Here is a 72089-nt window from a genome sequence, read left to right on the forward strand (position 1 = left end):
TGCCGAGCTTACATTTCCTATCATGATTCCTTGATAGATATGCAGTTGCTGCTTTCAAGCTATTACACCATACGTCCGAAGTGTTGAGTTTTTCAATCAACATTTTGAAGAACAAAATTGAACGCCATCAAGAGAAGACTGATTTGTTACAAAATATCAAATTGATATACGATCTTTCCTTACAAAATTCACTGTTAAGAACGAATTAAAACGTCTCCTTAAAATGCTCGGTCGACAGTCTTGTAATGTGCATGTTATTCTAATTATTGGTGTACTTATTAATCAATTAGCTTAAACATATAGATATTTGTAGCACAATCTAATATAATAAATTATAAATGAGGATATTTTATTCAAAATCACTTGAATGCGTGGGGAAGAATTAATGCTTTTAGTCACGATTAAATCATTTCTGTTTTTATTTAGTTACTGCAATACTATATATAGAATTGAGTATGCACTAAAATTCTAATCCTTTTAGTAATATATATCCGTTGCTGTTAATTTAAGTTGTTTGTTATGAATATCAGTGTAAATAAAATTGAAATAGCTTGAGACAAACAGACAAGCAATGTCCATGAAAACTTAATAGCCCTCCTCTAGCCTGTGATCCTGGCTCACTGCTCGACAGTAGATTGTATAACGACTGGCCCTTTCGATTAAGTATTAGAATATATTGTAACGTTTGTGGGTCATCGTAAATTCCCCTTTTTCTATTTTTAGATACTATATATAACTATAGTTGTCCGGTCACTTTTTCGCGGGGATCGTTTATCTCGTGCTTGAACTCAAATGTCCAGACTTGGATATTTAAACCTCGTCAGGGCAGTATTTCTTTAGATTGGGGAAAACTTTCGTACTGGTAAGTTGTACTTTTACTTTTTTTTATAGTAAAACAAAATATATATCTTCCTCCTTTTCGGATCTAAATCACGGGTGTCATTCCGTTTAACGAGAGAAATGGTCGTGAAAGAATATCTAACGGTGGTCAAGTATTGAGAGACGATCGTGAAAGCTCTGGTAACGGATCATAAAAGACATTTAATGAAAATTCTAGGTCAGAATCTTTGAAAAAATCTCTTAATTATCAAAACGCGGAACAAATCCGAACAAAAAAATATGTCTGTCAAAATGATTTAACTTCCTCAACATAACTGTGAAATAAGATAGAGAAAATATGCAGTACTTTATGAAAAACACAAAAGGCGCAATGCATGTCTATGATATTGATTACAAATAACACGCTTTTTGTACCTATAATGGTCATATTTCAGTTTATCGTGATATATTTGAAATGTATTCTTTAGTGTATCTCACGGTGTAGTACGTTGACGGTTGCTATTCGGAAAAAAAACGCGTCCATGTATCTAAATCAAAAATACTAATATATAGATAAAGACTTACAAGGGCTTAAATCACTGAGCCACTGTAATTGTCATGATATTAAAAACTGACAAAAACTGTTTAAAGCATTCCATAGATGTCATATTTGTCTAAGTAAAACAGCAACTATTGGTTAAACAAGCATTGTTGAGGACCGTGAAACATATAATTTTTGTAAAGTTTCAAAAACATTCGCCTTTTGCATTACCAAGAATAAGTTTTCAGAAAATTTGACAAACCAGCTTGCATAAATGACTCTGTCTGCAATGTTTTCCATCCATTTTAAATAAAGATCGAAAATTAATCCTTCCAAATAAATAATCTGCAATGATTTGTAAAAAATCGTACAGGACTTTCATTGAAGAAAAAGACCCCAATAGCTCAAACTGATAAAAAAAACATCAAGGTGATCGTTTCGAAAAAAAAAACTCAAGCAAGTGTAAACTTAATTTAATAACATTTTACCTTATGGGCATGTCGTAGTGCACGGGTGTCCTAAAATCTGACGGTGATGGGCATTTGAATTCACATGCTACAACAGGTGTTGGAATATCTATTCCATCCATGTTCATTTTTCCCAAGCTCCCATCTGGTGAGACTAGAATGAGGGGAGTTCCATTAGAATTAATAACATGTGCACCTTCTTCAATGTATGCTAGATTTGGATAGTAGAGAGGCAATACTTTCGTAGTCAATGTTGCTATTGCATGTATTTCTGATACTGTGCCGTGTTCCATTCGTTTGGCAGTGTCTTCTGAAATTACTTCGGCTATTTCAATGTTTTTGACAACTTTATCAAAATGTCTTCGCTGTAGTTTTAATGAATCAAGACCTAAGCCTCCAAATATGGTACTTCCTGTTAGTTTAAGCTGTTTTCGAGCATCGAACCATTGTGGGGACCTTTGTTTTATGAATCTCAATTCATTCAGAAGACCTTCTGGTATATCTTCAACTTCCTTCAGTGAAAACATGTTTCGTTGTGAAAATATATCAATGGATTGATTCTCACTGAAAAGCTGCGATGTGCCATTTATCAATGATCCTAGGAGAAGGAGAGAACTATTGGAATCTAATAGTTTCTTTACAACGTTTCTTATTAGAAACATTTGGGCCTGTACACTGCTTATTGCATAAACATATTTAGATTTCTTCCAATCTTTTCCACCTTCTTTCATGAACTTATTTAACGCCATTTGCTGTTTCAAAAATAACATTCTCAAATCCTTTATTCGCACAGAAACAACCTTAACAGCTCTTTCTAACTGCTCTATCTTATCTTCTGTTTTGCCGGGAACACGCTGGCATTCTACTTTTGCTAGCTCTATAATATTTAGATCATTTTGAAGGCGCTCTCTTAGTTGGGATAGTGTTTCCTTCTCTTCATGACCAAACAGATCCTGATCCCCCCATTCATTAGTAAGTCCAGGAGCTAGTTTTTTGCCATCAAAGCTCAATACATACGATTTTGTTTCAGATTTTAACTCAAGAGCTTCATTTATAATACCCGGTTTCATTTCACTCGGTAAGCTGACTCCTACAGACTCGTAAGTAGCAACGCGCTTATGAGATGGAACAGCAAAGTTAATGGAACTGTTTTCTGGACTATATTCCCCTCGTCTATTATTGCCGCCATATTCAGACTTCATTCCTGTCATAAACCTCAGAGCCTTTCCATGGAAAAGTCTGTACATTACCTTCCAGAATTTTAAACAGTCTTCTGAATATTCCATACTGGATGTATTATCTAGAGAATACCATCTAACAACATCAAGAAAAAGGAGGAACGCTATATTTGTTAAAGGAAATTTACCATTGTGAATAACTTTTAAGAAGTTGCAGAAATCCCCTACAACATTTGCCGCTCTCAGCTTGCTTATGACTGTAGGTAATATTTCTGTAATTTCCTTATTTATTTTGTCGTCCGCGTGAGCATTATAGAGCTTCCTCCTAATTTTCCGCCTATTTCCTCTCGTTTTTAATGGGGCTTTTCTCAGTTCGATACTTTTAGGTCTTTCATTGGCATCTTTGCTTTGTAAAGGTGTAACAATAGCATTTTCAATTTTTGATTTCTTTTTTGGACGATTGAGCCACAGACATGCCTTTGACTTTCTCTTTTTTGCTGAAAATAACAATATAAAAACTACTAGTAACCGGTGCCTTTTTTTCAGTTTATAACCGGTGCCATATATAATGTGTTTGTATAGTAACCGTAACCCTAGCAAATCATGAAGAGTCCCGTATTATTGTCCCGTGACAAATAAAAAAACACTCTTTCGCTTAATACTTTTGAAAGCTCTTAGCAAACCAATAAATGCCCCTTTTGAAATCTTTATTTCATTCAAAACAATTAGTTTTTCGTTAAAAATGAATAAATCAGTGCAAACGATAACGGGTATTTGGCATGTGTGATCTAATTTATTCATCTCGCTTTCAAAGACGAGACCTATTTTCCTTGTTAGGGGTAGACAGTATTCGTTGATAATATCTATAGTATTCCGTAAGACCAGTTTTATTATATATATACACAAATTACCTGCGCCTGTTGACGTTTCTTTGGGCTGCTCCATCCTAAATTGCCATTTTATTTCGAATAGCAACCGTAAAAGTTTCGGATAGCAACAGCGGACGCGTTTTTTTTCGAATAGCAACCGTCAACGTACTACACCGTGTATCTGATAGTACAGTAAAATGAAGGTATGTTCTTCTCTTAAAAGCATTAATTTGTATATGAAAACCTTGAATTTGTTGAATATCCATCAAACTTGATCGTGAAAGATCAGGCAACGCATTATTTTGATCGTGAAAGATAATGCGTGACCAGACTTATTACTAGTAATCAGAAATCAGTATTTCTTTTACCATTTGATAAACATGCAACTGGTTGAAGCCTGTAACTATTTTGATAAGGATGATAATATAGATTAGACCGTTGGTTTTCCCGTTTGAATGGTTTTACACTAGTAATTTTGGGGCCCTTTATAGCTTGTTGTTCGGTGTGAGCCAAGGCTCCGTGTTGAAGGCCGTACATTGACCTATAATGGTTTACTTTTTTAAAATTGTTATTTGAATGGAGAGTTGTCTCATTGGCACTCACACCACATCTTCCTATATCTATGAACATTATAGCTAATTTTTTTATTCGACACTTTACCTCGAAAGTTAAAAAAAACAACAACTAAAAACATCTCGAAATAAGTTTGAAAGATTCAGCTCTGAGAATCGGTCAAGTGCAACTCAGGCAGACCGACACTATTTAGCCAATAATATGGATATGCAACGTTTAAACCAAAATGATATCCATCAAACAAAAAATTACAGCAAAACAGCATCTTTCATGAGTAATTTGAGATTGAACGAGAACCAACATTTTATGCAACAGTACTTTCTTAAGTTCTGTATATACAGAGCAGAAGTGGATTGATTTAACTATATACTACAGATTATAGAATACCAGAGCGCAAATTCTGTAATGTCTCGTCTGCTTTACTTATGATAGTTAATTTTTGGAACGTCTATAATATCAAGGGTTTTACTAGAAGTGTCAAATGCGCTTAATGTATTTTGTCCATCTGATGAGTTAAGCCTTTTCAATTGATTTTTATAGTTCGTTCTTATGTTGTGCTGTTATACCACTGTCACAGGTTAGGGGAGGGTTGGGATCCCGCTAACATGTCCAGCCCCGCCACATTATTTATGTATGTGCCTGTCCAAAGTCAGGAGCCTGTAATTCAGTGGTTGTCGTTTGTTTATGTGTTACATATTTGTTTTTCGTTCATTTTTTTTATACAAATAAGGCCGTTAGTTTCCTCGTTTTAATTGTTTAACATTGTCATATCGGGGCCTTTTATAGTTGGCTATGCGGTATATGGGCTTTGCTCATTGTTGAAGTACGTACGGTGACCTATAGTTGTTAATGTATGTGTCATTTTGGTCTCTTGTGGATAGTTGTCTCTTTGGCAATCATACTATATCTTCTTTTTTTTAAATTATGATTGTCTATGGTTCATAAAAAGAGTGCAAGGTCAGATGAACAATGACATACAGATCTCTACAAATATCCCGTAGACCAAATAAATGTGTTCCGACCCTTACAGTGCCTTAGAAACTGACAAATGTAAAAGTTATGCTTGGCCAATCAATTCGAAACATAAGACAATAGTATATGAACCCTGACCGACAGCCAGACATAGACATCTTACTATCATTCAATATATCAAATACAATTGACGTCATCATGGTCATATATGAAACATGCAGACAGACATACCATGGCGCTATAGCATACAGGTATATATCCAAAAGGCGGGACAACATAAAACGAGCATTGCCGAATGATGCATGATATTGAGTTTGATGTTATTTGAAACCTTGCAAAAGTCGAAAATATATACCTCACAATCATAACAACAGACAGTTATCCTAAAGCTTAACGAATCCGCGATACGGACTTGACCACAAAAATGAATCTTCATCCATGAAATAAGGCAATTTCGGGTCAGGTGAATCCTGTCTGACGGACATGTAGTTTATAGATTCAATATACAAAATGTTTGCATCCTATAACTCGTGATAAGTGAGTACTTCACATGACAATAAAAGCTTCATCCTACAATCATCCAACTATTTAAATTTCATTTTCTGAAAATATTAATACTTTGAAAAGCTTAAAGCTATTGAGGATGTTGACCTAAATAGCTTTTCTCAATACCAATAACAAATATTAATTATGATATAATTGAAGAATAATTTGGACGTCTTCGTAGCATCAGATCTTTCACGATCCTTTTCACGATCTTCAAAAATGCGGTACGTGATCTTTCGCGATCCGAAAAATCAATGTTTGTGTAAATAGTTCTTTATTTACCAAGTCTCAGATTATGTTTATACAAAATAACTATAAGATCCATTTGATTAATTCAAATAGAATGTCCTTATTCGTATTAAAGTAGTTTTTCTAGTCGAATTTGTGAAAAAATCATGCTTGTTTACATTTTTTATGTCATTGAAATGTCAAGAAGCAATCTGCCTTTTGTTGTTTTGTAATAACTATGTACTTTTAAAACTGGATATTCTCACATACTGATCATAATGTTGAACCATTTTGACAGACGGTTTTATTTTGTCGTAAATCTGTCTGTGTAATTAATTAAATTAGAATATGTATTGACCTTTCATATGTCTTCTCGATTAAAAATGTCTTTCACGATCGTCTCTCAATACTTGACCGCCGTTAGATATTCTTTCACGATCATTTCTCTCGTTAAACCCGGAATGACACCCGTGTAAATGGTGGGGGTGGGGGGAATGCATTTTATTACGTTTTATGTCAATTGGTCTCTGGTAGAGAGTTGTCTCATTGGAACTCATCATACCGTATATATCTTCTCATTTCATATAGATTTATGCATTACCCAAATACGATATATTTTGTTGTTTGTTGCTTACGTTACTTTCAGTGGAAAATATTTCATGCATATTCAGTACAACTAATCATTAAGAAGTATCCATATTGATATACAAAACGAAAAATACAAGCGAAATAAAAAATAACTTTTCCCAAATAATCGTTAATCGCCGTAAAACGTAAGAAACTGACGTTACCATTTGAGACGCAATATCGTGCTTAACGTCTAAAGTTGACTGCGTTTCAGTGTAAAAGGCTTCCGTAATACGACATCAAACGACAATCACTTTAAATAATTGGGTCATTCTCAAAAAATGTCGAATTTTGAAATTGAAAAAATTATTAAAAGTTACTTATTCAAACAACCCTCTACATAAGCAAATCAAATCAAACAGTACTTTACGAATAATATATTAAAAGATGCAATCTTAATGATGTCATACAAGAATACCTTGAAACATTTTTTGATCGGTGGTACAATATTTTGTCTATCCTGTTACCATTTTCAAAATAAATTTTTGGTATTAAGAAAAGGTTAAGATAAAATGTTAAGCTTGTTTTATGTTGCCAATTTGATGGTTTTCAAGTAATTCTGTAAAATAATAGATTGTTTTCCAATTTTCCAGGTTGTACTGAAAAATGCCTCTAAAAATTGGTTTTCAAAAGTTGTAAAATGACCACCAGTAATGCAAGTCTAAGATAGCAATTTATATTGTTTGGCATTTTTTGACCCTTTCAAATAAACCCAACATCAAGTAAATCCATCATAAGTTAGTTTTCTTTTCTCTTTATTTCATTGGTAACAGGAACGTACGTTTCTGATATATCACTATATAAAAGTCTATCATGTTACCTTTTTGTCTATCCTGTTACCGATATCAGTATGGCACCTGCAAATTCTTAATTGGGAAGATTAAGACGTTATAACCTTAAGATGAGTTCAAACAATGAAACATTTCATTCGTTTTGCACATATATGTTAAGATGAAAAATTTAACGACGTTTTTGTCTACAATTATCTATCCTGTTACTGTAACCATAGCAACCATAGTAACAGGATAGACAAATTTCTTCGTTTTTGATTGCTTTTGTAAAATAACTACTCCCTTTGGTAAAATTATTATGGTTTTCTATTATGAATTTGGTTTCCAACACAGCAGTTTTTACAAGCATACTGTTGATGTAATTAATCAAAATTGTTGGTAACAGCATGGACATGAAAAAAAGTACACTCTATTTTTTTCACTAAATGTCTTGAAATTTCTTTTCTCTACACTGTCGTTCAAGAAACGAGGCGTTTTAAATGTAAAGATTACTTTGTACTTTTGAAATCAACACTGACTGATTCAATATTCAAAGGGAGAAAAAATTAACGGCTGATTTAAGTAGCGGTATCAGGATGGACATGAACCTCCCGTACGCTGATTGAATTTAGTTTGTAGATAATATGTTACATGCAATGATAAAGAGGCTACGATTTTTCGTTAGAATAATAATAAACGTTCTTAAAAAGCATCTTTTGCAGATATCAAGGCGATCAGAAAATCGTAAAAAAATCATTTGAATTGTTTTTCTGACACTGTACGCACACAAATACCCTCAAAATCGGCCTAAAATGCAGTTTAATCTTATCAAAATAGATGTTAGGTGTGTTTATTATTAATGTTCTAAATCACAAATCCGACAAGCTTTCATTGAAACCATTACAACTGAAATTTTCATTAGAAATAATATTTTTAGCATGGATGTACTTAAAATTCGACATTGAAAATGACCCATTTACAGGCACATGCAAAAAATTAGCGGGGTTAAACATGTTTGATAACAAACCCTTCCCATAACCTGGGACAGTGGTGTAACAGTACAACATTGAAAAACAAGGTAAAAATTGGTTTAAAATGGCTTAAGTTATTTAACTCATCAGATCGATAAAAAGGACAAAAACCCTAACGAAAACATAAAAGACACAAAGTACTGGTCTGAGAGTACTCGAAGTCACTGAAAGCTATAGCTCAAAGTAAAAAACAACTAACTATTTACATTGAACTCTAACTGTTTTTCGGGTGTTTGGTTGTTGCATGTTCCTCTACGTTTACCCGGGGACTATTAGTCCCAGGTTTACCTCACATCTCTTGTAGCATATGTCCAGAGATTCACAATATCTCAAAATAATAATGTAAGTAGTAATTTAAATGAACGATTACAGTGACCCCTTTTAGATTTTCTATCAAATTTCAATAGCAGTATTTATGTCATACAACCCTTTGATTTAAACATCACCTTATGACCCAATATGTTTTATGAAAATGATTAACGATTAAAAGCGGAATATATATTACTTTTTTAGTCATTTACAGTTTGTTTAGTTTTGCGATACTCTAAAGAGCAATATGCATGCATTACAATTTATAAAATGTAATATTTTTATTTTTTAGTAGATCTATTCTAGTTAGGAGAATAAGCATTCAAGCACGAACAAAATACGATTAAAGATCTCAGGATGTTTAAAGATCGATTTCCAAATATCACAGTTACCTGAAAAGTTTCAAAGTTTCATCCATAGACAGAGCTCTAATATATATATACGGAACTTTAATAATACACAAACAAGAATTTGTTTATATATTAAACAAGTGTGGACACAGATGAGTGTGGATAGTATGTTTGGATGTTTGACAGTGTCTTATGACAAAAGGAGTTCTATGTTTTTCCTATATGGTGTTATTAACTGTGTTGCACGGTGACAACCGATCTGAGCATTAGGAGTGTTATTTATTTAATATTTTTTCAAGACAGGCAATAATGGAGGAGACAGTAATTACATTAGTTACCAAATGGTTATAATAGAATATGTTCTACATCTTTGACTTTGGTTACATTTTGTAGCTAGGAGAGCAACACATAAAAGGTTCATTTTTTCACGTATTTTTTTCTAAATGGGAGATGATATCTAGATTTGAGAACATGATATAAGGAGCCTGTAACTCAGTGGTTGTCGTTTATTTAAGTGTTACATATTAGTTTTCTGTTTATTTTTTTTTAACAAAAATAAGGCCATTAGTTTTCGCGTTTGAATTGTTTTATATTGTCATTTTGGGGCCTTTTATAGCTGATTACGCGGTATTGGCTTTGCTCATTGTTTATGGCTGTACAGTGACCTGTAGTTGTTAATTTCTGTGTCGATTTGGTCTCTTGTGGAGAATTGTCTCATTGGCAATCATACCACATCTTTTTTATATGTATTTGCTTACTATTGGTATGGTTCTATTTATATTACTTTGTGGTGGATGGTCAGTATCATTAGTAATTTTTTTTGTTAAAATGTCGAATTGTTCCTCAGATTAGAATACATTTATTGGTTTTTAGTAATGACAATGCCTGACATGATGCTTGGGACTAAATGAGCTAGGAAGTAAACCTCGGTGCTGATTTATATCAATTCTTTGATTATATCTCCTCCAAAGCTGGTCGAAGTAAAGAAAAAATTTGACCAATATGAAAATGATTTCACCAAAAGAACCTTTGTGAGCATGCTCCTAAGACTCATAACTGCTCCAAAAGTAATCTGATAGAATTTCAAGCATGTCAAGCAGATATTATCAACATCTACTTAATTAGTCTTAATATGTCTAATTATCTAAAAAGTTATAGTATTCAAAAGGTATTGCAAAATTATTCCTTTTCATTTTTTGTTTTGTTATATGGATACAAATATAAGTGATACATGTACCATTACAATATTTGTTGTGGTATGAAAGTGTAGTAATTAACATTTACTGTAACAATGTTAATTCACACAAATTAAGAAATAAACAAATGAATAGAACAGATGCTCCTTTTGAGCAATTCACCAAGCTGTTGAATATTAATCCTTTCAAAAAAAAAATATACTTGAAGTAATTTTCTTTATAATTTAAATCTGAAATGAGAAAAATCCCCCCCCCTCTCCCTCAATTTTTTTCACCTTCCCCTTTCCCTTATTCCAACCAGATGCTCCACAGGGCTCAGCTTTATACGACCACAGAGGTCCAACCCTGAAAAGTTGGGGCAAGTATGGACACAACATTTAAGCTTGATACAGCTCTGAATTTGGATTGTGATTAAATAGTTGACACAACATAGGTTTCTGACACGGAGTGAATGTGGTCTAAGAACTTCAACTTAAAAACTTAACATTTTTAAATTGTGCATTTACCTGTTAAAGTCCAATATCTAAAATCTAAATACATGGTTAGATTCAGCATATCATAGAACCCCAAGAATTCAATTTTTGATGAAATCAAATAATGTTCAATTTTAGACCCTTTAGACCTCAATGTCGATCAATTTGATAACCGGACCCAAATATTAAAAATCTAAATAGATGGTTAGATTCCGCATATTGAAGAACCCCATATATCCAATTTTTGTATATATTAAACTAACTAAAAAAAACAGTTGTACTCTGCATGGGCAAAGTTTAGCATGAAAATGTATGTTATTTCTATCTTGTTTTTACGACAGGTTTTCATTAATAGACGTATTTGACAATTTTTTCTTGCAGTATACGTGCAAATTAATTTTGTCCTTTGTTTATCGAAAAACAACCTAACAAATGCTTTTATTTTCTCACAAATATTTATGTAAAAGGATTTATTTACAAATATGTACACTAAGAAAATATATTTTTGTTTATGCTTTCACGGCTTGAAGCCACACTTCGTTATGTCTGTTAATAAAGGCAAACGGACTGTCATATCCAAGTGTGAAGAACTGAGAGGAATCATATAAATTGGTAGCACTAGTGTCTAAACTTGTTTTTAGTTCCTGTAATTTTGTGACGTAGGTATTGTCTCTGGCGAATCCACCAAATGATCTAAAATAAAATATCAGAAAACATATGTAAATGAATGATCACAATATTCAATTGTATTAGGCCTTACAATTGTTTTGGTATATATATATATAGAGAGAGAGAGAGAGAGAGAGAGAGAGAGAGAGAGAGAGAGAGAGAGCCCAGGTGGTCGTGTGGTCTAGCGGGACGGCTGCAGTGCAGGCGATTTGGTGTCTCGATATCACAGTAGCATGGGTTCGAATCCCGGCGAGGGAAGAACCAAAAATTTGCGAAAGCAAATTTACAGATCTAACATTGTTGGGTTGATGTTTAGACGAGTTGTATATATATATATTTGTATTTTGTTAAAAGGAAGTAGTTATGATTTCTCAATATGTATACTTTTCATATACAGATTAATGAATTTGTTTTGTTTGTACTTTTACAAACTATTACTATGATATAGATTAAGGTCTGCTTTTATTTATATAGCGTAATTAAGTTTGACAGACTATGCACTTCAGAGTCTTAATATGCAATACCATAAACATTACATAAATTTGCCATCACTGCATGATAGCTATATTAATGACAGGATTATATTCTTTTTTAAATGTATTTACTCTAACAATAGATTTTCATTTATTAGAGCTTGAATATTCAAAAAATCTTTCTGTATACGAATATTAGCAATTCAAGCGACTTCTTTTAGCATTTTAATCTGACATTGACAGTCTCGTTTTTCCATTATTTCTTACATCACTGTACCAATAACATGAATAATCTTCTCCTTGAACTAGAACTGTGGAATTTGACATTTCTTTCATTACATACTAACTGTACGAGAATCGTATTATACCAGGTTAAATAAAGCTTTATGGCTTTGTGAGAGTAACAAATATGTCAAGCTCAATATACCGAGCACCGCAAATACCGCAGACATATCATACTTTAGTTTCATACTTATTGGAAAAAGAATTAAAATGCCGGGGAAAAAAATACACATTTCAATTGTTACATGAAGAAAAGACATATATCAACACCAGTTATGTAAAATGTTTTCGTAATATGCTTTAAAAGACAGTGGGAGAACAATACTCGCGTGAGGGCGTCAGACCGTACATTATTTATATAATGAGTGAAATCTGTACAGCTATTTTAGAATCACGAACATTGAAATAATTATATATATATGACAAAAAAAACTTTAAAAAAAATACATGGGCGTTTTACAGCAGCTTTACTCCTCCAGTCTTAAATTACATAAATTGTTTGACAAGTGTTCCTCAGGCACGTTGATACAAACGAAATCGAATTCACGCGATTTACATTATACTCCAATATTTTGATTTTAGGTTATTTGTGTTGTTGGTTGGTTTTGTCTGACGTTGATTTTATCTATACAACAATGTACTTATAAGTTATGGAGAGTTATAGGTGCGGACACGGACAGGCCGTTCCTCTATGGATGTCTTTTAATTATTTGCACATAATTATGATGATCTCCTTTATTCATTTTATCCAGTCTATCACTGCACATCTCTCTTTGATTCAATTTAGACCATATTTAGTGACTCTCAGACTGATAACTTGTCACGTTAAAAACATACTGACCAAGTAAAAATAATTGATTGGTCAAGCACGATGAAGGACAGATGAGAGCCGGACAGTAGACCACTAGCATCGAGTTCATTGTAGGAAGTAAATGCTTCACTAATAGAACGATTCAATGTGAATTAATTTACATATATGGTTAACGCGTATTCTTTTTACAAGTCCCACTCATGAAGAGTTTTTTTTTTATATTGTACCAGTTCAACCAGAACTATATATAGAAAGTGAAACGTTGTCTTTGTTTGCGTCCTTGTCTCTTTTTCAAAATCTTGTCATGATCTGCATCTGCGATTAATGTTTAAAATAGAGTTGAACAAAACTTACTCGATTTCTGCATTACAATAAGGAAATTTTTGACATTTGCTAGTAGTGTAAGGTTATTCTGTTTCTCCGAAAATGAACAAAAGCAATGCCAAATTGCCTATCTAATATCAAGATACAATAACTTACTTTACGTAAACGTCCATTGCTGGCACATCTACCAAGTATACATCGCTGTCATTAGGAACAGGAGTATTGGCCTGTACTGCGTAGGGAATCATAAAGTGCATGATGTACATAGTAGTTCCATCTGTATCTGGTATTACAGTGGTTACAACGGGAGCTGTCATTTCCACTTTTTGTCCTTTGAATAGATTAGGTATTGTTTATTATTTGTAAATTATAACAATAGATATAGGAAGATGTGGTGTGAGTTCCAATGAGACAACTCTCCATCGAAATAACAATCCATAAAAGCAAACCATTACAGGTCAATCTTGAATTGTCGAAAGAAAACTATTTAGCGTTTTATATAGGTGTGGGGTTATACTAAACATAACTTTACTCTGAAATTGTTTTAGCAATTACAACAGTACCATGCCTTTTTTCTTTAATCTGGTTACGTTTTAGTACTATACAAACTAATAAATCCAGCACAATGGCATGGTTGCTTATGATATCTTTCATTCAGTGATGATGGCAGATATTTTGTAGTTTGTATAATTGTCTTTAGACTCGGGTCGACTTCAAACTTGACTGAAGACCGTTTATTGACTTTTTTTGTCTTTGGGTCCACTGAATGTAGCGACGGATTTCTGACTTTTGACTCGCATCTCTTTTCTTTTTTTTACAATGAATGTATCGATGGATTGTTTACTTTTGACTCACATCTCTTTTCTTTTGGTTACAATGAATGTATCGATGGATTGTTTACTTTTGACTCACATCTCTTTTCTTTTTGAATTTGGTCTCATGTGTTGTGAAAGTTTTCGGAAGATATACACATTTTTCTGAAGTTATTTTTTATATGCAAAGTAACAAAATTACATTTTTGTTAGAAGTGAATGCTATCTCTGTGTTGACAACATATAGTAATGTATTTGTTTTACTCTACTGACCTGGAACATTATTTCCTGATATGTATTGGAAAAGTTTCTGGAACAACTGACCATGGCTATAAGTGGTAACTGTCATGTTTGTTGCTACCCATTTTGATGGAATATAGTGTCGTAGTTGGTAGTCCTAAAAGTACATGTCATTAATATATTCATCATCCAAATGTATTGGAAATTTGAATTTGTATTCTTCTAGAGTTGCAAGTTGATCTATAGTTGGTTAGTGGTCGATCCAGGGGAGGTGAGGGGGTTCGCAGATTGGACCCCCTTTTTTGACAATCAATGCTTTTGAATGGGAACATATGGTTTGAAATCTCTATTTCTAACATGACATAAAAGTTCTTCGTTTACTGATTGAACTACTTTATAGTAAATCGTTGTTTATAGAACTGCTGCTTCTCTTTTGTCATTAACGATAACCCTCCATGATTTAATCCCATAAGAAATGGCAATTTTTTAATATGATCTTTTTCAGAACAAATTTATGATTTCGGCAAGATAAAAGTTCTCCCTCAAAAGAATTGTAAAACTAATGAAAATCACTAGCGAAACAAGTAAAAATTGGATTTTTTTTTATTTATAGCAAAAACATCCTGTTAATTTTAAACAAACTCGAATTTCTCAAAACATTTTTTTTACTTCCTCCTTTATATTTTTAACTTATCCATTAATAGTAAACTATATGAAACTTACTGTCGTGTTCTGCAAAACTGTAAATTTCGGACAATCAAGTTTGTGACAAAACCATGGTTTCACATAGTCGGTGGCGGCTTGCACAACTAAAAGAAGGCTAACGAATGATAAAATGGAACTCCACATTCTTAATATCTGTAAAGAAAAAAATATGATCCTTTATTCATATAATTATTATGGTTTTGTTTCATTACTGTAGTTTTTTTTTTATTCTATTTTAGTCTAGACATTACTTTCGTTGCTTTCACAAACACACTGCAACAGACGCTTGATGCGTGCATGGAGCCTTTTAACTATTTCTATAAGTATCTTTCAGATATTTTCAATAAAGTTTCTGGATCATTTCAGCTTACTTTCCTCCAAACGTAACTGCTTTCAATATATGCATGGTTGTGTTGGTATGAGCACACATGCATATAAGTAGATATGTTTAAAATTGCTTAAAAGCTGAAACAATTTTCAGTGAAAATAGATCTTTCAGTATACATCGGATATGGAAAGTAAACTGCACATTGCTAGGAAATAAAAAAAAAATAGTTATGCCAATGTTAAAAGAAATAATAAAGTTAAAGATTTTGTAAATCTTTGACAAACAAAATTCTTAACTGCTAACCATTTCAGTGAACACAGCGTCAAAACAAAATATATATAAATATGACTCAACCCCCCCCCCCCCCCAAAAAAAAAAAAAAAAAAAACTCCGTGTCCATGCACCTAGAATTTACAAACGAGAACAGCAGACAAAGGTTTGTTGTTCTAGCTCGTCCAGTATACCTGCCTTGCTATTTTATACAATTAATAACCATACGAACAAATCAAAACAAAATGCATACAACGGAAAATTGTGAAGTTCTATAGTGTGAACTTACGAGAAAATGGAACAAGTGCAAACAGACATATATATACAAAAAATCATACCACATCTTTTTTATATACATTAATTTTATAGCTTCTTCTTGTCTTGATAACACGTTTTCTATATTATGTCAACAATTTAGATTATATTTCTATTTCAAATGTTATAAAATAAAATTTTATACTTCTGCGTATACTTACGATTAATAGCTTCTGCTGTGATTTCCTATTATGAAAAACTAAACGTTGATTTCGTTATATATCTTCATTGTTACGTATTCTCCGGATAAGAAGAACGTGGTCTTCCACGAGATCCCTTGTTGAGGATTGACACACAACGTGATCATTGTTTAGATGGTTTGATAATGCAAAGCACTTTCTTGGTAACGAAAATATTAATGATAATTAGGTATTTGAGAGAAATGTAAGAGTTTTGGAATGATAAGTACAAGTCAAAATATTTTGAGCTAAGGTATAGAGTGTCTCAAAAGTTAAATGAAGATACATGCACCAATTAAATGTTGCACACATAACATTTTTATAGATGCACATCAAAAGATACGTTCACGGCATTACTTTGGAATAATTAAAATATCGATTGAAAGAGAGTTCCAAACCATGTTAAATATGGTTCTTAATCTTAAGTTCAGGGAACCTTTGTTAACTATATTAATTTTTAAAGTCCATGTAGTTAGAAATAAAAAAATAATATATATATATATAAGTCAATGAAACAACAACATAACAAAACAAAAATCCAGAAAAACGCCGCTAGGGGTCAACATACGGTGATTAAGATAAACAAGTGTCCATACAATATTCCAGGTAATAAATTACTCGTAGTCCGAAATCGTTGTGGATGAATTCAACAGAATATTCAAAGAGACCTCAAAATCCTTGATGGACAAAAACTGTTTGATATGGGAATGCCATTCAATAGAAATAAAAGCAACAGTAGTATATCGCTGTCAGTCGAAATTCATAAATCAATTGAGAAAAAAAAACAAATCCGGGTTACAAACTTAAACTGGGGGAACGCTTCAAACATAAGAGAACTACGATACAACAGAAACACAACATTAAAATGTAACACACAAAGATACGAACTATAATATAACAATGGCCATTTTCCTGACTTGGTACAGGACATTTCAAGAAAAAAATGGTTGGTTGAACCTAGTTTTGTGGCATGCCAAACCTCCCGCTTTTGTTGCAATGTTAATTATAACATTAAAATTACAACATTACATGACAGAACCACAACAAAAATAAATGTGAGAACACATAGGACAGAGAAACACACGAATAATAGCTATCAAAAGGTACCATTTAAAATTTAATACGCCAGACACGCGTTTCGTCCACACAAGACTAACCAGTGACGCTCAGATGAAAAAAGTTCGAAAGCCAAAACAAGTACAAAGTTAAAGAGCACTGAGGAACAAAAGTTCCAAAAAGTTGTGACCAATACGGCTAGGGTTTTCTGTCTTGGATTAGAATATATTATATACATAGATATTCACTCCTGGAAAGAAAAAAACTAAATGAAAATATTTGCCGTGGTTGAACAAGAGAGAGAACAAAACAAGTCTAATAAAAACAAACAACACCATATACAGCCAAAAATAACGACGACACTGAAGATTCCGCAAGACGAACCCTATCAAAAACTGGGATTGAACTTATGTGCTCTGGAAAGAGTAAGCAGATTCTAATCCTATGTTGGCACTAGATCATGTAAGTAATCCGAATCATAGGCAGATTCGGTAAATCAAAAACGAAAACGGAATTGTGGTTACGATAAGTGAAATATACCTGTGATCATTCGTGAGTTAGTCTGATAAATCACCAATTCTATTATCTTACGATCAATTTTAATCGTTGGAGAGTTTGTGGAAAGAGTCACAGAAGCCTGTAATTCAGTAGTTGTCGTTTCTTGATATATATCATAATTGTTTTTCTTTCATTGTTTTGTTCATGAATCAGTTTTTCGTTTGGATTGTTTTTCGTTTGTTGTTTCAGACCCATTTATAGCTGACTATATATATGCGGTATAGATGCTGCTTATTTTTGAAGGCCGTACAGTGACCTATAGTTGATAACTTTCTATGTAATTTAGAGAGTTGTCTCATTGGCAATCATACCAAATCTTCTAATTTTTATATATGTATATTAATAACAACCCGTTAAAAGATTTCAACCGTTTTTTCTCTCAAGGAATTGGTTCAACTATTGCATAAAAATATGCGTTCTTCTCGATTTATTCACAATGATAATATAAGCTAATTTGATGTGTCTTTGAATTTGCCTTGGTGGTTTGATAACTAAAAAATAATCTGCTGCAGACCATTCCAATCTTGATGCTGAGTTATAATAGTACAAAAAATACTGAGGTTGGACGTTAGGATCTTGTTCGAGTAGGGCATAGTGATTTTGCTCTCTTTTTTTATATATATATTTATACATGTATAAAGAGAAGTAATAGCACTATACGTAATAAAACATTCTTTCATTGTTTATTTGTAACCATTGTACTGTGATTGCCATCATGGGGGGGGGAGGTCCCCCCCCTAATCATGATAATCAGTGAGTTTTCATAAGAGTTATTGTTCTTTGTATACAGTACGCTACCGTTCTCTCGATCTCCCATGTTTTCTTTTTTTTTTTTTTTATCATGGCCTCTGTTACAAGTATATCACACCCTCCCCTTGTTTACGTGGTCTTGTTCTATAAGATTGTTCAGAGCCTGAATATCGTATGGCCGTCTGGTATTTGTCAAATGTCGTATATGATCTCTACGATGTATATATATGGTAACTTTTGAGTTGTTTTCTTGTCACCTCATTGACGTGAACAACACATATATGGTTTGGCTTAGTAGAACCTAAATTGGAAAAAAACCCATGGCCACTAATTTTGTTAATGCATATAGACAATAAAAAAAAATTTAACATAATTCGCTTTCACTTACACAGAGGGATTCCCTTTTTTTAAATTGTGGTACTGACACAGCAAACTTATTTGTGTATTTGTTTATTTGTTTATTGATTGATTGAGCTTCCTTATTCATGTTATTCTGTTTCAAAGTAAACTTACAAATGAACCTATACATTTTAATTAAAAGAAATACCCGACTATTTTGAAATAATCATTTCCATAAAGGTAATATTTCCTATGACGAACATTGCTAGCACTTGACACCAATAAAAAATGGGTTATTATTGATTTCTGTATATGAATGAGGGCTATCGCTTTATTTAGGATTTTTAAATCTATTTAAAGATTGTTTAACGTAAGCATATGACGAAATTCATGTCCTGTCAACCAATGTGTTTAGATATCCGGGTGCAAAATTCAAACGGAAGACTATTACATGTACTATGAATTCGTCTAAATAATACTAAAACGAACTGGAGTTTATGAAATGAACAATAACAAGGTATGTCGTCGTGTATAATTTTATCTTTTTTATATTGATTTATTGATATAATTATTTGACCATTGATGTGTATAAACTTGAACCTTAAATCCCAACATTTCTTTCTGATAAGAAAAGGATTATCATTCGTTCGAATCATTCTTAAATAACTGACAGGAAAGAGACCGTCTATAAGCTAGCCGTTGAGAACTGGTGTGCATATAAACTTTTACGGAACCAAGTGTCCTTCCATTAGGGTCTTGCTATTGAATATCATATATGACCGTTAGGGGCTTGTCTACAGGTCAGATATATATAGCCCATTATCACTTTCGTGTGCTATCTTTAGAAATAAATTGGGTCTATCTCCTATCAAACACCCCGGGTCGGCGTCATTGGATAACTGTGATAGGCTTAGCTGGAAATGAATGACATAGTATGTCTTTTCTGGATTAATTTTTTATTGAAATGCACCGAGTTGTCTATAACTTGCCTGTACACAAGTGCATATTCTTAATGTGACAATGAAAACAAAATTGTGAACTTTTAATTGACCCCGTTTGTAGCTTCTTTAACATAGTTCTTTATTTTTATTTTAGTATGTTTCGTTTACAAATCCAAACTTCTCTTCTACTGATGCCTCGAACGGTCTTTATTTTCGCCAAAAGTCTGAATTTTTGCAGTAATAGTCAAATTCATTTGTCGCCTGTGATTTCTTATAATATAAAAACTCTAGGTGACGGTGGTCTTATAGTTCATTCCTGGGACTAATACATGAGTTGTTTAATTTTTTCATTTTTTCTTAAGGGAGACGGATTTATATAAGTTTTTCTTGTTTCCGAATCCCTGTATTTATATTGTATATTTATATTTCATGCACTTTTTGAATAAATATTGTTTAAACTAATACATGAGTTCATTTGTGGGACTAATGCATTCAAAATAAGTTCATTTGTGGGACTTATACACGAGTTCATTTGTGGGACTAATACATGAGTTCATTTGTGGGACTAATACATGAGTTCATTTTTGGGACTAATACACGAGTTCATTTGTGGGACTAATACACGAGTTCATTTGTGGGACTAATACATGAGTTCATTTGTGGGACTTATACATGAGTTCATTTGTGGGACTAATACATGATTCTGTTCATGGTCCCAGTCCAGTCAAAGCAACTAAGATTATGTTTATATAATGCAACTGAAACGTTTGCGCGGATACTTTCACGTACACATATTTACTACATATATTGATCACTGTACTATATAGATTGTTTTGTGAGTTCAAAACCTTTTTAAAATAACTAAGTTCTGTCTCTACTGAGGTTTTCTGAATACAGAACTCAACTTTAGTGATCTTTAGTGTTATAACACTTCGTCTAAAAAAATTAAATTGTTATCAAAAACTTATACTGTTCTTATAATGATATAGTACCTGTCTTTAACATGTTTAACTTGAAAAACTTTTCCGTATATCTAACATTATCTAAAATTCTATTAAACTACAAGTTAATTTTCTATCATCGCGGCCAAGTAAACATGTTAAAACTTTGAAATGTTTACTAGTATAATGATTATAATACTACTGATTGAAATCATGACAACGGATCGGCCAAGTTTGACGACTATGAAACCGACACACATTCTGATTCTGACAGTCCAAGTTAGACCACAGGTTACTCATCTCAAACCAGCCCTTGAAACTGAGTAAATTCCCTCCGGCCGTGTATGTGTGTGTGTGGGGCGTCTACTAAGCTAGAGGAACTGAAAAATGAAGCCCTTTGTGTTAGTGATCCTCCTGTGTGTTTCAGTTTACATTTTATTATATTTTTGGTTTGATAAATAAAACATAAAGTATTCACACCTTTATTTAAGCGTGGTTATTTTTAAAAAGGAAATATCGATAGGCGAGATAAGTAGGTGTTTTCCCGAGGGATGCAGAAAATAAAATGCCTCCTACACCGAGTCATGCGCATCACCTAGTTCCGGTTTGTACATGCTGTTGATTTTTCGCATAATGAAGTTTCTATGAATGAAGATGTTCTTTGTGTTATATATAAATACTTTGACGATTTTGACTACAAAAGTCAAATATTCAGAGGAAGAAACATAAAATGTCTAGTCAGGTAAAGACATTTTACTTTATTTTGAAACAGTTACTCAATTACTTTGGAAAATATTGTCCGATTTTACTGTAAACAAACAGCGAAAATGTGTCTTGTAAACAACAATATTATTCTGCGGTCACAATTTGTATAGTTCAATTTGCGGTATGTTGATACTATGTCATTTCTTTAATTTTATTAAAATGTATATTTATTTTTATTCATTTTAATTAAAAAATTATAAGTCTGGGGAAAGCCCCTGCAGTAGTTCTGAGAATTCTCTTCATTTTAAAAATACACACATGTAACACACAAAATTTGAAAGTAGTTTATACCTTTGTCATGTGTATGCATTTACTTATTGTTACATTGTATTTGATATGCACATGTATGATAATTAACATTATTCTTTTTCATTTTAAGATTTACACAATAAAACATGATTTATCAATGTTTATCTTTGTCATTTGTTTGTTGATACTAGAGATATACATTTTGTAATAAAACATTCATGAGTATATGTGTTAATACTTTCTGAAACTGAAACTCAGTCTGTCAAACTCACAAAATTCATGTTATTTATACAAGGAGTGATAATGGGTGTGGGTATGACCATGGAAGTATTATATTGACAGGAACTACTACGACCCGACTTCAAACGTTTCATCTGCGATGCCGTGCGCAATTTAATGACATGTTGATTTGCTTGAAACATGGCACTTTATTTACACACCAGCGTGTGGTGCCCTACGATATTGTCATTCTCGGTTGCTTTCGGGATAACGGAAATAAACGAAGAAATCGGAAGTTGTGATAAATTCTTAGGAAACAGCAATCGGCAAACCTCGGCAGATACTGTTACCTTACATCTGCATATGTGTGCCGATTGAGTGATTGATGGATTAATGCGAGTCATCATTAATTCTATAGAAAAACACATTGACGATGGAAATTTATACCTAATTTATTGAATAAATGCCCCATTTTTATTGATTTATTTTTTGGTAGAAATTGGAATATATGTAATATATATCGCAAGTTGTGATTATATAATAACTACTGTTTACTCCACTGAGTGGCACACATTTCCTGCATTTTTAAGAAAATTGTAAATGATAGTTCTGATAAAATCAAAAGATCAAAGAGATTTTAGACAAATGTAGGAATTATTAAGCTTCGCTCTAAATCCAGGGTAAGATCATTGGTTGGTATATACGAATGTTCAGCTGAACCCCGATGTGTTGAAATTATTTTTAGTACTGCGACTCAAGGATTTGTATAGTGACATTATACAAATTCTTGTGCGACTATTCAATAATATTTACCAGTATCATTTGGTCGGATACATGTAGTGATAACATATTTTAGAAGACAAAAATATATTACATAATTAGCTATATAACGTAGTTAGATCTCTGTTTTCTTCTGCTGTATTTTGTTGATTGGTACTTGCTCGATTAATTTTCGTATTATAAACTGGAAATTTCTACTGTCCAGGATTATCCAGTAACTTAACAATATATATCACTCTAAACTTCACAGTTTTAATATTTATCAAATATATTTATTGTTAACCGGCGGTAACCGGAACATACCTTAATCACGATTTAAACTTCACCCACAAACTAATAAAATAATGTCACTCACTATTTCAAATCGTTGTAGAATAATTAATTCTGGGTCGATTTTCATTTTTTATGCATCAGTCGATATGTTTAAATAAGTTGTTCAGGAATAAAAGTCTACCGACGCGATTGAAATAAGTAAAGATGTTTTCCGACAAGTAATATTGTTAAGCTGTCTCTATTAAAACCATGTGATTGATAAGAAGTATCTCTTGTCATTTTATGACCACGGCATCGCAAATAGTTACAAAAGAAATTAACGACAGCGTACTAATTAGACAGTTTCCATATCTTTTCTACAGTGCTACCCGGGTTATAAATACATGCTAATTAATCGTTGTAGTTCCTGTCAATATAATACTTCCATGGTATGACATACATGTAAAGGGTATATTGGCATCCATAGACATGTCAGAGAATGTGTTCTTAATCATGTTAATCAGTTAATAAATATTATTTTCATCATTTATGTTTCCAAGTTTCTTCAGTCATGTCAGTGTTTATTTGATTTTACTATTTCTCCCATTTGTTGTTTTAAACTATGCTGTGAGTGACTGAATAAAAAAAATTACATAGAATACATGAATCAATAAAATGTTGAAAATACTTTACCACTCATGATACTTATATAGAAGGCAATAACTTCTCAACAAATTAAAACAAATACATGTATGACCTCTTGAGGTCAACTTTGAAAATGTACATGTAGTATTTCAGCACCAGTTATCATAAAAAAAATCCAGTTTTTCTTAACTTATTTTAACTGGAACTCTGTTTTCATATACATTTTTATACGCCCGGGACGGGACGTATTATGGTATACCGTTGTCCGTCCGTCGTCCACACTTCGGACAATAACTCAAAAACACTTTCACCAATTTCCAAGAAACTTTGGTGAATTATTTATATCTATTGACGTAAGCTCCCTTTCGTTTTTTTTTAATTTCAGATTTTAAGTTTTGGATTTATGGGGCTTTATTCATAAAAAAGGGGGGATTTTCAACACTTCAGACAATAACTCAAAAAGGCTTTCACCAATGTCCATGAAACTTTGGTGAATTGTTTATATCTATTGATGTAAGCTCCCTTTCGTTTTTTTTTAATTTCAGATTTTAAGTTTTGGATTTATGGGGCTTTATTCATAAAAAAGGGGGGATTTTCAACACTTCGGACAATAACTCAAAAAGGCTTTCACCAATGTCCATGAAACTTTGGTGAATTGTTTATATCTATTAATGTAAGCTCCCTTTGGTTTTTTTTAATTTCAGATTTTAAGTTTTGGATTTATGGGGCTTTATTCATAAAAAAAGGGGGATTTTTAACACTTCGGACAATAACTCAAAAAGGCTTTCACCAATGTCCATGAAACTTTGGTGAATTGTTTATATCTATTGATGTAAGCTCCCTTTCAATTTTTATTAATTTCAGATTTTAAGTTTTGGATTTATGGGGCTTTATTCATAAAAAAAGGGGGATTTTTAACACTTCGGACAATAACTCAAAAAGGCTTTCACCAATGTCCATGAAACTTTGGTGAATTGTTTATATCTATTGATGTAAGCTCCCTTTCAACTTTTATAATTTCAGATTTTACATTTCCGTGTTATGAATTTTTATGCTTAAAAAAGGGGGGATTTTCTAATTTTTTAATACATTTAAAGCATAAACGACAAGTTAAAAGAGCAACGGGTGTATCATGCGCTAAAGCGCAGCCCTTTATTGTATTTTCTGAACATAAAATGGGTTAATCAGCAGTTAGGTTTTGTACCATAGCCTTGGGCTTTGAATCCTTTTATACAAGTAACTGATGAACATGTACACTTAAATTGGGTACTGCAAGTGCATTTTTGGCTGATATTTTATGGGTGAAAGGACTAGTTGCTAACTGGCTGTTAATAAAAAAAACTAATTACTAGATAATAAAAATTTTCACATAATTTGAGCTTTAATTTCAAATTTTTAAATCTTTTTTTATTTTTTTAAAAGAAGGAAAAATTACAAATGATAAAAAGTACATATCTATGTATTCCAAAATTCTGAAGCTCTTCCTCCTCCTCTTACTAATTTATCTAAACTTTTCATTTGGAATTAACAAAATACACCGTCTCCTAAGATAAAAAAAAGTTTATTTTTTCTAAAAAAATAACCTATTTATGAGTTCATGTAACATGTGTAAAAAAAAAAATATGAAACTTTTACAAATATTTCCCAGTAGCATTCATTTGCCTTTTCATACTATAGTATTACAAATACAAATGTACATTGTTATATTACACTGCTGCAAAAGTTTATTTAATTCCCTCTTTTTGTAAAATGTAAAGGTACATGTAAACACTAAGGTTAAACCAAACATGTAACTAAAATTGTTTATTGATAAGGTGTTTGCATGTATTAAAATTGTAAACAACATTACATTAGAAGAAAACTGCAGCTTGTTTTTAAAATTGGTAGAAGGCAGTATTTTTCCCTATAAATATTTTGAATATATTTCATTTCATAATTAATGTGGAAACTGGAAATAACAGTACTGTGTATGAAAAGTTGCAGTTCAGCCAGTTGTCCAATTTGGATTTGAAGGTTGCAAATACCCATTTCACTGGCTCTTCTTGACTTCATGTAATAATCAGATTGGGTTGCATTGATTATACATGTACATGTAATTCTGAAAAAGCAGTTGAAGGGACAGTGAGTGTGAACCTGTTTATTAGTGTAAAGATACAATCTCAGTATGTATCACTATGCATACATTTATAAACATTTTTTTCCCAATCTCATTTACTACACTTTCATTTGTGTACATGTACATTGTAGTTACAAGTACATTTACTGGAGATCACCCAGAGTTGTTGGTGGGGTTTGTGTTGCTCAGTCTTCATGGTCTTTGGTTTTCTATGTTGTGTTTTGTGTACTGATGTTTGTCTGTTGGTTTCTTTTTTTAGCCCTATGGTGTTGTCAGTTTATTTTCGACCTTTGAGTTTGAAAGTCCCTTTGTTACATGTATTTTTTGTCACTCTTTTGAGGTTTGTAAGCGGTTTTAATGTTTGGAATTCGACAAAGTGCCTTTGTAGTATCTTCAGTTGTTGTTCAGGCTGAGACAAATCAATTATATTGACTTTTTTATTGTATAGATTTCCTGCACAAAACTTATTTTAATCTATGCATCAAACGTTTTCATGAAGTTTGCTCTTACCATAAACTGTTCACCAACTTATCAGTTATTGGCTTGTCGTACAAAAATCTTAACTTAAATCAGGACATGTGAGATAATTTATTAAAAAATAGTATTTCGTTATATATATCTTGTCATTTTAGTCTGTTCAAGTGAAGATTGAACTTGGTCATCGAGCCTCTCAGAGAGAATCACCATCACAAGAAGGGTACACACATGATTGGACTGTTTACGTCAGAGGACCAGAGGGGTGTAACATTTCAAATTTTGTGGAAAAGGTTGTTTTTAATCTACATGCTAGTTTTCCACATCCTAAAAGAGGTATGTTTATATATAATTAGATGTATAAATGTTTTTAAGATACAATGTAACAAGAAGTAATGTCACATACAGGGCTTTTACTAAGGATTCAAGAATTTTTTACCATATGTAATAACAAAGTAAAATTTGATTGCTATATACTAGTTAAATTCTTCAGGCTCCATGAGGGAAAATAACTAGAAAAGAAAGATCAAGTCACAAATTTTTTTATTCAACTTTTGCTATAAGATGAAGATATCTGATGAACTCAGTTGTTACAACATTTTACAATCTTGATGCATCTTTTGACTCACAAGGCCAATGACTCATGGACTAGCCTTAGTACATTATAAATGTTTATAATACAATACATGGTGTTTTTCACACTTAAAACAATCCTGTCATCGATATCACATTAATTACAAAATGTAGATCGCTAAGGAAAAATATCACAGGTCTGTAGAAACCTCCATTAAAATGTCAACTATATATATACATTTTGTACCAACACATATAATGGATATTAAATGACATCATCAGTTAAGAAAATATGGTATCCTTAAGTTTACCATCCCTTACTATGCATGGTGAATTAAGGAAGGTGCTGCTCTTTGAAAGAAGGTACCATAATGTTTTTTCAGGGGAAATTTGGTCTCCATTAGCAACAAAACTTTTCCTTGGGAGACTTATTTCATGCAAAGATTTTTTTTGGTGGGTGGGGTTTAGCTAGGATGAAATTTGAAAAAAGGCTGGACAGGAGTTTTTATACGACCGCAAAAATTGAAAAAATGGGGTCGTATATTGGTATCACGTCAGAGTATTAGTCGGCGTCGTCCAAAGACGGATGATTTCTAGATAATAACTTAAGTATAAGTAAATAAAAATCAATAAAATTTTAACACAAGGTTTATAACTACTCAAGGAAGGTTGAGGAATTAGGGGCCAAAAGGGTTCAAAGTTAAACTTTGTTTGATTTCATCAAAAATTGAATTATTAGGGTCCTTTGATATGCCGAATCTAACCATGTATTTAGATTCTTAATTTTTGGTCCCGTTTTCAAATTGGTCTACATTAAGGTCCAAATGGTTTAAAATTAAACTTAACAAAAAATGAATTCTTTGGGTTCTTTAACATGTTTGATGTGCTAAACCTACATGACCTAAGCATGTAATTAGATTTTTGATATTTGGGCCCCTTTATCAAATTGGTCCACGTTGAGTTCTAAAGGGTCCAAGATTGAACTTTATTTGATTTCATAAAAAATTGAATTCTTGGGGTTCTTTGATATGCTGAATCTAACTATGTATTTAGATTTTGGATATTGGACCATAAAAGGTAAATGTCCAATTTTATTTTTCTTAATTCTTAGACCACATTTATTCTGTGTCAGAAACCTATTCTGTGTCAACTATTTAATCACAATCTAAATTCAGAGCTGTATCAAGCTTGAATGTTGTGTCCATCTGGTTAGTAATAAAAAGGCAGGATGAGCAACTTGGTAAAAAATACAGGATAAACTAATAAAAAAAGGCAGGATAGGAATAACAACTTTAAAAAAAAATACAGAACAAAATTCATCCTAGCCCCCCCCCCCCCTAAAAATCCAATGGTAGCTATACATTATAGCTCTCCTATGTATTATACTATCCTTTTGTTCCCTTCCTGATATGAATGTAATATTTGACGCTGGTTTAAACACTGATCAATTCATCCATGACCATCATTCACCATACATTATCTCAGTTTTGTAAAGAACTTTAATTTTCATTATGAAATATTTATCAACACACTGAAGTAGAAGTGCTTAGGGAAATTAAGAAATGGTTCCATTTTTATACGACCGCAAATTTTGAAAAAATTTTCGTCGTATATTGCTATCACGTTGGCGTCGGCGTCGTCGTCGTCGTCCGGCGTCCGAATACTTTTAGTTTTCGCACTCTAACTTTAGTAAAAGTGAATGGAAATCTATGAAATTTTAACACAAGGTTTATGACCACAAAAGGAAGGTTGGTATTGATTTTGGGAGTTTTGGTCCCAACATTTTAGGAATTAGGGGCCAAAAAGGGCCCAAATAAGCATTTTCTTGGTTTTCGCACTATAACTTTAGTTTAAGTTAATAGAAATCTATGAAATTTTGACACAAGGTTTATGACCACAAAAGAACGGTTGGGATTGATTTTGGGAGTTTTGGTCTCAACAGTTTAGGAATTAGGGGCCAAAAAAGGGCCCAAATAAGCATTATTCTTGGTTTTCGCACAATAACATTAGTTTAAGTAAATAGAAATCAATGAAATTTAAACACAATGTTAATGACTACAAAAGGAAGGTTGGTATTGATTTTGGGAGTTTAGGTCCCAACAGTTTAGGAATTAGGGGCCAAAAAGGGACCCAAATAAGCATTTTTCTTGGTTTTCGCACCATAACGTTAGTATAAGTAAATAGAAATCTATGAAATTTAAACACAAGGTTTATGACCATAAAAGAAAGGTTGGGTTTGATTTTGGGAGTTTTGGTCCCAACATAATAAGGGGCCCAAAGGGTCCAAAATTAAACTTTTGTTTGATTTCATCAAAATTGAATAATTGGGGTTCTTTGATATGCTGAATCTAACTGTCATGACTGTGTATGTAGATTCTTAACTTTTGGTCCCGTTTTCAAATTGGTCTACATTAAGGTCCAAAGGGTCCAAAATTAAACTTAGTTTGATTTTGACAAAAAATGAATCAGTTAGGTTCTTTGATATGCTGAATCTAAAAATGTACTTAGATTCTTGATTATTGGCCCAGTTTTCAAGTTGGTCCAAATCGGGGTCCAAAATTAAACTTTGTTTGATTTCATCAAAAATTGAATAAATGGGGTTCTTTGATATACCAAATCTAACTGTGTATGTAGATTCTTCATTTTTGGTCCTGTTTTCAAATTGGTCTACACTAAAGTCCAAAGGGTCCAAAATTAAACTTAGTCTGATTTTAACAAAAATTGAAATCTTGAAGTTCTTTGATATGCTGAATTCAAAAATGTACTTAGATTTTTTATTATGGGCCCAGTTTTCAAGTTGGTCCAAATCAGGATCTAAAATTATTATATTAAGTATTGTGCAATAGCAAGTCTTTTCAATTGCACAGTATTGCGCAATGGCAAGAAATATCTAATTGCACAATATTGTGAAATATCAAAAAAAAAATTAATTAGAGTTATCTTTCTTTGTCCAGAATAGTAAGCAAGAAATATCTAATTGCAAAATATTGTGCAATAGCAAGATTTTTTTTTAATTGGAGTTATCTTTCTTTGTCCAGAATCAACTTAAATCTTTGTTATATACAATATACAATGTATATTCACTTTTTACTACCAACTGATAAATTAAAATAATCTTTACCATTCAGTGATAACAAGCAGTTTTTTTACATCTTAATATTTTATGATGTATTTAAATGAGTAGTTATTGTTGCAAACTCCATTAGAAATTTTAATTGAGATTAGTTTTGGAATAAGGGAAAGGGGGATGTGATTAAAAAAATTGGGTTCAATTTTTCTCATTTGAAATTTCATAAATAAAAAAGAAAATTTCTTCAAACATTTTTTTGAGAGGATTAATATTCAACAGCATAGTGAATTGCTCTAAGAGAAACAAAAATTTTAAGTTCATTAGAACACATTCATTCTGTGTCAGAAACCTATGCTGTGTCAACTATTTAATCACAATCCAAATTTAGAGCTGAATCCAGCTTGAATGTTGTGTCCATACTTGCCCTAACCGTTCAGGGTTCAACCTCTGCGGTCGTATAAAGCTACGCCCTGCGGAGCATCTGGTTTTAACAGTTTTAGTTACTATAATACTCCAAATTGACATCAACACTTCAAATGGTCTGCAATTTTATTTGCTATTGTCTACATGTTTCACCTGCAAGGCAGGCTTCATCAGGACAATTTTTATTACTGTTTACAGGAATTCATTTAAAATAAATGAAACATGTACAAATACAACTATATTACAACAAATATTTAATGTTAAACTGAATTGTTCTTAAATATTTATTAAGTAAAAATGATTACTTGTGGATATATTACTTTCTACATATAAATTGATGATTAGATGTCAAGTAACAATATATTATTGAAATCATAGAACAAGTAGGTCAATTTATGTAGTATATTTGCATATACCTGTAAATATACATGCATGTATTATTCAATCATATGATATGTAATAATAACAATGTACATGATATGATGTAATTGCATTGTAATGACTATATATATATATATAATTTCTTACAAAGAATTGTTCAATATACTTAGATTTTTATTAAAACAAAATAATGCTGATGGAGGTAGTTTTTAATCAGAAATATAAATGAAATAAAGTTAGGCCAAGACAAAAATTATGCTAGAAGACTGTACAAATTTGGCTTCAATCATTATTAGGGCATTTGTTATGATTTAAATCTGTTTTTACATGATTTCCAAAAACAAAGAAAAACAGTTGAGCGACACATGCTCTTGCAATTGAGACCCAGAGAGCCTCTAGCTGGAACTTACCTTCATATTGACATATATAAATCACATCACCTTTTGCCATGTTTATTTTTATACAAAATAGTACAGCTTTGTAATATTCATGGAGTGTTTTGGAGTTTATGCTGATATCTTCACAAAATACTCCTGTAAAATCCGTGTTTGCAATATAACAATGCGAAAACTTGTCTATTTCAGCTGTAGTTGCCCCACCATACCATGTGGCAGCAAGTGGTTATGCAGGATTCACATTGCCAATAGACATTTATTTCAAAAATAAGGAGGAACCAAAAAAAATCAGATTTCAGTATGACCTGTTTCTTAAATTAGATGATACACCAGTTAATCACATACGATGTGAGAAATTAACATTCCAGAATCCAACAGATGAATTTAAGAAAAAACTACTGAAATCAGGAGGTGTAAGTACATTGTATATACTTTATTTGCCCTTCCAAAGTATCTGAGGTCACCCCCAGTTATTGGTGGTGTTGGGATGCTAAGTCATTAGTTTTCCAAGTTGTGTTTTGTGTACTGTTGTTTGTTTGTTTGTCTTTTTATTTTTCATCCATGGTATTGTCAGTTTGTTTTATGACTTGTGAGATTGAATGTCCCCTTAAAGACAGGGATGGGGTAATTGAAAATGTAATGGTAATTAAGTGTAATGCATTACAATTTTCCATGTAATTGAATGTAATGTGTAATTGAGCATTTTTTTAATTACATGTAATGGTAATTTAATTAATTACATTGAAAAAAGCATGTAATGCTCAATTACTTTTGAATTACATTTCAATTACATGTACTTTTATTGTGTTAAAGATAAGGATTCGATTTTAATAATATAAATTGTTAAATTATATTTATTTTTAAAATATTGATATCACATACTTCTTTAATATATGAAGTCTGTAATTTATTCTGAAGTTTTTATATTATTTATTTGACCTACAGAATTTTTTTTCTGAATAGTCTTATAATTAAAAAAAATGTGAGAATATTTATATATGTGTTATTCAGTTTTTTAGAAAGATCTTTGTTAACTAAATAGATTGATAAGTTATTAACCACCTTGTTAAACAAAACCAAAAAAAATGCGTGACAGTGATTTTTTTTTCTTATACAGGCAATTAGAATTTAAAATCACTGCACACAATCATTTTGTCAAATTAGTATACACAAAAGGATTATAGAAATAAAAGTTAATAGCTGTAAAAACAAACAGCAATTAATCAGATTAAAATGTCAAGGGACAATGCCACTTTTACATGTATTTTTTATCTAATTAGTGAAATACATGTATTGCTAATATTTAGACATTTTGTACATTGTTTGTAATAAAAATTATTTTCAATATTGTGACAAGCACACTATTTAATATTTTTAAAGAAAAAAACTTTTAATTTAGTTATAATTTCTTTATTTATATTATGTTTTATTTAAATGATTTCCTTTCTGAGATGTCAAAATACCCCTTAATGTATTGGGAAGTAATTATGAACAAATTCCCTCTCCTATCAACACATCTTCGAATTCTAATCATGGAACTTCCATGTTCTGATCAAGCAATATCTGCCACATAAGCTCCTGTCCAAAAACTTTAGAATTGCTGTCAAAGTGTTCAGACCAGAGATATGCAGACTAAATGACAAAACATTAAAGTTACTAATGATTATCAAATGCAACGCTTAAACTATGCTTATCGGTACATCATGCATATTTTACACATGGATTTTATATACATGTATAATATTGTTAAAAAAAATATTATGATAAAATGTAATGTGTAATTTAATTAATTACTTTAGTAAAGTAATTGTAATTTAATTAATTACATTTCAAAAACTGTGTAATGTGTAATTAGTGTAATTGATAATTTTTGCAATGTAATGTGTAATTTAATTAATTACATTCCAATGTAATTGACCCCAAGTCTGCTTAAAGACCTAATGGACCTAAACAAAACAGACAAAAAACTTTAACTGTGCAGTTACATGTACATGTACCATATAAAAATATGGAGATGTGATATGATTGTTATTGAAACAACTATATCCATCAAAAATAAATGAAGTGGATGTAAGCATTAATATACAATTAACATACTGTATAGTCCCCCATAAAAAGACCTGATATGAAAAATATGAAACAATTTAAACTATTGAAAATTTATGAAAAACAAATATCAGTGGCGGATCCAGAAATTTTCATAAGTGGGGGTCTGTTGACTGCCTAAGAGGGGGGCCGCTCCGATCATGCTTCAGTGATTCCCTATATAAGCAACCAAATTTTTCGCAGAAAAGGGGTGCTTGGGCCCCCTCCCCCCTAAATCCGCCTCTGAATATGACAGACATGAACCAAAGTCACCCACTGAACAACAGCTGGCTCCTGACTTGGGACAGGCACACAAAGAATGTAGAAAAGTTAAGCATGTTTCTGTTTGTCCTTACACGAGAGAGTGGTGTAACAGCAAAAATCGGATAAAAAGGTCTTAACTCATCAGATTAAAACAAAAAAAAAAACACAAACAAAAACACAGACAGGAATTGGCAGATAATATGTTCATCCCTCATCCCTAAAGACAAAAAGAAAGACACTAACTTAGTACAAATCTGACAGTACTCACATTAACTGACAGCTAAGTCAGAGCTAATAACAGCCAATAAAAAATCACGTATCTTAGATTGAAATATCAATCAATACACATCCAACATCCAACTCTTTATTTACCAAAGTATAGTCTGTCTTTCAATGGACCCATTGGTAGCATGTTTATTAGTTATGATGCATATAGGTTAGGCATTTCTACATAACCTTTTGATTTATCATTATTATGTGATAATCTTGCTATTTATATACTAACTTGCCTTTTCACAGACATTAGTTGGCAATGGTGCTAGTCTTGACAACAGTGGCAATGGCAAACAGTTTACAGAATTATTTGGCCAGCCAATCACAACTGATTCAGCGAAGAAAGAAAAGAAGTCAAGCTCTAAGGTAATCATATATTATATAGAAATTGGATTTAAATGGGAAAAGATTTGTTTCATATGGTTTCAGATTTGCAGGGCAGTCACTTCCTGTTCGACTGGAGCTATACCGGTACTTTGAAAATCTATTATATCCACTGAGCATGTCATTGTCTTATAATGATCTGTAGGACATCTTGTTTATAGATACTGCTTAAATATCTGTTGGTCAATCATTGAATGCAAAAAAAAATGCATGTTACAAAAATGTAAGAAGTCAATTGAATTATACAACTTGCTTTTGATTCATATTCAATAAACAAAAAGAAACAAATGATATGGCAAAGTCTGTATAGTATAATTATAATACACCAGCACCCTGTTTATGAAAATGAGGAGATGTCAGTGGCGAATCCAGAACTTTTCATAAGGGGGGGGGGGGGTCTTACTGACCTAAGGGGGGATCCTGCTCCAATCATGCTTCAATGATTCTCTATATAATCAACCAAATTTTTCCCACGAAAGGGGGGCCCAAGCCCCCCAGGGACCCCCCCTGGATTCCCCTATGGATGTGGTATAATTGAGTATAAGACAACTGTACATGTCCACCAGAGTTAAAATGTAATAAGCAATTATAAACTACTCTATGGCTTTCAACAAAGAGAAAATTATACCCTAAACAATGAGGAAAACCCATAATGATAGTGGGCTATAAAAGGCCCTTTCTGAAAATTTTGAAACAAATTTATGTTAATATTATCTGACATTACAAGTAAAATACACAATAGTATCTATATAAGGTAGTGTCTTATAAATGTTTCATATATCATTTATAACCAGATATTTCACTATTACAGCTATATGTATTTAATATTTGGATTTTCTACATTTTGTGGTTTACTTGTACATCTATAACTGTAAATGATAACAAATAAAGAGTGGTAAAAAAGGAAAAATCACTGGAATACAAGACAGTTACTCAAGAAATTACAGCAGAAAATAAGAAATTTGTCAAAATCATCATTTATATTTAGATTTTCACAACAAACATACATAAAGTGTAGATTTTCATGAAAGCCGTACACTCTAATCATTATTTATTACTTTTTAAAACTTCAGGGTTTCATAATCTACATTCTTAAGAAGTAGATATAATCTGAGTTTTAGACGGAATTAAAAATTTTAGTTAGCAATTCCTTTTGTTTTAACAAAAACAGATAGGAGTGATATAGTTTATACATGTATATGGAATATATAGAGATGAATTATAGATACAAGAACTGCAACAGGAAAAAGGTTAAACTGAGTGTTATAATTTTGACCATAAATAGTCTACTTCAACATGAACACGAATTTCTTAATACTACTTATTATATGATGGTAGTTGTGGAAGTTTCTATTATGAAATGAACACTTTCAATGATTAAAGTTGCAGTATATAGTTTAAATCCAGTAAATGGATTTTTATTATGAAGAATTTAAGAATTTCATATTAATTAATTTTCTAATCTTATTTTTCAAAGGATAAAGACAAGGATAAAGACAAAGAGAAAAAACCAAAGCATGCCGGCAGTGTGTCATCAGAAAGCACGTCAAAAACATCAGTGATTCCATCCAAATCATCCGAACATACTCCAAATTCCAAAGATCATAAAAGTACCACAGCAAAAGATAAGCATTCATCATCAAAGCCATTAAAAAGGCCATCAGATGCCACTGATACAAATCCAACTAAAAAACAAAAAAGGAGTTCGTCCATTTCCTCAATACATTCAGAGGATAAACAAAGACTTAAAACTGAAACTGTTACAGATAAAAATAAACATTCTAAACACAAAGAAAAGAAGAAATCTTCTGAATCTACCCATAATTCCCATGATAGAAAAGTAACATCGTCGTCAGATCATAAATCAAGCTCTCATCATAAGAAAGCACACAAATCTAAACAAGAAAGTGGGTTAGTGGCGACCAAAAAGATTAGAGACATACCCGTTAAGAAAGAAGAAAGTGTCCCAAAGCGAGACGAGACTAAGAAACCTGAAAATGCTTTTAATAAAAAAGATTTCATTAAAGTGAGGAAAAATTCTGTGGATGCCCCGGTAAAAAAGAAAGCAAGGATTTCTGAATCTAGCAGTAGTAGTGGAAGTGGAAGTAGTGATAGTGACAGTAATTCCAGTAGTGGATCATCCTCATCCTCGTCTGATTCTGAGTCAGAAGCATCTGATAATGAGGTGGAGGTTAAGAACAACGTGGTCGATCCGGGTCACGATAGTGGTAATGATACTGACATTTTTGAGGAAGACACTGAAGATAACAAAGGGAGACAAACTCCTGATGCAGAGTATGTGTCTGCTGTTACAAGTGAAACGTTGAACAGACCAAGAGCTGAAGCACTTAATGACATATTAAAACAACTCGCCAATGACGATGATGATGACGATAGTGATTATGAGGCATTTGCAGCCTCAGATTTAATGTCACACCATAGACCTTTTGCAAAATCGTCGCCATCGTCTGTCAAAAGTTCATCATCAGTGAAAAGTTCAGCTTCTGTCTCTAGAAGAATGGATTCTCCGTCTTCTTTCGTAAATTCCAAATCTTCACCAATGTCATCCTCGCATAAAAGTTCCAAATCATCACATCACAATACTGAATCATCTAAGCATTCAAAAACTTCGCATTCAGAATCAGGGCAAAAAAGTTCCAAGAGTTCTTCATCTGATAAGCATGATAAGCCACCAACACCTTCACAAAAAGGCTCCAAGCCATCTACACCATCATCTCAGAAAAGTTCTAAATCCCCTATATCACATAAATCTATAGCTCCATCACCGACATCTTCTCACAAAAGTTCATCAAAATCTAGTCACCATTCCTCTTCAAAATCTAGTTCGTCTAAGAAATCTAGTGATGAGGTTAAGAGAGTGGAAAAAACAACACCTGATGAAACGATCAGGAAAGGGAAGACAGACCAAGAGAAAAAAGAAAAAGCTTCATCGGATGTAACAAAAGAGCACAAAAGTTCCTCAAAGTCTAGTAGCAAACACAAAGACAAAAGTAGTGAAAAACATTCAAAATCAGATTCTTCAAAAGACACAAAAAACAAAAGTGATAGTAAAGAAAAAGAATCAAAAAGTAAGGAAAAGGAAATTAAGAAAATATCTGAAACAAAAGATAAGGAGATACGGGTGAAAAGTGAAAGTAAAGATCGCGATATCAAAAACAAAAGTGAAAGTAAAGAAAAGGAAGTAAGGAATAAAGTGGAAGTAAAGGAAAAAGAACATACAAAAGAGAAAAATGAACAAGAAGAGAAAGATTCAAAGAGCAAAACTGACAACAAAGAGGTTGAAAAAGAAAAACTGTTGAAAGGTAAAAAAGAAAACAAAGAGAAAATTAGGAAAGAAAGCAAAAAACGTGAACATTCAAAAGAGAAAAAACATTCTGGAAGAGAAAAATCTAAATCGGATTCTACAAAAGAAATTAAAACTACTCCAAAAGAAGTAAAATCTAAAGAAAAAAATGAAGAAGATAAATCTCAAAATCTGTCCTTCAACAAGGAGAGTAAAGTTAAAGCCAAGAATGTTGAAAAAAGTACAGAGGATACCAACAAAACATTGGAAAAAGAAAAAGAAAAGGAAAGAGCTGCAAAAGAAGCTAAAGTTAAGGAAATTTCTAAATTTTTACAGGGAAGCAAAACGTCTAGTAAAGAAAATAGAAATAAAGAAAATGATGAGAAATTAAAATCAATCAAGCAGGAAACTAGAAATAAAGAAAACGATGAAAAAATGAAATCAATTAAACAGGAGGCCAAAAATAAGGAAAACGAAGAAAAACTAAAATCAATTAAACAGGAGGCCAAAAATAAGGAAAATGATGAAAAACTAAAATCTTCCAACCATTCATCAAGTAATGGTAAGGAAGCGAAGAAAAAAGAAGGTTACGAATCTTCAGCCAGAAAGTTTGATTCACCTGTGAAGGAAAAGCCAGTGGAAGCAGAGGTGAAAAAGGAAAATGTTAAGACAGAAAATTCTGAAGAGAAAGTAGCAAAGACTGCAAACATACTGAAGGAATCAAAAACAGATTTGAAATCAAATTTGCAAGAAGAAAAGTTAATTTCTAAGACAGAACTAATAACGAAAGAAGAAGACACCACAGAAATTAATTTTGAAGATTCTATTGAGAATCTGGGGAAAGTCTCTAATGGTGAGGATTCAGAAGAGAATCTAGGCAAGGCTCCTAACGGTGAAGATCTATATTCTCTGCTTGAGTTACATGAAAAACTTGAAAGAATACAAGATTCTGTTATCTTAGAAAAGGTTGTACTTGCTATACAAGAAACAGGAATGTATAATGTAGGGGAGACAACCTTTGACTTTGATCTGTGTGTCCTTGACAGCAAAACTGTCAGACTTATTGAAAATTTCCTAAGTAATAATGCAGTGTCAGCAATGTAAAAAAAATAGATTTTGAAGGTTGATTTTTTTTTTTTGTATTTTGGCAAATTCAATTTCTCTTTTGCAGTAATATGTAGTAACATATTTTCAAACATTTTTATGTATACAATTGCAAAGTGCTAAATTTTATATTCTTGAACTTTTTATTGCCTTGTTGTTTTATAAATTATTTCAGAAATTGACTATATTTTTGTTCATGTTGTTGAACATGTTGTTTCTTTGTGCTGTTGTGTTTTATTGTTTTAATAACAGTGTTTTAAACTGTTTCAAAAATCACAATTCAACTGTGAGGACTGTAAAAATATGCTGAAGAACAAATTGATTCGATTTGAAATTTTAATAATTCATTTTTGTAATTAGTCAGATGGAAATTCCTGGAAAATAGAAAAAAAAAGAAAAAATTATCTTGTGACTCTAAATTTTCAATCTCATTTCAAGATCTATTCAATACCAGGGAATTTTAATTGCACAATTTAGTTATGTTTGATGAATATCATCTGTCATGGAAATTATATACATGTATTGATGGAATTTGAAAAATAAAAAAGAACATGACAAAAAGACATATTTATATGTAATAAAGTAATATTAATGTTCCTTCTCCATCTATAAAGACATATCAATCTATTCATGATTGATTTTATTCTAAATAATTAATGATTTTTTTTTCAATAATGAATCTATGCTGCATTCACCTTAAACTGTTGTTTGGTCTCTTGTGGATATTTGTAACATTGGCAAACATACTGCAACTCTTGATTTAATATTTCAATACATGATTATTTGTGGCTAAGAAAATACAATTGATGTATATGCATATTAACTTATATAAGTTGTACTTGTTTGTAATTTTTTTTTAAATTTCATTCTAAAAAATTTTTTTCTCTTGTACTAGATTTGTTTTTTTATTGCAATGTGAAATGCAATGATATTTTTTTTTACTCATACTGTGACCACCAGTTAGAAAGAGTAGAATGTAGAATGGAAGAAAAAAGGATCTGGTATCTTGATCTGTTTGGAACTTTGGAGTGTATATACAATGTTTATAAATGTGTACATGTACTATCTTTGTTAGAAACTCTGTCATCAGCTGTTAGAAGCTGGACGATAGAAGAGCGGTGCTATGTATAGTACTTAAGAATGTTTGATGTTTGTATAGTAAATATCCTAAATTGAGAAGACCAGAATTAAATTTTGACCAAAATGTGCCATATGATTGATACTACTATAAGTTTTTAAGCACAGTTAATAGTTTGATATGAATATCTGCTCATGAATTTAGTAAGTTTCAGTTTATTTTGGTCTTTTCAATTTATGATATTTTGATGTTGGATCAGAGTTTTGTTGAAAAATAAGTTGTGCCAAAGTAATTAAAATAAAGTTCTCAGAACATGTATTGTCTGACATTTGAATTCATATTTGTGATTATAAGATAGAATTTTGCAATTGACCATGTTGACCCTTCCAAGATAATGTCAGATTAAACATTGATAAAAGCAACTGTATATATGCAAATTTGCAATATTTTGTCAGAAAAAAACTGGTAGTTATGCTCATTTGAATATTTCTGACGGTTGTAGCCCTTTCCTATTAACAGGAGCTTCTAAGCATGTTTGCATATTTTGTGAAATGACCAATATTTTATATTGCATAAACAATGATATATTTCAGTCCCTATTAAGAAAGATATCTGGCTACATAATGTATCAATTTGTTAAAGATTTCAAACTTTCTAATCTTAAAAAAGATCTTATAAAAGGGAATTAAGGAGAACACATTTGTAGATATTTGTAATTTCTTTTTTGATGATTGTCTGAAGAATTTGGCTTAAAAAGAACATATGCTGCTGTTTGGCATTTAAACATTTTAATTTTTACATACATTTTGCTGTTCAGCATATATAAAGACTTTAATTTTCACATACATTTATTTGTAGATCATAAAAAATTCAAAAAATTACATTTCCCAAATAGTATGATATTCAGTGAAAACTTTCATTCACACTACCAAAGGCTTTTAATCAGTAGCAGTATGATAAGTAAGGACTATTCCATTAAAATGTATGGGGGATGGTAGGAATGGACTTTCAAAATATTCATACAATCAAGAACCATTTTTTAGATAATTTTGCATAAATTATGGTAATAGACACATACTGAAAAGAGAGCCACATTCAATAATTAAACTTCCCTTCCTACCTTCCCACATACATTTTAATGGAATAGCCCTAATCTAAAAGAAAATGTACTTTTTTGACTCTGGATGATTTTTATTTTTTGCTTTGACGAAGATCATCAACGATCTGCAGTGTTTGAAAGTTTAGTTGCCAGTGAAGTAATTTGTTGTTTTTGGATACATCTTAGTGCTTATTAAAATTAAAATGCATGTAGTAAATACCCTTTTGCTTTTAATAGAGTGGAATATATATTGTCAGTTTTTCTAACTGCTTATTCCTAACTTCACAAAGTATTAATTTTACTAGATGATTTTGTTAACCCATAATAGGTTAGGTATTGCAGTAGAAATCCATCAAAGTCTTGGAAATTTTGAATTTTTGTCAAAATCTGTATGTTAATCATGTTAATAGTTATGTTTGTTATATGTTGTAAATGAAAAATGGCAATAATGTTGTTGTTTCTATGTTAATTTTTCAAACACATGTTTTAGTGGTTTTTTTTGTAAACTACATGTTTTATTTTTTCACAACAGCGAAAATTCAAAAAAGTTTCCAATTTTCATAAATCAGTAGGTGGGCATTTGTTGCTGTTCAACAACAATATTTTTTTTGGTATAATGACCCTATTATCCTTTCTGGTGATCTTGTAAACTTCTTCATATGATTATTTGCAAAATATTGGATAAAAGTTCATAGAAAATCCCTTTTTTATTGAAATTTAAGTGAAAAAATAAGCTTGTTATCCCAAAATTTTGTCAAAAGGATTGATTTACTGTTTAAAGTTGACATAAAGAGATGTACCCAGATCACCTTACCATCTTAGCAATATAGTTCTTGGCTTACAGATAGTAGTTGTCTTCAAAAGGGAGTTGGTGTAGTTTAATTAACATTGATGTGAAATTTTAAAAGTGATTTTTTTAGTGTGGGTTCCATTTAGAGACATAGCATCCTCTCCAGTATACCAGAGTCCACCATTCACCCCCCTTTTTCCCCACCCACCCATCCTAATGAGTGTTGACCTTTGAGGAAAATCTGTTGGTTCTCACTATTATTTCTATTACAAAATACTGAAATTCTGTTGATAAAATTTTGATTGAGAAATTCCTCAAACAATCACCTTATGTAAATTAAAGTACATACTATAAAATGGGGGAAAGTTTTTTCTTGACTTTTGTTAAAAATGTCTGTTATTGTTTATAATTTATATTAATGTCAATATTCATGTATTGGTAATCTAACTTGTAACATGTGTATGTAGTGTGTTTTAGAAATGCTTTACAGTGGGCAATTCAGCCTTCTTTAGAAATGATGACATGTTAGCATTGTGTTATTTAAGGCAGCAAATACTAAACATGTATAGTATGGAATCTTGGCTTACAGTACTATAAATGAATGAATTCAAGGAAAGTGAAAATTCTAGATGAAGTTTTATTGGAACAGTTTGGCTTAATACATTAAATAATGTTAAGGTTTACATTTCCAAAACATTAGGTTTCACAATAATCCTCTATAAAATATGCATTTGATCACAAATTTGATTAAAGTTAACTGTTCAAGTAGTCTTTATGTATGAAACTTTATAGGAATAAAAGCTATATTGAAGGAATTTACTTAAATATTAACTTTTATATTTCTGTAGCAAACTAAAGGAAGACTTATAATATTAAAAGCGTTTTAAAGATTTTGTTTCATTTTTTGAGTTTAGAAAGCTGCTTTGTTAAAGCAGAAGTATTAAGTCCAAGTTGTTATTTTTTAATTATTATTGTTGAAACAATTAAAATAACTTTAAACCTTAAATCCTTGCCAAACATTATATTGTTGACTGTTATCTGAATTAAAGTGTTGCTTATTTTGTTGTGTAAAGCTTTTACCAAGCAAGTTAAACATTCATTATTTCTTGGGGATTTAGCTATATATAGTGATTTAGAAATAATTGTACTTGAAATTTCTTGAATAAATAATTGGTGGATACTTTCTTTAAAAAATTTAAAAATTGTATATTCTTAGGATTTTAAAATAGTCCCTTCCCTCATTCACCCATACCCACAATAAAAAAATATACAAAACAAATATTTAATTATGGAAAAATTGAGTTTTAAATACACAGAACCACCCTTGAAAATTGAATACTGATTGCTTTTCTCCCTGTCTTGATATTTTGATAAGGCTTGTATAGTATTTTGTTATGATAAGGAAAAAAAATAATTGAAAATTGTAACATTTTTTTATAAATCTTTATTATTAAAAGTTCATGATCAGAAAGACAAACTGTTCTAATTTTCAAGTATTAAAAGTGCTAGCTCTACATATATCTTCTTAAGAAAGTTCCTCTACCATATGCTTATGTACTTAAAGCACAATTGGTTGTCAGTGTAACTGATTCAGTGGGCCTCTTGTAAGTTACAGCTTTTATTATCATTTAGGTTTCCAGATTGCCCACGCAGTTGTGACAGGTATTATTTATTGGAATGTGAGTCTATACGTGATGATCTCTTTTTTTCATGACATTGTAAATTGTCCATTATCATATTTATTTCATTCATTGGTTGTTAGTCATATTTTATGTGAAGCATTCATCACATATCACTAGTATAATGTATAATCAGCACTCGAAACATTAATGTGCTTCACAAACTTCAGATACTGATTGGTTAACGAATCAGATCATATTCTGTAAAATAGGGAATGACAAATATTTTGAACTGTGCAACCGGGCCCCTTATGCATATTCAAGTTCATATCCTCATGTAATTATTTAAGGTTTTCTAATGGCAAACTATCCTGCATTTCTGCAGACCAAACTGTTTTTACAGAATTACAGGGTTAGAACCAGGGTTCTTGAAAACCTGGTCATATTTGTCATAACGATTGGATGATGGCTTACTTCCCTTTCCCTACCAAAAGATCAGCTGTAAGAATCAAATGGGCTATTATCTATTGATGAAAAACAGTCTTTTTTTAATTTATTCCCTTTTATAGAATATGTTCTGGACAGTTTTCCCAGTTCACTTACTGTTTTAAAACTTCAGAAGCACCAGCTACACATTATTATCTGTTTGTTTGTAATGAAATATATTAAAATATACATGCCTTGTTACCATTGTAATAATCTCAATAAATCTGTCTATTTCAAAAAGACATTTTTGAGATTTTTCATTTTAATATTTACAATTCTTTTAAGATTAATAATGCATTCAGACAAGAGTTTTTAGATTACGTTAACATTTGGCATTCATTGAAAAAGCACATAAATTGCATAATGAATGAATTTTTTTTCGTGAGTTGTAGTTTTCTGACAAATTTATGAGAAACAATGAATTAAAATTTTTGTGAAGGATAGAATAAAGTGTCTGTTAACTCTAAACAGTCAAAATCATGCACTACAGCTGTACAAAATTAATAAAGTGATATTTCCTTTTTCTGAACTATACCTGGAAAAACATTGGAATCATAAATGATCTAAAAATATTTAAAGATAATTAAGGGAACAAAACATATATCTGTTTCCACTATTTACTTCATTTGTGCTGCATTTGATTATAAAATCAGAATTTATTTTTATTCAAGTATAGAAAGGTGCAGTTTTTATCATATTACACTAACTTAAATATTATAGTTCTATGCTTGTTAATATTTCCCTGGTTTGGAATTTACCTTTTACAGTGTTGACCTTTCGTTTCTATAATTGTTGAATGTTTTCTTTATTTTTCTTTTTTATACTTTCATTGGTGCTTCTGAAAAAGATCAGAAAATAAAAATCTTAAATTTATTTTGTTTTCGTCTTTTTGTATATCATTGATATATACAGCATTGTAATAAATTAGATGTGGTATGATTGCCAATGAGACAACTATCCACCAGAGTTAAAATAAAGTGGATGTAAGTTACTATAGGAAACCACAAAGCCTTCATCAATGAGAAAAAAAAAACATAATGTATAGTCAGCTATAAAACGCCCTGACATGAAAAAATGACACTGTTCAATTGAAAAAAACCAACAGCCTAATTTATAAATAAACAATATAGGAAAATCAAATATACCGGGGTAACTGACTTGAAGCAATGTCAACCCATGAAATACAGTCTCCAGACTTAATACAGGCACATAAATAATGTGTGGTGGGTTACATATTTGTAAGCGCTCAACCTTCCCCCTAACCTGGGACAATGGTGTAACAGCACAACATTAGAATAAACTATAAAAATCAAATGGAAAAAGGCTCAACTGGTCAGATGGATACAAAGAAAAACACTTAACAAAAACACAGACAGGATGTGGCAGGGTATATATCCATCCCTCATCACTAACAACAACAAAAACACTAACGTACAGATCTGAGAGTACTCACAGTTACTGACAGCTAGTTCAAAGCTTATAACAGCTAAAACAAATCATGTATCAGAGACTAATATATCAATCAGTACACATCCTATGGATTCCATGTAATGACGTCATTAACAGTCAGAGAAAAACATAACCCTGTGCAATGTCTATTAGTTTGTGTGCATCAGTGGTTTTCTTTAGTTTGTTTGAAAGAAACATGTGACCCAATTCAAAAATGGTGAACAGACCAATTTCCTTGTCCATTTGTTCATCCAATAAATATTTATGTCACAATTTTCTCATTTACTACTGAACATAACAACTCCATAGTTAGTCAGCAGATTGACAGTGATGAGTTGTTATTTGTTCTGATCTATCAAGTTGGCAGCTGAACTATGTTAAGAATATGTTGCACCACTTATTATATTTGATAAAAAAAAAAAAATAGTTTAAGAAGTGAACACGAAGAAACATCAAAAACATACAAGTCAAAAGCAAAAATCTGTATCTATTTAATGTTTAAAGTTAAAAGGGACATTAGCTGTCAAGTCTCATGTTCACCGATTTGACTCAAAGTCTCATATTTGATAAGTTAAATTTACAAAAAGTCTAAAATAAACAATTAACAATGCATAGACTCGATAATATTTCTCAGTATTTCGAGTGTATTATTGTCTAGATGTCATCTAAATAACCATTGAAATTGTCTCCAAAGGCTGCGGACGGTCATATAATCCGATATAAACAGATATATAGCGACCACATGCAATAAGATTTTCTGTCTGTTTGATTTTACATAGTAAGTTGAAAAGTCTGTTTATTATTGTTTTTACCTGTATAAGAATTTTTTTTGTGGATCGAATAAGTCAACAAAATGGTTCATTCTTTATATAACCAGACTGTCTGCTTAAGACGAATTCTTATTTTATTATTTCACTTTAAATAATGATTGAACAAAACAAAAATTGTGTCTCTTGATAATGCCCCTTTAAATGTGTTCGAATATGTTCCTTACTTGATAACTGCAATCCTCTCCCCTTTCATGAATGCGACCTACCGAATTAGACTATTTACCGGATTTGTTATCACATAAGCAACACGACGGGTGCCACATGTGGAGCAGGATCTGCTTACTCTTCCGGAGCACCTGAGATCACCCCTAGTTTTTTGGTGGGGTTCTTGTTGTTTATTCTTTAGTTTTCTATGTTGTGTCATGTGTGCTGTTGTTTGTTTGTCTTTTTCATTTTTAGCCATGGTGTTGTCAGTTTGTTTTAGATTTATGAGTTTGACTGTCCCTTTGGTATCTTTCGTCCCTCTTTTAAACACGAACAAAAAGCAACATGTCGGTACAAATTTGATTCAACATGATTAGCTGTTTTTTTTTAAAACAAATACCCAGTAAATTTAAAGATTTCACATGACAAATTAAATACTTCACAATTGTTTGATTTTATTGGTTTGGTAAGTGGAATATATCAAACTTAGTATCATATTGTAATAGGTATCTAAATCAAAGCCTAATAGTTGGTATGTTACCCTTGAATTTTCTTGAAAACTTTTTAGATCTCTAGCCTATTATTTTTTTTAAGACTTGAATTATTGAAAATCACCTGAATATAATTTACCTTGTATATCCCAGGGAAGTATACACAAGGGGCCCTGTGTTTACAATGATCCATTGTCCAGGGATAAACAGTGGACTCTACATCCCCAGCCTTGGTCTGTGTTTTCTCTTATACCATTGTAACTCGCAACTCGACTTTTGTAACTTGCAACACGACTTTCTTAACTCACAACTTGCAACTCGACGACAAGAAACCCTCCAGTTTAACATGAGTTACTCCTTCAGTCATCACTTGATCAAACAATTGTTTTCAGGCAAGATAACGTATCCTTTCGAAAAGACAAGTCTAAACTATTAAGCCCCTTAAGCGTCAGTACCTCGGAGAGAGAGAAAGTTACAACAGCACTTCTACACGTCCAAAATCAGGAATGTTTGCAAAATAAAAATTAAAATAGCAAGATCATTAATATACATAATAGAAGTAAATATTTCAAGAGTCCCCTGTCCTCAGTTCAATAGACTGTTCTAAAAAGCATCCTACCGGTAGCTTATTTACATGAATGAATAATGTTCCCATATTAGGGAGCTACCATTTGATTTTTATGGGGGGCTAGGATGAAATTTGAAAAAAATAGGCAGGACAGGAGTTTTGAGTAAAAAAAAAAGGCAGGATGAGACACTTGCAAAAAAAAAAAGTCAGGATAAACTAAAAAAAAAAAGGCAGGACCGAACAGAGTGAAAAATAAAAAGGCAGGACAGAGATTACAGCTAAAAAAAAATGCAGGACAAAATTTTTCATCCTAGCCCCCCCATAAAAATCAAATGGTAGCTCCCTTAAACCTTACAGATTCGGTCGATTTATGGCGTGGGTTATGACGAAAAAACAATTTCTCACTATTACAACAGCTGATTTTTACAATCGTAAAAGGCAGTGTAGGGACAAAGCGCTGCTAATTAAGCTCTTGCAAACCGACAAATGTGTCCACATAGCACCATACATGATGTCATACCGATCCTTGTACGCCAGTTGTGTTTAAAAATACAAATGTATCTATTGGCTATTGAGCATTATCTTATATACTATTCTGCATTTAGTGAACTAAAAACTATTGTTTGATCGGTTGTCAGGTGAAATTTTCGAAAGTTAAAAAAAATTTAATCAATTAGTTTGTGCATCTTAAAGATCCACCTGTAAAGTGTGTTGTCAGGTACTTTCAGGAAAAAAATCGTTTTTCCAACTTGAAGCATGAATATATAAAAATAATAGAATCTTAAGCGAGATGATGTGTCAAGTATTTTTGCTTCATACGTTTTCAAGACAGAATAGTCAACTTTAATAAAGACGTTCGAAGGTGCACTTGATTTTCTGTTTTCGATGAAATTATTGCCAAAACTTAATAAATTTGTCCTCAACTTTTAATACTAATAATCTGTTACAATTTATGTACAAAGCTTTAATTCGGAATGAATTAAATTACAATGCAAAAACAATTTCCATTTTCATACTTTATGACTTGAGACGCGACTAGCTTTTTCAGAAAAGCTATAACTTGAATATTGGAAAAGTGAATATTTTTCGCGGGAATTCCGATTATCGCCCCTATTAATTGCTCTCTTTTACTGATTCGTCTGTCAACAAATGGCGACAATTGCAAGGACAGTCAGGGTTTGCATCAAATATACACAGTTTAATATGTTTTACATCACAAAATACAGCCATGAATTAACAATTCAATGTGCTGTTTAAGAATACTTTTAACTTTGATTAAACCCGAACCTTGAAATTAAAACGATCACAAACTTCCACATGCATATGGTAGGACAAATGCAAATCAAAACAATGTAAATTCGTTATAACTTTACAAATCAAATAGATGGGTATTTCTTAATTCAATAGAAGTGTAAGTAAGTAATCCAAAGTCTTTGGCTGTATGAAGGCACCTCAATCATTGGCCTATTTTGAAATATAGTTTATAGAAGGTCATACATCAACCTCTCATTCAATACACTTTATCACTATTTGTCCGCCAGAACTGGATATCACACAGGTTCCCGTAAAATTTTGATGTCATTAAAACAAAATAATTGACGCCACAATGGAAAAGTGATTGATGTATAACGTTACGTCAAAAGTTCATGCACCCGAGTCAGCCGGGAATAGCAATAAGGTGTATGTCATCATGCACATAGACCAACTTCAATATAAAAAAAGAAGATATGATATGATTGCCAATGAGACAACTATCCTAAAGAGACCGAAAGACACTGAAATGACAACTATTGGTCACTATGACCTTAAACAATGAGCAAAGCCCATACAATTTACATCATATTCATCTTTAAAATAGAAAACAATTCAAAAGAGAAAACTAAGGGCCTAATCTATGTACAAAAAAATGATCAAAAACAAATATGTAAAGCATCAATACACATTACCACTGAAATACAGGCTCCTGACTTGGGACAATACTTACAGAATGTGGTTGGGTTAAACAGGTTAGTGGGATCATAACCAACCCCTAACCTGGGACAGTTGTGTAGCAGCTACCGGTAGTACAAAATAAGAACGAACTATAAAAATCTGTTGAAAAAAGGCTGAACTCATCAGATGGATACAAATACAAATCCCATCAACTAATAATAAAAAATAGCATCGAGAGTTGTCTCATTGGCACTCACACCACATCTTCCTATATCTATTTTAGACTTCTTCTTCTTCTTCCAGGTAAGGAACCGCATTCAATACTGAATGTTCATGGTTCCGTGCGAAAACTTTACGCAGTGTCGGGCAACACAGAAAGCTTTCTCTTGGCTATTTACAAATACATTTAAAACGTTCGCAAAAATATACAATTAAAATTATTTACAACTGAGTTTTCCTACTTCCTTTCAGAGCATGCCTTCAGGGCAGCTCTGAATCCCTCAACGGTGTTGGTCGCTGTGACTGTTGTTGGTAGGTTGTTCCAGTCCCTGATTGTCCTCGGGAAGAAAGATTGGCCGTAAGTGTCTGTACTTGTTCTTTCTTGGAAGAAGTGGTTTTTACCTCTGGTCCGGTTATCATTCGGTGTCAAATATTGGTGACGGTCTATATCTATAAGATCATGCTGGATCTTAAATAGCATGCATAATCTATTTGTTTTCCTCCGTTCTTCAAGACTTTCCCATTTAAGATTTTTAACCATATTTGTGACACAGCCAGGTGTTCGGTCTGTGAAGTTGTTATTCACAAATCGTGCAGCTCTTTTCTGGACCTGTTCAATTGCCTTGATTTTATTTTGGGCGGTCGGGTCCCATATTGTGCTTGCGTATTCCACTGCAGGTCTTACCATGGATACATATGCAGCTGCCTTTACAGGTTTTGTACAGCCTTTGAGGTTTCTACGTATAAATCCCAACGTTCTGTTTCCTTTGCCTACTGTATTGTCTATGTGTTTATCCCATGTTAGGTTGTTGCTGATGGTTACTCCAAGATATTTACTTGCTTCCTCTGTGTCTAGAGTATGACCGTGTAGCTGGTACGATGTTTGTATCACTGGTCTATTTTTTGGGGATATTCTGATGACAAGGCATTTTTTGGCATTGAAACTCATCTGCCATTTGTTTTCCCAGTCTTCCAATGCTGTTAAGTCCTTTTGAAGTAGTTCGCTGTCAGCTTGGTTGGTGATGGTACGAAAGAGTAGGCTGTCATCCGCGAACAATTTGGTCTCTGATGTAGATGCTGTTTCTGGCATGTCGTTTATGTAGGCCAGGAACAGTAATGGACCAAGGACTGTGCCTTGGGGTACACCAGAGAGTACTGGTACTTGTGAGGAGACAGCACCCTCTAATATCACGCTCTGCTTTCTGTTATGTAGGAAGGAGCGAATCCATTTATTGGTTTTGGGGTTGACGCCATAGTATTCCAGCTTGTGTAGGAGGCGGTGATGTGGTACCTTGTCAAATGCTTTTGCAAAGTCTAGCAGGATGATGTCTACTTGGCCGCTGCTTTTTAATTTTGATGCAATGTCGTTGATGGTTACGATTAGTTGGGATTCGCATGATCGTCTTTTGCGGAATCCGTGTTGTGCATCAGTTAGTATTTTATTTTTGTCAAAGTGGTCCATGATGTTACTATGTACAATATGTTCTAAGACCTTACACATGATGGAAGTTAGAGATACTGGTCTGTAGTTAGATGCTAGGTGCCTTTTGTCTTTTTAAAAAAGTGGAACTACATTGGCATCTCTCCAATCTTGCGGGACTTCACCAGTGTTCAATGATGTTTGGTATAGGTCTGTGAGTATCGGAGCAAGTTGTTCTGCTGCTTTCAGTATAAAGGCTGGTATTGAGTCGGGACCAGTAGCTTTATGCGGTTTCAGGTTTTTTAACAATTTGTGGACTCCGTTGGTACTAATTTTTATGTACTTCATGGTGTAGTATGGACTTTTTCCTTTATCTGGAAAGTTATTTAGGTTTTCTTTGGTAAATACTGACTGGAATTGGTCGTTTAAAATGTCAGCTTTGCTCTTGTTTACTTAATTATCAATCAGTTCACATCCAACATCCAATGGATTTAAATTAGTGAAAAGACATCATATGGGGACGAAGTCCCCAATTATGGTAGAAAAATCAATAAGAAAAAAAAAAATCGGGAAAATTTCCCGAATTTTTCATTTTACTAATGAACTCAAAATCGTTAACTTTTTTTCAGATCTACTTCCTGTTCTGGTTTTCACCGCAATCGCGCAGAAATCTACTTCCTTTTCCGGTCTTGTTTGCATGAGACTTTGAATAAAAAATATATTTATTAGTCTAGTAAAATATAAGATTAGAACTCAATACAAATTCATTTTTAATAATTGTTTGATATGAAAAAAAACGTTACCTGATGAAAGCATTTCTTTTGTTTACATTGAATATGACATTATAACTTAAAGAACATCACAGCTGAATCCCTAACAACAGAACCAAAATCGGGAACGTTACGGTATTTCTGTTTCTTTTATCAACATGTTTGAATTAAAAAAAATAATACATACAGACTTCGTCCCCATTCACAGGTTATGCATGCCTCATATTAAACAGTTGAAGAAAAACATGACCTTGTGCAATGCCAAATTACAGGTATCAAGTTTATTTTTACCTGAGACATATAATACAATATAATATTATAATATAATTGTATTACATGTCTCTGTTTTTACCCTGGTTTCATATCCTTCCTGCGCCAAGTCAATCGGACACAAGTCATTCCTAGTTGAACAGATCTAGACTCAAGTCAATTTTGTCCCTTCAAGAAAAATATTTAAAAGGGATTTATATATTATTTGCTTTTTAGTGTAGCAAGTCTTAGATATAAATAGCCAATAAAGAACTTTCTGTGTTTCAATAAACTTCTTCTTCTAAAAAAATCATTGAGTGATAAACAGCACAACATATGAACAAACAATAAAAATTAGTTGAAAAAGGTTGTTTGGATTACAAGAATACATTGCAATGATTGTACACATGTTCTAGTGAATATGAGTTACATTTAATAATACGATCTAGATAACAATACAATACAATGTTCCATATATGAAGAGAATTTAAAATAATGGAAAATTTATTTCAGAAACATGTTCATGAAATTATTGTCATATGTTTATATGAACTTTTGTAAATTAAGATCCTAGAACAGGCAAATTATGCTGTACAGAAAAATAAGCTATGTTCTATGTTCAGAAATGATAAATTCTCATGTGATTCATATTTATATAAGTTTTATTTTTTTCAGGCTGTTGCTCCACATGTGCCAAAAATAAAATTTCCCCCTAGAAATAAAGGTATGTATTTGTTTACAGATATATACATTGTTTATGTCGCAAGTTGTTGGATTTTTGGCATATACTGATAGAAAGATCAATGTTTTATATAGGAGTTAACATTTGGTGTTATTGTCTCTATTAAATTTTGAATTTGTGAGAAATTGTTTTTTGTGGCTTCAAGTTAACAAAAATTTCATCTATAAAGTATATGAATTCACCATTATTTACCTTTAAATTTCTATTTCATGTACCTTTGTAAGTTACAATATTCATAGATTTATTTTTGTTAGCTCATGTCAGCATAATCTCTGTATTGTGAAACCTGACAGTTCTTAGCTATTTCAAGAGTGACACATAGGGATCACTTCCGCAGTCCTGTGTCTTCATCAGTTTTACTCTGTTAATCTCTAACACCTTAAAAATTGCTTGATAACTTTATCAACAAAATTTGTTGAAATTCTTTTGAAGGACACATACTTGTGAACGCTATTCAAATTTGCATGACATTGGGGTTTTCCAATACCCAAAGTAGACTTTGCACCTGTTCTAAGTCAGGAATCTGATGTACAGTAGTTGTCGTTTGTTTATGTAATTTAAGTGTTTCTTGTTTCTTGTTTTTTATATAGATTAGACCATTGGTTTTCCCGTTTGAATGGTTTTACACTAGTAATTTTGGGGCTCTTTATAGCTTATTGTTCAGTGTGAACCAAGGCTCCGTGTTGAAGGCTGTACATTGACCTATAATGGTTTACTTTTATAAATTGTTATTTGGATGGAGAGTTGTCTCATTGGCACTCACATCACATCTTCCTATGTCTATTTGACATTTCTGTTTACGCATAATATTCAGAGACACCAGATGACAGACACATATCTTCCTTGGAGAACCCAAACATTTTTTCTTTTAAGAAGAATACTTTATTTTGCCTCAATTTAATCCAGTCCCATAGAATATTCTGTTTTCCAAATATGGCATTCAACAGAAATATTCTTGTTGCATTTTATGATGATTTGATTATTTTTTGCTAAAATACCAGGTGAGCGATACAGAGAATCCTTGAAGCTTCTAGTTATCCTACACATTGGAAATAAGAATAGTACTGAGTCTACTGAGACAATTAAACAAACACAATTTCAATCTGTTTTTACTAGACTAACTAGAGACAGTATATATATACAATATAGCTTTTTAAGTATACAATGTACTATACATTTGTTACAGACTTTGATGCTTACAATAAGGGTAGAATTAATTAATCATTATGCTTTAGTGATGCAGCAAATTCATGATAAATTGTGTTCCAAATTTATACTGCAGATAATTATATAAAGAGCAAGAACAATATGGAATATCATTATAAAAAGGGCCCTTATGAAACCTTTATTAATTCAATGTTTTAAAAAAGCATGCACTTGATGAAGGTCATCTGGACATTTATGGCTTACTTTTAACAAATAGTGACTTGGATGGAGAGTTGTGTCAGTAACACTCAAACCACATCTTCTTATATCTATCTTTGCAACCCCTTGTGTAGTCCGAGATTACTGTGACCTCCAACGGCTGTTTTGCCAGACAAGCTTGAGCCATGGGTCAACAGTTGTTGGGACTACCTCTTGTGATAAGAAATATGTCTTAATTTGTGGCAGCTGACATGACATATAGTTAGCGGAGGGGGTATTAAGTTTTACCCTTGTCTGTATGTACTTCCCGAAATTGGTTTCCATTCTCCAACTTTAGTTTGCTTCAACCAAATGTTATGTAACTTATACACAATGCTAATTACCACAAAACACAGGTCAAGTTTGAATTTTGGTGGCTTCACTTTTACCGTTCTAGAGCTATGACCCTTTACAAATGGAAAAATTGATGAATTTTTCGTTTTCGTTCTCTAATTTAACTATAGCTCAAGGTATATGATATATGTTTTTAATTGATATTTTTTGGTCTTTAGCAGATTTTTCCTTCAAACCTGAAGCACCAGTATTATCTTCTGTTACACAGACATCAACCTCTCCAACAGCTAGTAGGTCATCCTCACAAGGACCTGTGATAGACTTTTCTGAATTACCACCCCGGTATCAAAGAAAACCAATAAGCCAAGAGGAAATGGAATATATTGAGGTAATGAAGTTGTTTGAGCATTGTGAGGTTTCTATTATTTTTTTTTAACAAAGATTTAGTCTTGACACTGTGGATTCATTAATTTTTATAGATTCCATTTTTTGTTGATATTTAACTTCATGATTTTGCATACATTTGCATATACCCCTACAGATTTTTTTTAATTCTTTAAATGTTTGAATTTGTTATTCATCTATTACTATGAAATCCATGAAAATTGGAATTCATGGTCACATCAAATTCAGTAATTCTAAATAGTACTGTAAATCAAAAAAAGTTTATTTTTAAGGTTTTATTAGAAATAACCTAAATATTAAGCTCCAGTCATGTTCGTCTCTTGCGTGTAAATTTTTGGCAAATTTTTATAAAAATTGCATCAGGTTTGTTATAAGAATTTTCTGAAACAGGTTTGAAAATCAGTGTAACTAAATTATTTAAAAAAAAAAACGTTATGCCCCTTGGAAATATTGTCTATATGGAATATTGCATTGTAAGCACTTTAAAGTACAATTTTTGCCAGATTTTTATCAAATTTATTTCAAAAGTTTATATTGGCATGTTATAGGCAATTTGTAAAATTAGTGCAGATGAAATATTTTCAAAACAGTTGTGCCATTGGAAATATTAATTATATCAGAAATTGCATTGCATTTGCTCTCAAGCTTTCACCTTGGACATATGAAATATGTGCAAAGCAGGGAACATTGGAACTATTTTATATTTTTTTATTTTCAGGATTTTTGGGTTTCTCAGTCCAAAGCATAGATTTTACATTTTAAATTATATTATTTAGATATAGAAGTGTTCAAACATTGTCCATAGAAGAATTACACATTTTTTAAATTACATGTCAACATTGCAATTTTTTTTTTATAAATTGGTAACCACTAAAAATATGAAAAAACGGTACCAGAAAAGCATATGATTGTTAATGGAAAACATTTCTAACAATTCATAAATGATAAAAAAAAAATGCCTTGCACAACTGCTTCTATTAATTCAGAAATAATTCATTTAATTTACATGAAATCGAAATAATAAATGCATGCAACAATTTTTAGTTTACAGTATTTAAAGTTTAGACACTATGACAGCTACATATCACACTTTAAGATTTTACTTCAGTTACAGTTCATTTTTATTTTGCAGAGAGGAGGACCTGCTTGATAGTACTTGATAATGGACAGTTACAGATGAATTTTATATTTATTTACATGATACATAAGTAATAGACGAAAGACATATGTTAGAAGTATGAATGTGTATTTTCATTAAAAAAAAAATAAACCCTTATTTCAATATAATTACCTCCCTTTACAGAGATGATATTGAATTCTTTAGTGCCACCCTAGAGTGACAGTTTTTAAAATTCTATATTGTGAAGGTCTAGTAATAAGAGTCATATCAACAGTGTATTTAATTGGTGTGATATTGATTACTATTAATAAAAGAGGAGAGATGACCAAGAACTTGAGGTATAGACCTCTGACCAAAATTTTTATAGTTTATATGAAAATATGGAGATGTGACTTAATTCCCAATGAGACAACTCTTCATTAGAGTCTAAATTACGAGGATAAAAACAATAAGAGTATCTTCAATAATGAGAAAATTCATACTATATAGGCAGTTATGAAAAGTGCCTACATGAAAAATGTGAAATTACTCAAATTAGAAAACTGATAGCCTTGCTGCTGTAATCATTTCAAATTGAAAATCAAACCATCCAGAAGTCAATTCCTAAAAACTGACAGAAAAAAATTGAAGATCATTGTGCAGAAAACTAAATATAGAATGTGTTCGTGTGACACATGGCTCTCACCAATATACAAATGTAGTGTTGGCAGGAGTAGTTTCAGTTTATCTACTGATAGAATTGGCTGGGTCAAAAGTTCTGTTATAAATATCCTTTATTTAGGCAGTCAATGCATTAAATAAACTGAACATGAACCATCCATCCTCTACAAGCTGCTATGGACAATATTGCAACACCATATATGTTATCTATGCACCAGCAATCAAGTTATTTTGCACATCAACAGAACATCAGAATTGCAAAAATCATACAGATCGATACAAATAAATTGTATTTTCTTATTTTAGAAGGGACACTTAATCTGTGTGATTTTTGTCTAATCTGCAGAATGCAAAACATAGCGATTACAACCATGTAACAGCATAAACTACAAATGCATGTTTAAGTGACTGCTTAAAAAGCAAATTCTTTCTTGTTTCTTTTCAGCAAAATACTCAATTATTATGAGAAATAGATTAACTATATTTGGAATATTGGATTACCAGTATAACAAGATCAAGATTTCATGGATCAGTGATCAAGGTTAAGTTTTTTTATCAAGTATCAACTACTTATCTTGGATACTATAAGCAAAAGGTCAACTATATTTAGTGTGTGGAATGATTGCAAGGTGTATATGTCAGCATGGCAGGCATGGCATTATTTTAGCAAAGTATCAGCAGACTCTTTGGTGTACGGTACATATAAAAAAGAAAGATGTGGTGTGATTGCCAATGAGATAATTCTTCATAAGAGACCAAATGATGCAGATATTAACAAACATAGGGCCTTCAACAATAAGCAAAGCTCATACTGTATAGACTAGTCCGCTATAAAATGCCCTGAAATGACAAATGCAAAACAATTCAAATGAGAAAACTTACTGCCTTATTTATGTACAAAAAGATTCTTTAAAAAAAAAATATGTAACAGCAACAAACGACAAACACTGAATTATAAGCTCCTGACTTAGGACAGGCATATCCATACAGAAAATGGCGGGTTAAACATGTTTGCATGGTCCCAACCCTCCCCTAACTTCTTACCTTGGCGTAATAGTACAACATAGGAATGAATTACTAGTATACAGTTCAGTTGTGAAAGGTTTAACTATCTGGACTGATGAATACAAATAGAAATACATCTAACAAGAACAGTGGATATGGGAGGGTATTTGCACATCCCAACAACAAGAAAGAACACTAAGTACAGATCTCGGAGTACACATCTGTCTGGCAAGTTTCGTCCGACCTTGACCTGGTTTTCATGGCTTAGTAGTTAATGTTAAGTTTTTGTCGAGCCTGCAACTTTTGTTGCAGAAAGCTCGACATAGGGATAGTGATCCGGCGGCGGCAGCGTGGCTAACTTCTTAAAAGCTTTATATTTTAGAAGGTGGAAGACCTGGATGCTTCATACTTTGTATAAAAATGCCTCATGTTATGAAGTTTCCGTCAGTCACATGTCCAATGTCCTTGACCTCATTTTCATGGTTCAGTGACCACTTGAAAAAAAAGTTCAAATTTTTTGTAATGTTGAATTCTCTCTTATTATAAGTAATAGGATAACTATATTTGATATGTGCGTACCTTGCAAGGTCCTCATGTCTGTCAGACAGTTTTCACTTGACCTCGACCTCATTTCATGGATCAGTGAACAAGGTTAAGTTTTGGTGGTCAAGTCCATATCTCAGATACTATAAGCAATAGGGCTAGTATATTCGGTGTACGGAAGGACTGTAAGGTGTACATGTCCAACTGGCAGGTGTCATCTGACCTTGACCTCATTTTCATGGTTCAGTGGTTATAGATTAATTTTTGTGTTTTGGTCTGTTTTTTTCATACTATATGCAATAGGTCTACTATATTTGTTATATGGAATGATTGTAAGGTGTACATGTCTAGAGGGCAGATGTCATGTGACCTTGACCTCATTTTCATGGTTCAGTGGTTATAGTTAAATTTTTGTGTTTTGGTCTGTTTTTTTCATACTATATGCGATAGGTCTAATATATTTGTTGTATGGAATGATTGTAATGTGTACATGTCTAGCGGGCAGATGTCATGTGACCTTGACCTCATTTTCATGGTTCAGTGGTCAAAGTTAAGTTTTTGAGTTTTGGTCATTTTATCTAATACTATATGTCATAGGTCAACTATATTTGGTGTATGGAAATATTTTATGATCTTTATGTCAGTAGCCCAGGTTTCTTTTGACCCTGACCTCATTTTCATGGTTCATTGCACAGTGTTAAGTTTTGTGTTTTGGTCTATTTTTCTTAAACTATAAGTAATAGGTCAACTATATATGTTGTATAGAAGCATTGTTAGCTGTACATGTCTGCCTGTACAATCTATGACTATCATTTTGAATACCTGTACTTTGTTGATCCTTTACGTTCTGTATTTCTGAATTTGCGAGACTGTGGTGAGATTGACTTGTTACTATTGGAATGTCATCTGCATGATTTATTCTCGCCTTGATATTTCGACAGTTACTCTTTGGATGAGGTAGCAGCCCTGGTTTTGTATGTTGTTGGATATTCTGGGGATTCAACATCTGGTTTGAATCGTTACGTCTTTGAACATTTGGCTGATTTGTATGAACGTTATAGTTTAAGTCGTTAGGCATACCATGTGGACGTGTTCCTTGATGTATATGTTGATTTATTACTGGTGTAGAGTGGGTATTAATTCCTGGCATCTGTTGTTGATTCACATTTGTTGGTGTTCTATAATGCAAATTCATATATGTTGGCATTGCATGGTGCTGATTCACATATGTGGGTGTTCCATAAGGTTGATTATACTGCTGATTCATATATGCTGGTGTTCCATTATAGTGATTCACATATTCTGGTGTTCCATGAAGTTGATTCATATATGTTGATGCGTCATTATAGTGATTCATATATATTGGTGTTCCATAATGCGGATTCATATAGGTTTGTGGATCATATGTTCTATTCATTCCTGAATGTAAATTTGGCATTGAGGTATATTGATTCATGTATGCTGTATGCATATTACTTGGTGTTCCCCTTTGAGCAATGCCTGGTTGTATTGGCCATTGTCCTGTGCATATATGTGGTAAAACAGGTGGATGCTGTTTTGCTTGTATTGCAATTTGAGTTGTTATGGCTGTTTGTATGCACATGTTTTGCATCATTTGGGTTTCAATTCCTCGTAGTCTTTGATCAAGGAGCATGTCTTTGATGTGATTTTGTGCCATATGATCTTGTTGGCAATATTCTCTTGCATGAGCATTTTGATTTGACGTCTGATTTTGATTTGACGTTTCTTTCCCAACTTGAATGGCATCAATGACAGTTTTCATGTGTCTTATTTCATTTTCTAGGTTCAGTATCCTAGTTTTTTGCGTCACTATTATTTCATCCTTCTCAGATGTTTTTATTGCTGGATTGGATTTAGTACATTTTCTCTTCTCACCTGTTTGTACTGGTGTTTTCCCTCCATTTTTTTTATCATTTGGTTGGCCTGCTGTGTTATCATCGGTGAGTCTTTTACCCGTTTTGCTTGGCTTTGGTGACTCGACTGATTTTAAAATGGTTTCTTCTTCTGGATCCGGTTGGAATGCATTTTGACTAGACTCATTAAGAGTGTTTTCATCTACACTTATCAGTTTTCTAGTACATTGTACTATCTCGCAACTGGCTATGTTTGTATCTTTATTTTTCTTTGCGTTATCTGCATTTTGTGGATGGTCTTTTTCTCTATTTGCATTTATATCATTTACTGGTTGAAGAGCCGCAATAATGTTGGATTCTTCATTAGCATCACATTCCAGATGGTTCCTATTTTCATATAACATATCATCGTTACAAAAACGGCATATATATTCAATATGTTTTAATGCTTCATTTCCAATGTTACTTGCGATGTTTTCACATTCATAATGGTACCAAAAGTCACACCGATCACATCCAATTCCATCGTCTACATATTTTCTACAGCCTGGACAGATATTTTTATCAGATTCTATATATTGAGTATCTAGAATTGGTCTATTGAAGTTCTTGGATTGGCTATTGTTCATATTTTTGAATTGGTCAGCCTGATCATTTTCTGGATGGATTTCCTTGTTGGTTATGGACTTCTGTATCACTTTAGAAGTGTAGTTTTTCATCTGAGAGAGATAAGATTCAATACTTTGGTTGAGGAGTTCTATTTCGTTGTATTCCTTTTTTACTTTTTCGCATAGGCTATCGAATATATCATTTATAAATAGGTCCACTCTTTTACCATTCACATTCATTGAGCAGCTGGTATGATAGAGATTGATTGTAAACTTCAGCATAGTGCCTACTTGGCCATTTTGTTTTTTATTGTATACTCGATAACAGGAGTCAACAGTTAACCCTGCGTTTTCCACGCCATCTTGTTTTTGTACAACTGAATACGATTTGCATTCCTCAGAATTATATAGTATTTCATGGATCTCTTTCTTTATAATTTCATAGGCTCCAGTACTCATTTCAACGACGAAATTCTTTCCTGATTTTAATTCATACATGAGATGTTGTCTTTTGCACGCTTCTGATTTCTTTTGCAATGCTTTCTCCTTGTCTAATGTATATGATCTTGTGTTTTTTGAGGATGGATGTAAATCTCCCATGGAAAAGGTTTTCCTCATCTTTCTGAGCTCCATTTTTACTTTTTCTACCTTTCTTATTAATTATTTATTTATTTATATAATCTTTTATTTATTATTTCTTATCTTTCTATCTTCATTAAATTTGAAGTTGCTTAATTTATATTCCACTAGATATTGCTTTATTTATCAAAGGTTTCAGGACTTTGATCTAAATAGGTTATTCCAAGTGAGCACAATGGTTTAGCGCGGAGTCCCACACTGACCTTACTCAGTATTTGGATAACCAGTCACAATGTTATGGTATAGCGCGGAATCCCACGCTGACCTCAAATTTTGATGCCCTGATTCCTTCAATAATATAAAGTTGGATTTTTTTTCTCTTATTATTATAGCAATTTGTTCTGCCCTTATTATCTGCTATGCACTATAATAGGTTAAATGTCAATTTTGTTTTTTTTTCTTTTTTTTTTTTTTTTTTTTTCTTTCTATTTTTTTTCTTATATTATTCTTTTTACTACACTATAGCTATAGCAATCTGCTTTAACAGAAAATAACTTAGTTTGCTACATCTATTTATTTACATATTTATTTATTTATTCTCTTAATAAAAAAATAAACTAGAAAAAATCTTTAATCAGTTACAAGTCTCAGGACACTGGCCTATATAAGCTAATCCAGGTGAGCAACTTGGTATAGCGCGGAGTCCCACACTGACCTTACTCAGTATCTGGATAACTACAATAATGGTATAGCGCAGAATCCCACGCTGACCTCTAGATTTTGTTGTCCTAAATCTTATAATACCCTATATACCTTGTTATGAATTTCAAGTATGCTATCTTTTCCTTATCACCTGGTGTAATTAAATCATAAACACTACAATTTCTTTTTTGTTTTGTTTGCTTTCTCTATAGTAAAATGTTTTTACAATATATTTCCAAGTCTTATTTAGATATAGCTTAATTGAAAGTTATTTTTTTTTCCCTTTCTCTATAACCTTTTCTAATTCCAGAATTATTGTTTTTTTTTTTTATTCTTTATTTATTTATATTATATTGCCCTTAATCCTACAAGAGGTGATATTTTATTATTATTATTATTATTCTACAGAATTATTATTTAAATCTGGTTCTCTGGCTTCAAGATGGTTGCCTGGTATCCAGCAGTCTTTAATCGTTTGTAGAGTGAATTTCATTAGCCAGGCTCTGGCTAGGTGGTAGTTAGGATGTATCCCGTCGTATAGTAGGGTGATATTGTACAATCGACGGCTCTTGGTGTCTCCGTGTCTATTGCTTTCCGTCTTGCCTTTATATTTTTTGGCTTGTCTATTTGAAGTTCTGTACAAGTCGGAGTTAAAGTTTGAAGGCTTGTGATTATTTTCTTGATTAATTTGTTGTATTGCTTGGTTTACTGCAATCAGGCGCGTAGCTCCCTATACGCTAACACGCAGTTGCGTGCACATCGATTCGGCAAGCAAAAAAAAATGCCCAAATAAAAATTTATAAATTAATTATGGTTAAAGGAAACACATATGTTGTCACTTTTTTAATTGATGAACTTTCATTAAATAACGGCATTTCAAATTAAACGTTTTATTGGAGATCATGTAAAAATCGGACAGTAACTTGTATTTTTTAACAGATTTGAATTTATCATACTCAGTCTAAGACGTGAAGTTTCGGAGCACATTTTACAGAGTACGGCTTATCTGTTTGCGATGCGATGTACCAATCGAGATTTATCGAAACCCTTTGATATTATTGAAAATATGCCGAGGCGATGTATTCGACAGACTTCCAGAGCCAATCACCCTGAAAACACGCCAAAAAAGCATTGGAAAGTCTCATTATATTTTGCGTTCACACACGTACACCATATGATAATGGAATTGGAGAGTAGAGGGTGTCTGGTATTATCAGAAAATAGCTTCTTTGTGTCGTACCTGCTTCCTCGTGTTGTAGGAAATATAACCAACGAATAATTCTCAACATTGTCTGAGACATACAAAATAACCTGGCATGTATTTGGCGGACAATTTCAAACGGGAGGTCGCTCGATGGAGAACACGTACGCTGGTTTATAACATCTCGCGAGTGCTACCATGCAGATCTATCAGTTTATTAAGTCTGTTGAAAACAAATGTACGATCAACAATTAACAACGTCAGGTTATCATCGCTAGCATTACTGCATATTGATCGGGATTTCAGTGTGAACGTTGACAAAGTAATAGAGAAGTTCGTTTCTGCTTAGACCCGAAGAGCAGATTTTTGTCAATGTTGATTAAATTCTGTAATTCAAAAATGTGTTGTTTATGTATTAAATTAACCATGATTTACTCTATTCAGAAGATTTAAGTATTAATAGTTTTACGTTCATAAATTGTTTATAAGTCCTATCTACATGTAGCTCCTCTTTATAAACCGTCCTATGACCGAAAACCGAAAAAAAAAAAAAAAAAAAATTCTGCATTAAAGGGTCCCAAATTTTTTTCGCCTCGCTCCGCTCGGCGGTAGTTGCTTGCACATCGTTTTCTTCTGGCTACGCCCCTGGCAATTATTTGACCTTCAAGTATATGATCTTCTTCTATTTGTTCTTCTTCCAAATCAACTGATCTTTTCTGTTTGTCTGCCTTCTCTCTTTGTTTTTTATTCCATTCAGTTATTGAAAAGAATGGAATTTCCAAAATGGTGCATTTGCTGTTGGGGGAGAGTTTTTCCAGATGTTTTATTATTTGTTTATATTTGGCTATAAGGTGGTCTACAATTTCCTGTGTATTTTGATATTTGATTTTTATACTCCTAGTTTTTCTGTTCAGGTCAGTGAAGTCACAGGTTCCGATTAAGATGTAGAGCCAGATATCTTTTTCAATGAGTTGAAGTTCAGTCTCAAGGTTTTCCTCTATCCAGGACAGAGCAGAATTTGCGTTTCTTCCTCCCTCACACCACCATGTAATGTCTCTATGTTGTGGATGAAATTTTTGTTTTTGGATTTTCGCACCAATGCTGTCGCCTAAAAGAACTGGTTTATATTTCTGCGGCCCTTCTGGTGTTGGTATTGGGCGATTTGCACTTTTCTTTAGTTTTGCCAATGACATGTATATATATAATTGATGAGTTTTAAATCTGTATCCACCGACTAAGCACAGACAACAATTATTTGTATCACCCGTTATACAAGCACAGACAATAATTCTTTGTATCACCTGTTATACAAGCACAGACCAACACTTATTACAATAAAATATAAAACGTTAAATGTTACTAACAAGTGGGCAAGCAATATGAAAATTTATAATGAAATTTGACAGGCTCGTTTCACGAGGTTAAATGAATAAATAAATACAGCAATAAAGTGGGAGGGTCTAAAACGCGGAAATGGAAAACGCGGAAATGAAAAATGAGTGTACTATAACTAATATCTTTGAAACCGCTAAAGCTAAATTAATAAATAAAACTGATTTTGAAAGCTAATATAATAGTCTATAAGATAAAATTAAAAAAATATATATTTGAATATGCTTTTTTACCGAAAAGTTGACCGGAAGGCTTTCTTAGTGCGACTCTGGCAACACATTTTTGAACATTAAAACTAAAATTCACGAAAAACCATATAACCCGGTCAAAGTCTGTAAATTGACTCTTAAAGATATTTAAATGACAAATAATATGATATAAAGAAAAAAATAAATATATTACTATAAAAGGACAAAAAGTTGACCGGAAGAACCCCTTGTACACAAATATTGAAATGAAATTTTCAACTTTGAATTAAAATTCACAAAAATATAAAAAGCCCGGTCAAAGTCTGTAAATTGACTCTTATAGACATTTAAATGACAAATAATATGATATAAAGAAAAAAATAAATGTATTACTATAAAAGGGCAAAAAGTTGACCGGAAGAACCCCTTGTACACAAATATTGAAGTGAAATTTTCAACTTTGAATTAAAATTCACAAAAATATAAAAAGCCCGGTCAAAGTCTGTAAATTGACTCTTAAAGACATTTAAATGACAAATAATATGATATAAAGACAAAAATAAATGTATTACTAAAAAAGGGCAAAAACTATACCGGTAGTCACCCTTGTATACAAATGATGAAGTGAAATTTTCACTTTGATACTAAAATTCACAAAAATATCTAAAGCCCGGTCAAAATCCTAAAAATGATTCTGAAAGACAATTCATTGACAAATAAAATGATATAGAAATATAAATACAAACCTCAAATTAGCAAAAAAAATGTTTCCCGGAAGCCTATCTTGTGTGTAAAATAATAAATAAAAAATTCAACTTCAAACTAAAATTTACGTAAAAATACATAAAGGTGACTGAACTTATGCTAGAATTTATAAAAAAAAGTAGATAATAAGTAATATGTAATAAAATTAATGAGCAAAACATTCAAATAAGATAGGAAAATCTAGACCGACATTCTCTTTAATGCTTTTGAATCTATCCCTTAATATTAAATTTTATAAAGATTTTCAACCGTAAACACTATATCATATAAGGTAATGATTATTAATTATTCTATTTTATTTATGTTTGATTGCCTTATTAAAGTATGTATTATTATATTAATTGATTAATAATTAGTTTTTTTTCGCTCGCATCATAGTATGTAAGGAATGTCGGCGTGTGGACTAATTTTGTTGTCACAAGTGAGCACGTGTCACCTTTACTGAATATCGGCATGTTGATATCAGTGTCACGTACCCGGGGGTACGCAACTGCGTTACTCTGGGTTTCGTACCAGAGTCGTTTCTCTGGATACAGTCAAGGCTCAAGAATGGGTGTGTCTAAACACTGCTAAGGAGTCCTTAGTGCACTAAGGACTGATAACATGCCACTAAGAATTAGATGGAGAGCTGTTACATGCAATTTCTTTTCATATTACGGTAGAAATTGATATTTAATGCATAAATTTCAAATTTTATAGAAAAATAATAATAAATTAAGGAGATATTCAACATTATTTAGACACGTGCCTGTTTTTCTTTGATATGCCGAAAATCCATGAACCGTTTGACACGTGTCGAATTACATATTAATTGATTACACGGGAATCCTTTTGGTAAAGTTGGATATTAATAAATGAATTGTTGTTGAAATTTTATTAACAAAAAAATCTGAATGAAGAAGTATTTTCTCAAGTGTATATTTCTTGTAAATAATAAATTTGTCACCAGAGAAATATATCTAATGTCGGATTTTTATTTGATGTTCATATTAATAAGTGACTGAAATACAAAATTTTATAGATATTTAATTCACATTTATATATATTTTTTTTAAAGTACGTGTTGAAGTTTGGATAACCGGCAGATGCTTGTTGCGTTTTCATTAAATTCATCTTGTTATTGGGCTGTGATAAGCCCGGTAGTACCGAAAAATTAATCTAATATTTCGTAGCTTCTTTGTCTCTTGAACCAATTTTATTTTTCAGGTGGTCGGACACATTATCTATAATGTGTTTTGTACCCGTATCTCTATTCTGTTTATTTTTTCTTGCAAGCGTGCTTTAATGTGGTGACAGGCGACGACGGACATGCGTTTGAACAATAGACTGGTTTGGAGCTGGAACACTTTAGTTTGTTTCTTATGGTGCACTGTTCAAAATTTATTTTCATATATGAAGACATTTTAAGAAATGTATAACTGGACAAAACGAAACCAATAAGATAATGCATTTTTACTACATGCAACACACTAAGTTCATATATGACCCGTTTGAGTAATATATTTCGGGCCTTCAACAGTAAGTAAAGCGCATAGCACATAGTCATTATTTCATAAATTATTTCGAACGATATGTTAAGCAGACAATTTGTTAAAAACAATACAAATCGGATTTCCTTCTGACATACTTGCCACAGGCATTTGTCTCAGAAAAAAAATTCCTATATACCTTTTCTGAGATAAGTGCCTGTGATACTTGTTCTTCTTTAAGAAAAGTAGATTTAAAGAAATTATAGTTGAAAATATTTCTGTCGGCTTTTTCTTTTTTTCGCGTGATATATTTAGGTTTAAATATTCTGATTATATTGCATTACAAAAAATAATTATTTACACATCATGTGGTAAAGGCATATTTTCAAGGCATTCATACGAAGCATTCTCTTTCTCTGTCAGAATTATATCTTTAGCTCTAAATTTACACATACTGAAAAAAAATTCGTGAATACTGTACTAAAAACTGTGGAACATTTTTAAAACATTTGTCTCTTTTATATATTTGAAAATGAAACTTAATCTGACTTAAAATCGGGAAATGATTTTTTTTAACTTCTTTTACTTTTAGAAGAATAATAAAATGTCGAAATATACAAACAAATAAGTACCGTATGAAGCCTTTGTAAACAAATATCAAGCTGGTTGAAAACTTGTGGTTTGGATAAACCCCATGAACGACACATAATTTTCTCTCTCTCAATTCCATCGTATTGTTTTAGTGAAACCATTTGTATATATACACGCATCTTTGTCGAAATTAAAATAAAAACAAAACACTTATCAATATATATATTTATTTTGTCTTCATATCTCTTACATAACAAGCTGACCACACTCTAACTTATTAGTCATTTAGTAGGCGCACATCAAAGTCGTGCACCTGTGGCAAATAACTTTGTCGGGAAAGAAGTAAAACAAAAACAAAATTATTTGTTCTGTAATCATTTTTCATAAGAACAACACATTTAATTATAAATATTAAGCATACATTTTTTTAGATACAATTGTTTATTACCTAAAATAAAAAGATTATGATTGTTTAATGAATTGTTTTGTCATTTGGCACGTGTCAAACGGTTCATTGATTTTCGGCATATCAAAGAAAAACGGGCACGTGCCTAAATAAAGTTGAATATCTTGTTTATTTATGATTATTTTTCTATAAAATTTGAAATTTATGCATGAAATATCAATCTCTAACATAATATGCAAAAATAATACACACAACAGCACTCCTTCTAGTCCTTAGTGGCATTGTATAGTCCTTAGTGCACTAAGGAGTCCTTAGCAGTGTTTAGACGTACCGCTCAAGAATTGGTAGCGTTATTTTATCAACTGAATATTCGGATTCTCTTTATATTGATGCTGGGCGTCAAAATTAAGTGGGCTTCGGGTATCAGACGATAAATGCCAAGGATGATAATTATAATGACATCCCGGTTTATAATGCTTTATTTAATATCTTGATATACTTTTGCTTGGCCAGTGCTTTCTAAAAGCAACGAAGTATTAATATACTGAGCCAGTGCTTTACTTGTAGCCTATTTCTAGTGTTCAGTCTATTTCATCAGTCCCTATTTCTAGTGTTCAGCCTATTTCATCAGTCCCTATTTCTAGTGTTCAGTCTATTTCATCAGTCCCTATTTCTAGTGTTCAGCCTATTTCATCAGTCCCTATTTCTAGTGTTCAGTCTATTTCATCAGTCCCTAATTTCCGAAAGTATGAATGCCGTTTTAAAAAGAGAAAATGATTGGAAAGAGCTACCAGTAGATTTGCTGGCTTTGGGTTTTTATTACATACAAAATTTTGAGAATTATGAAATTTTACGTGGACGTTCTGTTTAGGAAATTATCATTTGAAAAAAGAGTTTAGTAGAGCATTTATTTCACCATCAGATGTTATTTTTCCCAAAAGAATTGTAAGTCCTGATGAAGTTATTGAATATTTAAAAAACGACAAGCCACTTTTTCAGTCTAATTCTTTCCAATCTGACACTGATCCTTTAGGCAATTTAAATTCACAGGAAATCATAAAACAAACAAACTCTGATGAGAACACCAGTACTAATCAGGTCAAATTAGAAAATAATGAGGTAATAGTTAATCAACAACCTGTCATACAATACCCGACTGATAGCAGTCAACAAAGTTTGTCACGGTTTATTGTTGACAATCATTTAATTACTTTGGTTCCACGACAAGGTGCGTTTATTGTAAATGGCAGGAAAGGAAAATACTGTGCAACTCTTTTTCCAAAAGAAACATGTCAATGTGAATCATCATCTACTTGTTTTCATATTTTCATGTTTTCAAATGTTACTCGGTCGAAAACCACTGACAATTTTTTCAAGCATAGATGAATCGGTTCAATTTCTCAAACTGTGTCATGCACATGTTATTCAGTGTGTAGCAGAATATAGTCGATCTCCTTACCTTATACTTTGCTCTTATACGAATAATTTATGTGTAATTATGTTGTAACGTTTGCTTATATTCATTAATTGTATGTTCATTGAATCTCATTTATGAGGAATTAAAGATATGAATGAATGAATGAATGAATATTTTAGCTGCAAAAATGAGTATAGGGTTACAGTCAACACAAACAAATAACGTCGTTAGTTTAAGGGCACTTTCAAAAAATAGCAAGAAAAAAATTGACAAAAAATCAGGAAGAAAACAACCAAGAACAAATGATTCTGGAATTGAATTCGAACCTGCGTCAGATTCACAATTTTCTATAAATACTCCTTTAAAGCAAAAATTGATGACAACACCTTCAACGAATGGTAGCATAAAACCTAGTAAAACGCCTAAAATATCAACCGAATTTTCAACTCCTAAATCGAAAAAAAACTTGAACTAAGTGTAATCGAAGAAGATGCGGGAGAAACACATATTATAGATGAGAAAAAAAATTCTACCGAAATTAATTAATCACTCCCTGTGAAAAAAAGAAAGATAGACGATATCAACTTAGATGAAATGGTAACCCCCATCATGATATCATTATTTCAACACAAAATCTTCTGAAATTTGAGTTTCCAGGAAACAACTTTAGCGCCTGTTAAGGTAAATGGGTAAGTGAAACAGGTTTTCAATCACAAGAGTCACCAAGTGTACAAATACACCATAATGGTAATGCTCATTGGGTTTTGTCTCTTCAAACTAGAGATGGGAACATATATCTTCTAGACAGCTTATCATTAAATTTAACAACTTCATTAGAATATCAGTTAACGCAAATCTACGGTAAAGACTAGAAAAAATTATTAATAAGAATACCCGATGTCCAAAAACAACAAAACAGCATAGATTGTGGACTTTTTGCAATTGCAAATGCTCTTGAATTTTGTCAAACTGGGTTTAAAGGAGGTACTCATATCACATACGAACAAAAATATTTGAGAGAACATTTAATTCATTGTCTTGAAAATGGTAAATTCACACATTTTCCAAAAAATTATTTCGGTAAAACTCCTAAAAATCTGAAAACTAAAACCCACATTAGGTTGTGAAGGAAAAACCGGGCGTAAAATGTGAGATGTCTGGACACATCGGTCTTGTGCTAAAAAAAATATGAGAGGTGAAATTTTATAGTAATTTAAAGCCCCGATTTACAGTTTTGATAAATCTGAAATAAATCTTAAAAATGTTAACAATACCTATTCTTTAAATTAATTTGAATAATATTTATCCTACATAAATAGATAATAAATAGATAAATTAATGCCACTGAGTGTAGTGTATCAATAAATAATTAAGCAAAATAAGGAGAGAAAAAAAAAAACAAAAACAAAACAATAACTCTGCCAACGCCGGTCCCAAGCCCGGGTGAAAAAGGAGGAGGGTTGTTAATATTCAAATGGAACATATGAAATATCAGAAATGATAAGTATGTTGATACTATTGAAATAAAATTAAATGTAATAGAAATAGCAAGTTCAAAGTTGAAAATTTCACTTCAATATTTGTATACAAGGATGAGTTCCGGTCAACTTTTTGCCCTTTTATAGTAAAATATTTATTTTTGTCTTTATATCATATTATTTGTCATTTAAATGTCTTTAAGAGTCAATTTACAGACGTTAAGCGGGCTTTTTATATTTTTGTGAATTTTAATTCAAAGTTGAAAATTTCACTTCAATATTTGTGTACAAGGGGTTCTTCCGGTCAACTTTTTGCCCTTTTATAGTAATACATTTATTTTTTCTTTATATCATATTATTTGTCATTTAAATGTCTATAAGAGTCAATTTACAGACTTTGACCGGGCTTTTTATATTTTTGTGAACTTTAATTCAAAGTTGAAAATTTCATTTCAATATTTGTGTACAAGGGGTTCTTCCGGTCAACTTTTTGTCCTTTTATAGTAATATATTTATTTTTTTCTTTATATCATATTATTTGTCATTTAAATGTCTATAAGAGTCAATTTACAGACTTTGACCGGGTTATATGGTTTTTCGTGAATTTTAGTTTTAATGTTCAAAAATGTGTTGCCAGAGTCGCACTAAGAAAGCCTTCCGGTCAACTTTTCGGTAAAAAAGCATATTCAAATATATATTTTTTTAATTTTATCTTATAGACTATTATATTAGCTTTCAAAATCAGTTTTATTTATTAATTTAGCTTTAGCGGTTCCAAAGATATTAGTTATAATACACTCATTTTTCATTTCCGCGTTTTCCATTTCCGCGTTTTAGACCTTCCCCAATAAAGTAATAAAGTTTTAATTTGTTTTTGGGTTGCTTTGTTTTTATCTTATTCTTTTTTTCTATGTATCAGTCACCTGGAGAAATTTCAATAAATATATTTATTTATATTTAATTGGGCTTATTTCAATATCAAGTTGATGTGTTTTTGTTTTGTTTTGTGTTTTTGTTTTTTCAATATGGCGCTCACGTGGTGGCAAAAATGGCGCCCATTTTTGAACATGTTGGTATATCTGTACAAATGCTTTCAAAATGTGGAAATGTTTTTCTAGACTCACTTAAACAATTATCATTTTGAATTTGACGGATTTAACTTTTCTTTTCAGAGTATGGTCATTTTGTAAATAGGAAAACAGCCATATTGTTTTGTTTCCAGACTATAGCTTCAGAAATCTCCATAAAATCAGAGACATATAATACAATTTTGTATTATATGTCTCTGATAAAATCAATCAAAATTTTTTAAAAAGTTGATAGAGATCAATAAACAACAAGAGTGCACATAATAAAATGTCTCGCCTACTAGTCTTTACTTATTATGATTGAATTTCATAATAT

The 72089-nt window shown here is 31.9% G+C and overlaps 3 protein-coding genes across 5 annotated transcripts; 2 read left to right on the plus strand and 1 right to left on the minus strand.

Moving 5' to 3' along the window:
• Positions 1-11387: 11387 nt before the first annotated feature.
• Positions 11388-16451, minus strand: LOC143070703 (heme-binding protein 2-like). Its single transcript, XM_076244895.1, has 5 exons — positions 16340-16451; positions 15284-15418; positions 14594-14717; positions 13665-13839; positions 11388-11642 (listed from the first exon to the last, which is right to left on the minus strand). The coding sequence occupies exons 2-5, from the start codon at positions 15407-15409 to the stop codon at positions 11459-11461; spliced, it is 609 nt and encodes a 202-aa protein (XP_076101010.1). The 5' UTR covers positions 15410-15418; positions 16340-16451; the 3' UTR covers positions 11388-11458.
• A 2960-nt stretch (positions 16452-19411) lies between these two features.
• Positions 19412-39311, plus strand: LOC143072701 (uncharacterized). Of its 2 annotated transcripts, none has more exons than XM_076247778.1 (5): positions 19412-19577; positions 26601-26778; positions 31474-31697; positions 34153-34272; positions 35768-39311. In XM_076247778.1, exons 1-5 carry the CDS (start codon positions 19563-19565, stop codon positions 38696-38698), a joined length of 3468 nt encoding a protein of 1155 aa, XP_076103893.1. In that variant the 5' UTR covers positions 19412-19562; the 3' UTR covers positions 38699-39311. The 2 variants fall into 2 exon arrangements, with proteins under 2 accessions (XP_076103893.1, XP_076103894.1); XM_076247779.1 differs by lacking the exon at positions 19412-19577 and adding an exon at positions 21551-21684.
• Positions 39312-48342: 9031 nt separating this feature from the next.
• Positions 48343-55963, plus strand: LOC143072702 (alpha-ketoglutarate dehydrogenase component 4-like). Of its 2 annotated transcripts, none has more exons than XM_076247780.1 (4): positions 48343-48428; positions 52518-52566; positions 54501-54670; positions 55820-55963. In XM_076247780.1, exons 1-4 carry the CDS (start codon positions 48402-48404, stop codon positions 55835-55837), a joined length of 264 nt encoding a protein of 87 aa, XP_076103895.1. In that variant the 5' UTR covers positions 48343-48401; the 3' UTR covers positions 55838-55963. The 2 variants fall into 2 exon arrangements, with proteins under 2 accessions (XP_076103895.1, XP_076103896.1); XM_076247781.1 differs by having other exon boundaries at positions 54504-54670.
• The last annotated feature ends 16126 nt before the right edge of the window (positions 55964-72089 follow it).

This window comes from Mytilus galloprovincialis, chromosome 4 (assembly GCF_965363235.1).
Source record: "Mytilus galloprovincialis chromosome 4, xbMytGall1.hap1.1, whole genome shotgun sequence".
In the NCBI taxonomy this organism is placed as follows: Eukaryota; Metazoa; Mollusca; class Bivalvia; order Mytilida; family Mytilidae; genus Mytilus; species Mytilus galloprovincialis.

Bases quoted from the DNA above. Each gene is read 5' to 3' on its own strand.
- LOC143070703 (XM_076244895.1), bottom strand. From the start codon at position 15,409: ATGTGGAGTTCCATTTTATCATTCGTTAGCCTTCTTTTAGTTGTGCAA. The intron at 14,718-15,283 runs GTAAGTTTCATA...ATGTACTTTTAG, and splicing joins CAGTTTTGCAGAACACGACA to GACTACCAACTACGACACTA. The intron at 11,643-13,664 runs GTAAGTTATTGT...ATTTTATTTTAG, and splicing joins GCAATGGACGTTTACGTAAA to ATCATTTGGTGGATTCGCCA.
- LOC143072701 (XM_076247778.1), top strand. The intron at 26,779-31,473 runs GTATGTTTATAT...TGTCTATTTCAG, and splicing joins TTTTCCACATCCTAAAAGAG to CTGTAGTTGCCCCACCATAC. The intron at 34,273-35,767 runs GTAATCATATAT...TATTTTTCAAAG, and splicing joins AAAAGAAGTCAAGCTCTAAG to GATAAAGACAAGGATAAAGA.
- LOC143072702 (XM_076247780.1), top strand. From the start codon at position 48,402: ATGGCGACAATTGCAAGGACAGTCAGG. The intron at 48,429-52,517 runs GTTTGCATCAAA...TATTTTTTTCAG, and splicing joins CAATTGCAAGGACAGTCAGG to GCTGTTGCTCCACATGTGCC. The intron at 52,567-54,500 runs GTATGTATTTGT...TTTGGTCTTTAG, and splicing joins ATTTCCCCCTAGAAATAAAG to CAGATTTTTCCTTCAAACCT.